Source organism: Coffea arabica, chromosome 4e, assembly GCF_036785885.1.
Source record: "Coffea arabica cultivar ET-39 chromosome 4e, Coffea Arabica ET-39 HiFi, whole genome shotgun sequence".
Taxonomy (NCBI): domain Eukaryota; kingdom Viridiplantae; phylum Streptophyta; class Magnoliopsida; order Gentianales; family Rubiaceae; genus Coffea; species Coffea arabica.
The window spans coordinates 10,258,332-10,330,420 of record NC_092317.1 but is presented as its reverse complement, the minus strand read 5'-3'; the positions used below and the strand labels follow the sequence as shown (position 1 = coordinate 10,330,420).

The 72,089-nt window shown below is 34.9% G+C and overlaps 5 protein-coding genes across 20 annotated transcripts in view; 3 read left to right on the top strand and 2 right to left on the bottom strand.

Annotated features, from left to right (window-relative positions):
- Positions 1-222, top strand: part of LOC113740732 (arabinosyltransferase XEG113-like) — a 1,968-nt gene extending 1,746 nt beyond the window's left edge. The window contains exon 2 of the mRNA XM_072046450.1: positions 1-222. This exon is cut by the window's left edge and continues 1,642 nt beyond it. Within this exon, the coding sequence (XP_071902551.1) occupies positions 1-222 (222 nt within the window).
- Positions 223-22,786: 22,564 nt separating this feature from the next.
- Positions 22,787-24,407, bottom strand: LOC140005457 (F-box/LRR-repeat protein At3g48880-like). The gene is made up of 2 exons (XM_072046449.1): positions 23,998-24,407; positions 22,787-23,135 (listed from the first exon to the last, which is right to left on the bottom strand). The coding sequence occupies exons 1-2, from the start codon at positions 24,405-24,407 to the stop codon at positions 22,787-22,789; spliced, it is 759 nt and encodes a 252-aa protein (XP_071902550.1).
- A 23,414-nt stretch (positions 24,408-47,821) lies between these two features.
- On the top strand, positions 47,822-52,585 carry LOC113742754 (protein JOKA2). 7 transcript variants are annotated; one of them, XM_027270696.2, is made up of 8 exons: positions 47,822-48,045; positions 48,264-48,373; positions 49,235-50,514; positions 50,593-50,722; positions 50,844-51,092; positions 51,217-51,366; positions 51,452-52,080; positions 52,312-52,585. In XM_027270696.2, the coding sequence occupies exons 2-7, from the start codon at positions 48,350-48,352 to the stop codon at positions 52,076-52,078; spliced, it is 2,460 nt and encodes an 819-aa protein (XP_027126497.1). In that variant the 5' UTR covers positions 47,822-48,045; positions 48,264-48,349; the 3' UTR covers positions 52,079-52,080; positions 52,312-52,585. The 7 variants fall into 7 exon arrangements, with proteins under 7 accessions (XP_027126497.1, XP_027126495.1, XP_027126498.1 ...); XM_027270694.2 differs by having other exon boundaries at positions 47,909-48,045; positions 51,452-52,054; XM_027270697.2 differs by having other exon boundaries at positions 47,953-48,045; positions 48,283-48,373.
- A 2,054-nt stretch (positions 52,586-54,639) lies between these two features.
- LOC113742243 (pentatricopeptide repeat-containing protein At1g08070, chloroplastic-like) lies at positions 54,640-57,215 on the bottom strand. Its single transcript, XM_027270040.2, has one exon. It carries the CDS (start codon positions 56,956-56,958, stop codon positions 54,850-54,852), a length of 2,109 nt encoding a protein of 702 aa, XP_027125841.2. The 5' UTR covers positions 56,959-57,215; the 3' UTR covers positions 54,640-54,849.
- Positions 57,216-58,009: 794 nt separating this feature from the next.
- LOC113742242 (uncharacterized) lies at positions 58,010-65,529 on the top strand. 10 transcript variants are annotated; one of them, XM_027270035.2, is made up of 6 exons: positions 58,010-61,178; positions 61,678-61,799; positions 63,025-63,100; positions 64,073-64,139; positions 64,810-64,940; positions 65,238-65,529. In XM_027270035.2, exon 1 carries the CDS (start codon positions 58,219-58,221, stop codon positions 60,979-60,981), a length of 2,763 nt encoding a protein of 920 aa, XP_027125836.1. In that variant the 5' UTR covers positions 58,010-58,218; the 3' UTR covers positions 60,982-61,178; positions 61,678-61,799; positions 63,025-63,100; positions 64,073-64,139; positions 64,810-64,940; positions 65,238-65,529. The 10 variants fall into 10 exon arrangements, with proteins under 10 accessions (XP_027125836.1, XP_027125835.1, XP_071903682.1 ...); XM_027270034.2 differs by having other exon boundaries at positions 63,025-63,109; XM_072047581.1 differs by having other exon boundaries at positions 62,989-63,100.
- The last annotated feature ends 6,560 nt before the right edge of the window (positions 65,530-72,089 follow it).

Genomic DNA, 72,089 nt, shown 5'->3' with positions numbered 1-72,089 from the left:
AAAGTCCTTCAGTTTTCATCCATGCAAGATGCCTTCATAGGTTTCACTGACAAGCCGAGAGAAGAAAAGTTCAGGAAACGTATGAAGGCATACATAGGTAGATGGTGTTGTGTGGAAGATCACTTTCCAGGCCATATATACTACGACATCTATTGGGATGAAAAACCTGGTTGGAAACCTGTACCACCTCAAACTCCAGAAGACGACCATCCACCTGAGTGAAGCTTCTTGTCCTAGTCTCTGATGATGTTGCTCCAATACCTAAACTGGTAGAGATGTTAATTTTGTTAATTGTACTAGTGAAATGAAGTACTTTTAGTAATCGCTCTATAATTGGCAACAAATGTTCATTTTCCTTTCTTTGGAGCAAATGGACCTATTTTATTAAAGAATGAACAAGTGAGCTTCATGGAAGACCACTTGGGATCCTCGGTGACATATTTTGAGTGCCAATCCAATGCCACCTCTAATATTACGCCAAGTGTCCTGTTATTATTTGCATTTTAATTTTTTAATAATTCAAATTGGTTTGGTTTAATACAAGTTTTCTCTACCATCTAAACCTTTGAACCAAAATTAATGGGCCGGTCTAATTCAAATACCATCACTTTTGAGTTAACTACTCACGATCTGGGGAAAAAGAAAAAGAAAACCTGAGCGATTGAGCCACCAAAGTCTTTCATCGGTGATTGCTTTGAACAAAGCCAAAAAGAGACAAAGTCCCTGGAAGCTTGTGGCACCGTTGCCCAATAAGCTAAAAGTTGAGAAAAGACCTTGCATCACCACTCTAAAGTTTTGCCTGCGTTTTAATGCCAAGAGGTGACTTTTCTTCCCCTTTCTTGGATAACGAGATTCTCCTCCATATTGCTGTCAAGGACGATTGCTGGAGCGAACATCAGCAAGGGAATTAAAAAGAGATTTTATTACTATCTTCAATTTTAGGATGATGGAAATCGTAGGACCTTTGGGGTCATCAAAGAGGGACTGCCATAAGAGAAGATCTTCTTCTCTCTGCAAAATCTGAGGGGTCGCCATAATTGATAGAGAAAACTAGGTAAATGAATTAGAGATCTTGAGGTTCATCGTCCTGATGGGTAGAGAAAACTAGGTAAATGAATTAGAGATCTTGAGGTTCATCGTCTTGAGGTTTCCTTTTTCTTTTTCCCCAGATCGTGAGTAGTTAACTCAAAAGTGATGGTATTTGAATTAGACCGGCCCATTAATTTTGGTTCAAAGGTTTAGATGGTAGAGAAAACTTGTATTAAACCAAACCAATTTGAATTATTAAAAAATTAAAATGCAAATAATAACAGGACACTTGGCGTAATATTAGAGGTGGCATTGGATTGGCACTCAAAATATGTCACCGAGGATCCCAAGTGATGGAAGACGATAGCCTCTAAGTACATTAATTACAAATCAGATCCTTAGTGCCACTTAACCAATGACAACTTGGCATCACTCCTTCATTCGTTACATTAATTAACAATTACGGTAGCCTATATGACACTATACATTCTATCTTCAAAACAAAGAGAAAATATCCTGAGAGATCCCTTTTCAACCATAGATTAATCCTTGTCACATGAGCTCTCTCCTTACCTTCTTCATCTTCCAACTTCATCTTAATCTAACTAATACACAAGAAAGGATGAGCTAGCTAAAATTAAACTATCCTACACTATCTAAACCAAAAAGCTAAAAAACCACATTTTTGTGGTGTTCCTTGCCCTCTCCAAGCCCTCCTTCGATTCTTGAAGCTAATGTGTTTATATAGAAAAAAATGGTTCAAAAGATGGTTGTAGATCCACACCTTTACAGCTAAAAAGTCACCAAATTCGTCCCCCAAAAGAAGTGAAATAATGGAGATGAAACCAACTTGCGCAAGTTGAAGCCGCAAAGTTTGATCAAAATCCCTCCAAGCAATCCCTATAGAAATTGGTCGGATTCTCCCCCTGTTTTCTTCGAATTTTGATTTTTCAATTTAACTCTCTGCCACGAATCCCTCTAAGCAATTCCTCCAAAAACTGGCAGAATTGTTCGGAGGGATTCAAATCGACTTTCTGTTAGGTTTATGAGTAAAGAATTATGTCCCACATTAATTCAAAAGATGGAAAAAGAGCGATTAATATGTAAGTAAGAATCCGAGACCTAACAGCTTAATTTTTTGGGTCAGAGTTGGGTTCTTGACTTACATATTGGCCTCTTTGAGGGCTTTCTTGAGATATTTCTCCCCTAACATTTTTGTTTTCGGCAAGTTTCTTCATTTTCTTCTTCTAGTGATTCGAATCACTCTTGAAACTCATCATCCTTGAGAATTTTAAGACTTCAATTATTATAATGTAAGCTTATTTGTTGTCTAAAATGAAATCCATTTCCAACTCCTACAAAAAAATATTAAAAAATGTACAAGTAAAAGGGACAAATTTCTCAATTGAGCATTGGATTGCACTTAGAATTAATTCCAACAAAAATTGACCATTTTCTTCGTATAATATTGCAAAAGTATTATAAAATATCATCCAAAAATAGTCACTTATCATATAATAAAGCGTGATAGATAATATCAGAGATTCATTTATTTCTTTATTTTTGCGGGCAAATTAAACTTTACCTCCCATGGTTTAGTGTTTTTTTATATAACCCCCCTATGATTTAAAAATCTATACATAACACTCTCATGGTTTAGATTAAAGTTGCAAAGAGACGGAAATGATCATTTGTAACGGAATCTTTAAAAATGTCAAAATTATCCTTATAAATACATGACATACTAATCCCGTATGGCTTTATGTTTTACCATATAACCCCCTTATGGTTTAATACTTTACCATATAACCTCATTATGGTTTTCAAAATATACATATAACCCTCTTTGGTTAATAAATAATTTTTAACTTTACATAAGGGTATTTTTGACATTTTAGGTGACTCCATTACAAATGATCATTTTTGTCACTTTGATACTTTAATCCAAATTATGAGGGGGTTATGTATATCTTTTGAAACCATACTGAGGTTATATAGAAAAACACTAAACCACTGGGGGGTAAAGTGTAATTTGCCCTATTTTTGCTTTTCTTTAAAATGAAGTTGAAACAATACATGAAGAATTTATTAATATTATGGTATTCATTATATATTTTTTTGATTAAGCTCTCCATTTTCTCAAAAGGCAACATTACCTTGAAAACTTTGCTGTGATTAAGTCCTTATCCTCTAAACATATGTATTCTACTTCCTCCGCCCAAAAGATTGCAAATTATTGTTCCCATAGTTTATGTACACATTATAAATCATGTCTGTTAGGAAATTGGTTTAATTCTTTTAATCAAAATCCTTATTTTATGTGAGAAGTAACTAATTTTCTAATTGGTTTTAGTTACTTGAATTACTAATCAAGGAATTTCTTATTTGGTTTAAGATTTAGATGTTATTTCCTATTCTATATAAGTCTTAGGAATTATTATTGGTTTCTAATTGTTATTAGATTTTTTAGCCAAGTAATATCCTCTATGAATAGGTAGATTGACATACTACAAAGACACACAAGAAATGAGTGAGAGAGTTCTTAGTAGGTGAGAGGGTTATACAAGAGTTGAGATTTGAGAATCAAGTCGTAATCTTGTGATGTTTTTCTTTCATAGTAAGAACATGTTTTTCTCTCCGTGGACGTAGATTTGGTGATTAAGCCGAATCACGTTAATTCTTGTACGCTGCTCATTGTTCGTACTAAATATTATTTTCTATTAAATTGTTAATTTTTTCTTTTTCTATTTTAAATAGTTAGTCTGATATCCTAACAAATGGTATCAAAGTTCCATTGAGATTTTGGTTAATTATTTGAAATTGAGTGGGTAGCGGTATACCATGGGGTTTGGAACTGTACAGTTTCCAATTCAACCATTTAATGGAACTATAAATTTCACTCTTTGGCAGAGAAGAGTGAAGGATGTTCTAGTTCAACAAAGTTTGACAAAAACATTGAATGGAAAGAACAAGAAACCAGAGAGCATGAAGATTAATGAGTTTGAAGAGTTGGACACAAGGTGTGCAAGCACGATTCGACTCTACGTGGTGGACAACATTGTAAATGATGTGATAGATGAGAGAGATTCTGCAGCAGACCTTTGGAAAAAATTGAAAAATCTTTATCTGGCTAAAAGCTTATCCAATAAATTGCATCTGAAACGGCAATTTTATACACTAAAGATGGAGGAGGGTGGCAGTCTTATGGATCACATGAATGCGTTCAACGGAATTTTGAATCAATTCCAAAAGGTTGGCGTAGAAATTGAAAAAGAAGATAAGGTCTTTTTACTTCTTACCTCAATCTCTGATTCTTAGGAAAGTGTCATAACGACCCTATTGTATAGGAAGAACATTTTAGAATTCAAAAATATGCAGTCATCTTTGTTGGATAAAAACAAAGAAGGCAAACCAGGATGTGACACAAGAAACTATGTTAATTGTTCGATGTGAGAATAAAAGAGAAAAACAACTTGGCGGTGAATCTAAGGCGAGTGGTTCAAAGGTCAAGAGAAAGGGTGGAATCCAGTACTTTGGTTTTCATGAGTTTGGTCATATCAAAAGATATTGCCCTTGTAAAAAAAAATGATGAGAATAAGTATGACAGTGTTGCTGGATATATATCGAGTGGAGATATTTTCACAATCTCCAAAGGTAATAAAACTTCTTCTCGTGATGCTTGGATTTTAGATTCTAGATGTGTTTCACATGTTTGCTCCAAGTTAGACTATTTTGATACTCTCCAAAGAAAGAATGTAGGTTTTGTGTCCTTAGGTGATGGATCTACTTGTAAAGTTAAAGGTGTTGGAGTGGTAAAAATCAAAATATTGAATAGAGAGATTTATTCTTTGGGTGGTGTGGCTTATGTCCCAAAGTTACGAAAGAATTTAATTTCTTTGAACTAGTTAGACTCCGAGGATTACCATTTTTCGGCTGCAGGTGGAGTTTTGAAAATTACATATGACGAGACAGTCTTGTTGATGGGAAAGAAGTATGGTAATTTGTACCATTTGAATACCTCAATGGGTTGGGAGTGTAGTGCAAGGATGGGGATCCAAGAATGCTCTCAAATTACAAATGGTGGTGAGAGAACAAGTCCTGCTACGGGAAAGGGTGAATTGAAACCCCTCTCACGAGTCAACTAGATGTTGGACTCGGTTAGGTACACACATTCATTTGCTGATTGAAATCAATTGAAAATAAGACCGTCTTGATTCGGGTATGTAGTTAGGCACCAGGGTATTTGATGGTAAAAAGGCAAATGGAGTTTCTTTTGGATGGTTTGTTGTGTCTGCTAAAAGAAATATTCGCCAAGGTGGAGATTGATTAGGAAATTGGCTTAATTTCTTTTAATCAAGATCCTTATTTTGTGTGAGAAGTAATTAGTTTCCTACTTGGTTTTAGTTACTTGAAGTAGTAGTCAAGCAATTTCCTATTTGGTTTAAGATTTAGATGTTATTTCTTATTATGTATAAGTTTAGGAATTAATATTGGTTTCCAATTGTTATTTAGTTTTTTGGCTAAATAATGTCCTCTATAAATAGGTAGATTGGCATACTATAAAGACACACAAAAAAAGAAGTGAGAAAATTCTTAGTAGGTGAGAGAATTATATAAGAGTTGGGGTTTGGGAATCAAGTTGTCATCTTGTGGTGTTTTTTTCTCATAGGAAGAACAAGTTTTTCTCTCCATGGACATAGATTTGGTGATTAAACCGAACTACGTTAATTCTTGTGTGTTGCTCATTATTCGTGCTAGATATCGTTTATTATTAAATTATTGATTTTTTTTTTCTATTTCAAATAGTTGGCCTGATATCCTAACAATGTCAACATATAAAATTTTCCATCTACAAGACAAAACTTAAGATTTTTCTTAAATTGTTTCTAGACTATTGAACAAATATGCCACATTGACCGCAATTTAGATGTTTATGAAAAAGCCAATATTTTTGCCTAGAGGATATATATATAGAAAAAAGTCCCAATGACCCTTCAATTAATAGTCGGGTGAATTTTTGACCCTTCAATAATTAAAAATAAACTTTTGACCCTAAATTTATCAAAAGCACTAAATGTTAGGCATTCTGTCAATTCCAGCGGTTAAGGATGACAGAATTAATCAACATCACATGTGCTCCACGAGTATTAGTAGGGGCATTCTTGTCCACCCATGAGAATTCCTCGAGTGAAAGGCAGCAAAAAAAACCTAATTGAAGGAACATTTTACAGCCCCTTTTCTTTAGTCCTGTGTCATTTTCAATAACAATCAAGAAGACTTCATCTTTCTGACGGGTATTTTACATATACGTACAAGTTAAAAAATCGAATTACACCCGTTCACTGCAAGTATACAGGTCAACTAATAGTTTAGGGTATATATCGGGTCGATCTCACAGGGAAGAGTGAACAATTACTGGTATTACTAAGCCTTCTCTATTATTTAGACTATCAATGAATTATAACAAATTAAACCTACTGAAATTATATAAAATAACAAATGGAAGTTCCTTAGGTTATGGTATCCCTAACTACTCATGCAAGTGCTATATTTGGATCATTGAGTACTACATCTAGGCTAGTTATGGTGTAATTTCCTTAAACATGTGAAACCTACTTTCGTAGTGAATCAACTATACTTATAACTAATCCATACCTATTCTCATGGTTATGAAATTAGTTACAAGTTCATTTCTTCAGTGAAATTACATGAAATGACTCACTAAAAACCACATAGGTGCACCTCTACTTTCGTGAGTGTACTCCCTATGTTTAGCACTTCTTGAACTAGTATTAAATCTTAATTTTCATTGTAGAAATAACACCTTAGATAATCACAATCAATTGTACCAGATTAATCATGATTTAAAGAGCCAAAGTGCTAAATAACTTGCTCAAATCATAGCAATCAAATAACCAAATAATAAACACTAACAATTATAGAAAGTTCAACCAAACCTAAGGCATAAACTTTAGAGACACATATTGAATACAAAATCCAGAACTTGCATATCAACTATACTTAAGAATCTGATACAAAAGATAAAGAGTTGGAGAAGAGATAACCCATGTCACTTGAGCTTCAATTCCTCCTTCTTCTTCTCCATCTTCATCCTAATCTAGCTAAAATACAAGAATGGATGAACTATACTAGTCTACACTAATGCTAACCTAACACTCAGAAGATGAAAGAGCTACATTTCTGCACTCTCCAAGTTCTCCCGTATGTCTCTCTATTCTCCCTTCAATCTTGCAAGTTTTGGCTATATAAAGATAGAAGAAGTCAAGAAAATGAGGCCTACACCACCCTTTTACAGCTGCAAAGTGGTTCTCACACGTCTGGCATTGCATGTGACTTGTTGGAGGTGAAAATAAGTTTTCCGCATAAAGAGCAGCCTTCTCTGACCACAATCCGGCCACAAATCTGGCCAAGTTCCGGCCGGATTGCTACAGTGATGTTTTGGTGCACTTTTGTTCAATTTCCAGCTCTGCTCCGATTTTGAATCAACTTCAACTGAACTTTTTTTGATGATAAAAGCTGATTTAGCTCTTGACCAAAACATAAAACTTGTAGTCCTTTAAGTTAGCTTTCCAATGCATCAATAATCACCTCATTTGAATCTGTGTAGGCTGAGAAATGACCAAAATATCCTTGACTGCTCAATGCCCTGTTTCAGCTTCGACCAAATGAAATTGGCTACTGTACTTCGACTTTTTGATTTGGAAAACATTCAAACTGGATTCAGATATCTTCACCAAAGTTATAGATCTATCTCTTATCTTCAAATTGGTTCAAGAGTCATCTTAATCCAATCACTGTAGCTCAAGTTATAGCCGAAATACGAAAATGTGTCAAAACTGTCAAAATACACAAAATCCAAGTAAAAAGTGATAAAAACCTCATTTAATCACTTAAAAGCATTTTTCACTAATTATAGCTAAAATGATTCATTTTCTTCCAGTAATATAACCAAAGTGACTAAAAATAATATAAAATGTCATACAATTAAAACATAAATTAGTCACTTATCACTTTCTGTCCTGCTGCCACTACTATAAGCCTCAAGGAAGACTTCATCGGCAGAGGACCCCTCTCTGTTTCTCTCTCTCAAATACAAAAGGTAGAAAAGGGGAAAGCCAATATATAAAAGGAAGAAATTTAATTTAGCTGCTATATGCCACAAGGAAGACTTCATCTCCCTGCTAACTCTCCCCCCTCTCTCTCAAATACTAAAAGAAGGAAAAGGAAAAAAACCAAAATACAAAAGGAAGGAATTTAATTAGGAAAGATAGTCATGTCAGTGGAAGGATTGTTAATTACTGTCCCGAGATAGTTAAAGCCCATGGGTCATGAATTTAGTTAGTGAGTTTTTTTTTTATTTGAAAATGGAAGAATTAGTGTCATCATATTTTCTTAAAACTCTATATGTATCTGCAATCCTCCATAGCAAAAACTTTCGGATCTTCTTGGAAATGCTTTTCTATGTAAATTAAATTATATGAATATTTATTATTTAAAAATAACAGGGATTGGAAAGTGTGGTAAGCTCAGCACTTTGGAGGAGGAATTCAAAAAGGTATGTTTGGATTTTTGTATTGGATTGCTGCATCTTTGTATTTGATTCCTTCTTCCCTTCTTTTTCTCTATGTGTGTGTGAATTTTTTTTTCCTGATTTGTGTCCTAAACTAACAATTCTGATTTTATACCCGATAATGTTGACTGTCGCATTTTTTTAAAGCTAATTTTAGATGGATTTGAGTTGTTCAACTACTTTATTGGCTACTTTATTACCTGATTCTAGCAGCGCCGCTCTCGTGGATGGAGCTGCAGCCGTCATGGCGGAGAAGAGAGAGGTCAACGTGGTCATCGAGGACGTGCAGACAAGAATACCCTTGCTAATTCCTTGTAGACAGGATATGATGTTGTTTTCTGTCATTCTTAATTGCTGGAATTGACGAAAGGCCTAACATTTAATACTTTTAATAGATTGAGGGTCAAAAGTTTACTTTTAATTGTTGAAGCGCCAAAAGTTCACCCGATTATTAATTGAAGAGGTATTGGGACTTTTTTCCATATATATACATATATATATTGAACTTTAACTATACACATATAATGCACTCTTTTTGTACACATATACTGTATACAAATCCAAATTAATTACAATATATGTCCTACAATTGAGTTCCTTATATGTTAATCCATTTTTCCTAAAGTTTACATGCAAAGACTCTGACAACACTTTATTCAAACTGAATTTTTTTTTTTTGTCGAAACGATAGGAGATTTTCATTATAGTAAGGAAAGCTACATGTACGAGCAACGGCTCGAGAGAACTGTACAAAAAGTGTTCAAAGACACTGAGGAAGATTCCTTTCCTCATCCACAATAATGCCTAAGGCATCAGCACTTAGTTTTCTGTTGTCTATCACATTTTCTTCCCTACTCAAACAAAAGAAGCACATGCAAAACAGTCTCTGCATGTTAGCAATATCCTCCAGCAATGTAGTCGTTCTGTTATCCTGGAGTTATGCTTGTGCTATTTGTTTCAACGGCTCCTTGTTATCTAAGTTGAGCCTGATTCTACTCCACTGATATTGCAGAGCTTTGCATAAAACTAGTTTTACTGCTTGCATAGCATCTAGTACTTTGTTCCCCAGGCTTCTTTCTTTCAACTTCCATTCTGCTATTTTCGTGCTTGAACTTGTCCTAACTGTGACTCCAATGCCCAGGTTGTTCAGTCCTTTCATTGTAGTTGTTGCCAAGTCCATGACTATTGTTCCTTCAGCTTCATTGCCCTGGTCGTGTTGTTCATGCATGTGGACTATTTCTTCTGTACTCTTTCTACCTTTTGATTTCTCCACTTCCACTTGCTCTAGCCATTCTTTATGTGCTCTTTCTACTGTTCTCAATGGTGTGGATCTAGTTAAGCTCTCAAATTCCTTTTTGTTCCTATCTTTCCATACCTGCCACAAAATATTTGCTGTCAGACCAACATGTTCCCTTCCTTCTGGTCTTCCCCTTGCTTCTGAGATTCTGAGCCACCACCTTTTGAAGTCTTCCTGCTGGTCCTTATCCCCATCCCATTGAATAGGAGCTGTCTTCCATATGTCCACCGTGTGAGGGCATGTTAGCAATAAATGTTCAATTGTTTCTTGTGCCTCTCCACAGGTTCTGCACATAGGATCACTCATTCCTGTTCTTTTACACACTGCTTCTCTAACTGGCAAGGCTCCTTGTATACATTTCCAAATGAAGAGCTTAATCTTATGTTTTATGTTGAGCCTCCAGAGTGTGTTCCACATCTGTGTCACTTGTTGGCTCCCATCTGTATAACTTGAGCTAGCTTCCTCTGAGTTATATTTCCTTGCATTACTATTTTTCTCTCTCTGGATTTTGTAACCTGAGCTGACCGTATACATTCCTCCAGCCTGTGGTTGCCAAAAATAGCTGTCTTCCCTCCCTGACAGGCTTAAAAGAATACTTAGAATCCTCTTAGCATCATATCTGTTGAACAATCTAAAGATGGTGTTCCTGTTCCATCTGTTGTGACAGATAAGCTCGTCCACCCTTTCCAGCTCACAGTTACTTGGTCTACTTGTAGTGAGCTTACTTGTGATTGTCTCTGGTATCCATTTATGTTCCCAGATTCGTGTACTCCTTCCATTCCCAATTCTCCTGATCAGACCCTTGTCCAGTAGACTTCTTGCTCCCATTAATCCTTGCCATATCCAGGAGGCATTTTTGGGGGGATACAATGTAGAATGGACTCCTTAGGGAAGTATTTAGCTTTCAACACCTTACTAACAAGAAGGTTTGGCTTGGTAAGGATCCTCCATATCTGCTTCCCTAACAATGCTTTATTGAAGGCTTCAAGGTCCTTGAAACTAAGACCTCCTTCATTTCTCTTCCGTGTCATTCTTTCCCAAGAAATCCAGTGCATTTTGTTTCTGCCATTTGTTTCTCCCCGCCAAAAGTTAGCCATCAAAGCACTTATATCTTTGCAGAGTTTTTTAGGCAGCTTGAAACATGACATGACGTACGTTGGTATGGCCATAGCAACTGCCTTCAGCATTACCTCTTTCCCTGCAGAGCTGAGGAATTTGTTTTTCCAGTTTTGAAGTCTTCTTTTGATGTTTTCTCTTACAAAGCCAAAGATCTGATCTTTAGTTCTGGAAATCACCATTGGAAGTCCCAAGTATTTTCCTTGCTTTGCCTCAACCATCTCTCCCAGTGCTTGGCAAATTTCTTCCCTTTGCTCACTGTGCATGTTTCTGCTAAAAAGACTACAGATTTGTCCAAATTGACCAGTTGTCCTGAAGCAGCTTCATAGATTTTAAGGACTTTCATTATTTCAGCAGCCTGTTGCTTGTCAGCTTCGCAGAAGATGAGGGAATCATCTGCAAAGAAAAGATGAGTAAGAACAGGTCCTTGCCTGCTGATCTTCAGTCCTTTGATCCTTTGACTATCTTCATCTTTTCCTCAGCAGACTGGAGAGTCCTTCAGAGCATATTAAAAATAAATAAGAAGATAAAGGGTTTCCCTGTCATATTCCTCTTTCTAGAGTCACAAAGCCTTTGATTTCTCCATTGCAATTGAATGAATAAGAGACAGTCTTCAAGCAGTTTGTGATCCAGTTTGCGATACAGTCTTCAAACTGATATAGCTTTGCCATACAATGACATTGTGTTAGAATCCATTGCATGAAAATGATATCGTGTTAGAATCCATAGCATGAGCTATATAGATGGAGGAAGATTAAAAGCTTGCAGGGATGTTGATTCATGGTTATAGCAATACAAGGCACACAATATCCTATGCAAAAATGGAATATTCGAAGCTTGGAAACTTTCTGGACCATTGCTTCATAATGAATATGGTGGAAGAAATATACATTCTCTAAAAGGTGTTACAAATCCAGTTGAACTGAGGGATAAGTAGAGGTCCTCAAGGTTTACCAATTGGTCTAGCAAAATCTGTGCAACTTTTTCTCAATCTCAACAGATCAAAGGGTTTACACTTTCAATCCTGCCAAATATTCAGCTAGGATAGAAGCAACTTCACAAAGACAAACACAACAGAGAAGCTTGAGCATGGGTCAAGTTCTTGCCATTTACACTACTAATTTGAAAGAAGGCGTGAGAACAGACAAAAAAAAAATAGAATGAGAAGAAGAAAGATTTAAGGATACCCAAAATTCTAAACCTCTTGTTAGTCCTTGGATTGTAGAGAAATATCAAGATGGCAGTACCTCTTCCAAATCTCAACAACTAAGAAATTTAAGTTATTATTTTCTTCTATGTCAAAGTTCAAAAATGCCAACGGGAACTAATGGTCATTTCTTAGAGAAAAATTTTCAAGCATTCTTATAGTGGCAAATCATCTTGAGAAGTTATTCAATGCAATTTACATTGTAAATACTAATTAAAAGAACAACGCCAACATGCTTTGGGAAACAACTTTTGATTATGCAAAATTTTGAGAATTAAGAGCACACATTCAAATTTAATACAATTATTTAATAATCCTTTAGGCCTATATAGATTTGTTCTATATCTGAATTTTTTTTTATGCTTTTAACTTCTGATTTAAATGTTATTAGGTATAATCATAAATCATGTGAAATGCTTTGATGTGCAAACAAAATAATTCGATAATTTTTTACCAAAAGATACTCTCGATCTTTTGAAATATGTCTTTTTAAATGTTACTCTTTTATACACTGATAATGTATACATTTATAGGTTTAGATGCATGCCACATATGCAAAGTTTAGTATTCAAATTCAAATTAAGATAACAAGGCATATATTCAGACCCGTTAGTGTATACATACTAATAGTGTAGAAAGATTATTCATTCTTTAATCAATTTATTTTAAGCATTTCTAAAATTGAAAAGTAGAAAAAAATGATAAATGACTAAAAACAATCAACAGGATAACTTGGAGTTGCAAATTAACAACTCATCTGTTACATCAGGAATGCTATTAAAGATAAACCTTTGAGCATAGAAAGAGATTGGGGAGAGCATTAAACCTTTGAGCTGCAAAGATCAACAACTCATCTATTACATTAGATGAATAATAAAAAAATAAGTTTCTCTATGTGTCGGCTTCCAAGATTCAAAGCCAGACATTAAACTGCATTCATTTGCTCTATCTTAGTACTTCTTGGAATTAAAGTAACTTATTGAACTTTTCTAGTTCTAAAGTTTTCCAAAGATCAACTGGCTCCAAGCAAAGTGATCTTTAAGAGCTGCAAACCCCAAAAATGAGATCTATTACACTCAGTTAAGCAAAGATCTGTAAGAGCATATTGGAATCCAAATCATCCATCATTCCTAATTCTTGTACTGGATTCTCAGCCTTACCCTTGCCTTTGCGCATACGAGCTTGTCTCTTAGCCATCTTTTTGTCTGCTACTTCTTCTTTAGTCAACGAAAACTTTGTTATCAAACACATATGAGAACATAAAAGAAAAATGCCAATTAGATAAAAGTGAAATAAAAAAATCTGCAATGCAAAAAAGTATTTTAGTGATGTAAGGTATTTTTTAAGGCATTTGGCTCCCATTGTAAAATTTTAATCAAAATTCAATTGTTGGCGCACCAAGAAGATAACTTAATATTGCAATGTTCCTAAAACAACAAGCATATATTTTGTCAACCTTTTGAATGATTGTCTTTTAGTCAATCTACTATAAACAATGGTTTGATTAACGGATACCCAATGAATACTCAATAAGAGAGGTCTCCAGTGTTAGTTTTTTTCAAAAAGTGCAATTAATTTGAGAAAGCATCTAAATATAACAGGTGCAATATTTGTGATTGAATATATTAATATGAAACTTTACGTGCAATTTAGGTACACTAACAAGTATCCACTGATAGAAAATTTCTATCAATAATTCTAAATTTGAAAAGCAGAAAGAGATTAGGTGGAACAGAAAACCTTTGAGCTGCAAAGATCAACAACTCATCTGTTACATCAGGTTGGTGATCAAAAATAAGTTTCTCTATGTGTCGACCTTCAAGATTCAAAGCCACCTTGAAGGACATTAAACTGCACTCATTTGCTCTATCTAAGTACTTCTTGGAATTGAAGTAGCTTTGAACTTTTCTAGTTCTAAAGTTTTCCATAGATTACTTGGCTCAAAGAAAGTGATCTCCAAGAGCTGCAAACCCCAGAAACGCGAACAACTAGACCCATTACACTCAATTTAGCAAAGATCTGAAAGAGGATATTGGAATCCAAATCATCCATCGTTTCTAATCCTTGTACTGGCTCCTCGGCCTTGCCGTTGTGCCTAACCTTGCCTTTGGGTAATGGGTATACATGCTTATCTCTTAGCCATCTTTTTGTCTGCTTACTTCTTCTTCTTCTTCAGTCAATCAAAACTTTATTATCAAACGCATATGGGAATGTAAAAGAAAAATGCTAATCAAACAAAGTGAAATAAAAAAGAAAAATCTACAATGCAGAAATTATTTTAGTGATGTAAGGAATTTTTTAAGGCATCTGACTCTCATTGTAAAGTTTTAATCAAAATTCAGAATCTTTTTCTTCTGTTAACGTTCAAGCTAGCAACTTTTAAACATAGCAAGATCTATAGTTTCTCATAGACATGGATCAGAATAAAGCAACCTTCAAGAGTTGCAAATCCGAGAAATGTAGGCAACTAGGTCCATCACCCTCAGAAGCGCAAAAATTTGAAAGAGCATAATGCAATCTCAATCATCCGTACTTCCTGATCCTACTACTAGTTCTTCCACCTTACTCTTGCCTTGGCCCCTTCCTTTCACGAGCCCAAACCTTTGAGCATAGGAGCTTGTTTCTTGGCCAGTGTTTTGCTTGCTTTCTTTTTTTTGAATTGATCAAAATGCTTTGATCACAACATACTTAGAGACATAAAATAAAACTGCCAATCAAATGAAAGCAAAATTCTGTTAAAAAATGTTAATAATCTAAGAATCGTTTGAGGCATTCCAATCTCATTGTAAAATTTCAATCATAATTCAAAATTTGGTTCTTCTACTTTTACTTGGGCAATTAAATTAGAATTCAAAATTGAAATTCCCGTGGATTTCATTAAAAAAATTGTTATTAATCTTATATGGATTCCTTTCTAAATTTTCCATTAGCATCATGACTATTGTTGAATCCGCATTTGTTGACCAATGCTTTTGTTGCTTCGTCCCACATCGGTAGAAGCTAAAGGAATTATTCCTTTGGTTTTCTATAAATAAGGGAGCCTTATGAAGGTTTTAACTCGCACCACTCAAGAGAGTTATATGGGTTATTAGTTTCTTGAGTCATATAGCCCATTTAGTCAAATATTTTAGACTCTCTTGTTTTGAGTTTAGGAATATTTTCTAAACTCTTTTGTAAGTGCCTTATTGGCCTAGGAACCACTTTCCTACGGCTTTTGTATTTCTTCTTCAAAGTAGAAATGTTGCTCCTCTCTCGCCCGTGGACGTAGGTCAATTTGACCGAACCACGTAAATTTTCTGTGTCTTTTATTTCCTTTATTATTTGTCTTTATTGGGTTGCCACAATCCCTTTATATGATAGATTTTACTGCCTAATTATTATATGGTTGGTGTCTACCGCCTAAACATTATATGGTCGGTTATACCGCCTAATTTGTGCTAACTTTAGTTTGTTTATTCTTGGGTCAGTCCTAACAAACTGGTATCAGAGTTGGTTGTTATATTTTGCAAGACAGGTTCATCTGGTGGGGCCCGTTCATCTGTGGGGCCCACTCATCCTGTGGGATCCGTTCATCTGTGAGGCCCGCTCACCTTGTGGGGTCCGCTTATCTCGTAGGGCCCGCTCACCCTGTGGGGCCCGCTCACGAGACTTGCATATCTGTTTGACCAGTTTTTTGAAACAAGTTTCAAGTTATAGATTTTGTGGCAAAAATGACGATAACAAAGACAGTTGTCGAAAAATTCGATAGGAATATCAATTTCGCCATGTGACAGCTCAAGATGGAGGCCATTCTTGTTCAAGACGGAGTTGACTTGTCAATTCAAGGAATTGAGAAAAAGCCAAAAGATGTAAAGGATGCGGATTTCGCCGATATGGATAAGAAGGCCAGATCCAGCATAATCTTAAATCTCTCCGATGAGGTATTGCGTGAGGTAGCAATGGATACTTCGGCCAAGGTTATGTGGGATAAATTGAAAATCTTGTATATGAACAAGACAATCGAGAATCGACTATATTTGAAGCAGAGTTTGTATATGATTCGGATGTCTAAAGGTACATCTATACTCTCCTCTCCCATCTTGATAAATTTGATTCCATTATTGTGGATTTGGAGAATATAGATTCAAAAATTGATGATAAAGATCAGGCCCTATTACTTTTGTGTTCCCTTCCCCAGTGCTTTAAGCATTTTCGTGATACTATGATTTATGGAAAGGAAACAATTTCGTATCGAAAAATTAAATCTGCATTAAAATCTAAAAAACAGATAGATAGGGATATTACTGGGAAAATTAGTGAGAGTCAAGCCGATGGCTTGTTTGTTTGGGGTAGATCTGAAAAGAGAAACACAGAAAATAGAAGTAGATCCAAGTCCAGATATAAAAATGTGGTGTGCAATTATTGTAAAAAGAAGGGTCATGTTATCTCCGATTGCTTTAAATTGAAAAATAAAGAAAAGCAAAAGGAGAAAAAGAGTGAGACCACCGAAGCTAGTATTGCAGTTGATGAGAATGATGGAACCATTTTCTGTGCAACAGAAAATAATTTTAGATCTAACAAGGAGTGAATTTTAGATTCGGATTGTTCATATCATATGTGTCCCAATAGGGATTGATTTTCAACATATGAATCAACTGAAGGTGGAGTTGTCTTAATGGGCAACAACGCTGTTTGTAAAGTTATTGGCAAAGGCACAATACGGTTTAAAATGTACGATGGTATTGTGAGGACGCTCACAGATGTTAGACATGTTCCAGATTTGAAGAAAAATCACATCTCTTTGGGCATTCTTGAGTCTATTGGGTGCAGGTATTCAGGTGGAGATGGAGTTCTCAAAATCACTCGAGGTGCTCTTGTTGTTATGAAGGCACACAGATCTGGTACTTTATATATTTTGCAGGGATCTACTGTTACAGGTGCTGCTGCTGTTTCAACATCATCTTTGTCAGATACAGACATCACCAAATTATGGTATATACGTTTGGGGCACATGAGCGAAAAAGGTTTGGGCATACTAAACAAAAGAGGACTTCTTTGTGGACAAAGTACGGGGCCATTGGAATTCTGTGAACATTGTATTTTTGGAAAGTAGAAAAGAGTCAGTTTCAGTTCACTAGCAATTCACAAGACAAAAGGTACTCTTGATTACATTCATTCAGATCTATGGGGTCCTTCTCGTGCTCTTTCTAAAGGTGGTGCCAGGTACAAGTTGACTTTCATTGATGATTATTCAAGGAAAGTTTGGGTATATTTTCTTAAACATAAAAATGATATTTTCCTAACTTTCAAGCAATGAAAAGTTTTGATTGAGAAACAAACAGGAAAGCATATTAAGCGGTTGAGAACAGATAATGGCATGAAATTTTGTGGAGGTAAATTTGATAGATTTTGTAAAAATGAAGGAATTGTTCGGCATCACACCGTCAGGATGACGCCTCAACAAAATGGTGTGGCCGAACGTATGAACAGAACGCTTTTGGAGAGAGCACGGTGTATGATCTCCAATGTAGGGTTGACAAACGACTTTTGGGCAGAAGCGATCAATATGGTCTATTATATTGTCAACCGTTCTCCTTCTGCATCTCTTGATTTCAAAACTCCTGAGAAAATTTGGTCAGGTACTCCTGCTAATTACTCCAATTTAAAAATTTTTGGATGTCCAGCATATATGCACGTGAATGATGAAAAATTGGAGTCTAGAGCTAAAAAGTGCATTTTTCTTGGGTATGCTTTTGGGGTGAAAGGATACAGATTATGGTGTTTTGATCCCAAATTCTCAAAATTTGTGATCAGTAGAGATGTTACTTTTGATGAATTATCTATGTTATCTTCCAAGAAAGAGTCTTCTAGTCCTTATACTACTGATAGTACACAGAAGCAGGTGGAGCTTGATATTGGCAGTTCTGATCCTTCTCAGATCAAATCTTCTATTCAACAAATGCCAGTAGATGCATCTGAATCTACTGTTGAAGATAGTTCAGAAGAAAAAGAGTATTTCATAGTCAAAGATAGAGCAAGGAGAGACATTCGACCACCACAAAGATATGCAAATTTAGTTGCATATGCTTTGTCTGTTGCAGAAGAAACTGATGCAGTTGGTGAGCCTTCCACCTATTCAGAAGCAGTTTCTTGTGATGATTCTGCAAAGTGGTTGATTGCGATGAATGAAGAAATTGAATCTCTTCATCAGAATGAAACTTGGGTTCTTGTAAAGCCACCGTCAGTTAAGAAAATTGTTGGATGCAAATGGATTTTCAAGAAAAAGGAAGGTATTCCAGGGGTTAAAGATGCAAGATATAAAGCACGATTGGTTGCAAAGGGCTATAGTCAGGTACAAGGTGTTGATTTTAATAATGTGTTTTCACCTGTTGTTAAACATAGATCTATTCGTGTTTTGCTTGCTTTAATTGCCATGTATAATTTGGAGTTAGAACAACTCGATGTTAAGACAATTTTCTTACATGGCGAACTTGAAGAACAAATTTATATGAAACAACCCTAGGGTTTTGAGATTGAAGGTAAGGAAGACCATGTTTGCTTGTTAAAGAAATCCTTATATGGATTAAAGCAGTTTCCAAGACAATGGTATAAAATGTTTGATTCTTTTATGTTGGGTCATGATTATTTGAGGAGCATGTATGATAGTTGTGTTTACTTCCAGAAGTTAGATGATGATTCTTTTATCTATTTATTGTTGTATGTTGATAACATGCTCATTGCTGCCAAGAATTTGTCAGATATTCACACTTTGAAACTGCAGTTAAGAAGTGAATTTGATATGAAAGATTTAGGAGCAACTAAGAAAATTCTTGGCATGGATATTAAGCGAAATCAAGGAGCAGGGAAGTTATTTTTGACCCAAGAAAATTACCTGAAAAAGGTCTTGGAGCGTTTTGGCATGAAAGATGCAAAACCTGTAAGTACTTCTATTGCTAACCATTTTCGGTTATCTGCTGCTCAATCACCACAATCAGATAAAGAGGAAGAATATATGGCACGGGTTCCTTATTCCAATGCAGTCGGCAGTGTTACGTATGCAATGGTTTATACTCGTCCAGATATCTCACATGCAGTCAGTGTTGTTACCAGATATATGTCTTGCCCTGGTAAAGCACATTGGCAGACTGTGAAGTGGATTCTCAGATACTTGCGAAATACTTCAAATGCATGTTTGGAATTTGGAAGAAATAATAATACTTTGGTTGGTTTTGTAGACTCAAACTACGTTGGGGATCTTGACAGGAGAAGATCACTTTCAGGCTACGTATTTTGCATTGGCGGTTGTGCTGTTAGTTGGAAAGTTATTTTACAACCTGTCGTAACTTTGTCTACTACAGAAGCAGAATATATGGCTGTGACCGAGACAATCAAAGAAACCTTGTGGTTGAAGAGTTTATTTAGCGAGTTTAGTCTACATCAAGGTGTTACTGCTATTCACTGTGATAGTCAAAGTGCCATACACTTGACTAAAGATCAGATGTATCATGAGAGGACGAAACACATTGATGTGAAGTATCAGTTCATTCGGGATATTATTGCTGAAGGAAAGGTCCTTATTCAGAAAATCAATACTAAGGACAATCCAACCGATATGTTTACAAAACATCTTCCACTTTACAAGTTCAAGTAGTGCCTGGACTTGGTTGGTATTCGTTGTTGGTGATTTACGCCCATTGGGACTTATGTGGAGAAGGTGGAGCAAGTTTATAATCTCTCGATGTTGGGGACTCATCAAGGTGGAGATTTGTTGAAGCCGCATTTGTTGACCAATGCTTTTGTTGCTTCGTCCCACATCGGTAGAAGCCAAAGGAATTCTTCCTTTGGTTTCCTATAAATAAGAATTCCTTTGGTTTCCTATAAATAAGGGAGCCTTATGAAGGTTTTAACTCGCACCACTCAAGAGAGTAATATGGGTTATTAGGTTCTTGAGTCATATAGCCCATTTAGTCAAATATTTTAGACTCTCTTGTTTTGAGTTTAGGAATATTTTCTAAACTCTTTTGTAAGTGCCTTATTGGCCTAGGAACCACTTTCCTACGGCTTTTGTATTTCTTCTTCATAGTAGAAATATTGCTCCTCCCTCACCCGTTGACGTAGGTCAATTTGATTGAACCACGTAAATCTTCTGTGTCTTTTATTTGCTTTATTATTTGTCTTTATTGGGTTGCCACAACCCCTTTATATAGTCGGTTTTACCGCCTAATTATTATATGGCTGGTGTCTACCACCTAAACATTATATGGTCGGTTATACCGCCTAATTTATGCTAACTTTAGTTTGTTTATTCTTGGGTCAGTCCTAACAACTATTAAATTTATTTTGATTTCTATATAGCATTGTTCCCAACAAGTCCAAACTCATGTGCTAGGCCAAGAGACTGTATCCAAAACATTGAGGACCATTCTTGTTAAGTGTCAGTATGTTACACTTGTTCCTCTACTTTGAATATATGAACAAAAGAGTACAATTGGAGGGTACAATTTCTAGAAAGATTCCATTTTTCCCTACTAAAACTAAATAACCAAGTAACAAAATGTTACATGTGTGTATACGTACGTACATACGCATGTGTGTATCTTTTTTTTTTTTTTTTTTTTTTTTTTCTGCAAATGAACTTTTATTGATAGTAGCAAAATTTTACACACCGAGAAAACCAGTTCGAAGTACAGCAATCAACTAACGGGTAGAGAATCAAACTCAAAGCCTCCATGTCCCATTCAGCCACAAACTAGCTTCAATTGTCCTTTGTTATCAGCCCTTCATACGCCTACTTTTCCGAATTGAAGGCATTCCTAATCTATCAAGGCGAAGTGCCCCACGTGCCATAGTTGGAAATGAACTAAAGGCCTCGTAAAACTTGATTTGATGCTCTGGATGCAATACTCCCACGTTGGACAGCGCATCTGCAACTTTGTTAGCTTCCCTGTAACAATGTGAAAACCGATCCGGATCTTTCACAAGCTGCCAAATCTGCCTAATCTCTCGTCGAATCTTCCAGGGGCACTGAAGGCGATTCTGAAGAATTCCAACTAATATCAAAGAATCGGATTAAACATAGAGATTATCAATACCTCTATGTACACAAGTTTGAAGACCAATAAGGAGGGCCCGAGCCTCTGCACAAAGACTTGTAGTTTCCCCAAGATATGTCGAAAAGCCAATCAAAGGTATGCCATTTGAATCCCTAAGAACCCCACCACCTCCACTCACTCCTGGATTGCCCTTGGAACAGCCATCCGTATTTAATATGAACCGATCGGAGTCCTTTGTTTCCCAACGAACAAGTTTGTATATAACCCCAGTATAAGAAGAGCACGACCAATCATACAAATGATGAAAAGACTGGACTCTGAACATTTGTTTGAAATGAATTCCCACCATGGTCTGGATCTCCAAGAAAATGGCATGACAAATGGCAAGCGGCCTCATCTGGACATCCTCAAACATTGCTTTATTTCTTGCTTTCCAAATTTGCCAACAGACAACACTGGGCAGAATGTGTCCAATGAATCGTTGTATCTCAGAGTCATGTGAGCTGAGCCACCAACCAACTATTCGGGGCCTCAAAGCTGACCCTGGAGAGGACAAACCACAAGAAGCTCCAAAATAATTCCAAACTGTCGACGCTATGTGACCATTGGAAAACAAATGTTCAATTGATTCTTCAGATGCCGAAGAGCAGCAAAAACACTTTGAGGGTAAATGTAAACCAAGTTTGCATAACCTATCTGGAACCGGCAGTCTCCCCAGCAACAATCGTAACATGAAGAAAGAAATTTTGAAAGGGAGCTGAGGAAGCCAAATTGTATCAAATACCATAGACTTGTTGCGGGCTTGCCTAATATCCCGAAATGCCGAAGCTATAGAGAAGTTTCCAGATGTTGTGGGCATCCAAATGACTTCAGATTCCCCCCCTTCTTCTGGAATTGAATGATTTAAAATAGAGGGCACCATTTCCATTGGCAGTGTCTGATATAACAAATTAACATCCCAGTGTCCATTAATGATGAAATTACCAAAAGACAAATTAGGGACAACGGTCGCTCGGTGGAACAAAGCGCCACCTCCCAACCAATTATCGTACCAAAAATGACAAGCTCCGTCTTTGGCAATCCATAGCATTGAGAGTTCCACTTGTCGACTCACATTGATCATCCTTCGCCAGAGTGCGGAGTCCATTGCCTTGATTTCTACCTGACAAGGATGGAGATGTCTACAGTATTTTGCCTTCATGAAATCAGCCCATAATGACAAACCTTTTCTAAAATTCCACCAAAGTGCATGTGTGTATCTATTTATGTACGTTTATATATGTTTTATATGTATACATAGGCCGTTAAACATGCACATATAGTGCACATTCTTTATACATAGGTAGTGCACATTAATCCAAATTAATCACAATATTCTGCATTTAAGTTGATTATATATTAACCATTGAACCACATTTTCAAATATTTCATACAAATACTGTCACGACAATTTATTCAAACTGATGAAGTATAACCATACATATATGATATTGTCTTGGAATCCATCACACGAACTAAATAGGTGGAGGAAGATTTAAAGCTTGCAGGTATGATTCTCCCATGGTTACAGCAATACAAGGCATACAATATCCTATACAAAAATGGAATTCTCGAAGCTTGGTAATTTTCTGGAGCATTGCTTCATCTTTGAGCGGTGGAAGAAATCTAGGTTCAGCAAAAGGTGTTTTACTTGAAGTTGGACTCAGAGATAAGTAGAGCTCCTCAAGGTTTTCCAATTTGTCTAGCAAAACTTCTGCAGCTTGCTTCTCTATGTCAGCACATCGAAGGGTTAGCACCTTTAATCCTGGCACGGATTCAGCCAAGATAGCGGCAACTTCATGATAGAAAACACAAGAGCGAAGCCTGAGTGTAATCAAGTTCTTACAATTTGCACCGATTACTTGGAAGATGTTATAACGACAGTCGCAAAAATAGAATTCTAGGGTAAGAGATTCAAGACTTCTCCAGAACTCTAAAGCTCTTGTTAGTCCTTGACTTGTACAAAAATATGAAGACGGCAGCATAATCTCTTTCAATCCTTGGCATCTACAGAAAAAATTTTGTGAGTTTCTTCTATGTCTGGCTTCGAAGTTTAAAAATGTAAAAAAAGGCCTGAAGTCATTGCATAGAGAATTGTTTCATAACAAAGTATCACATTCCATAGAATAAAACAAGCACTAAAAAAAAAAAGAATACTATTAACATGTTTTTTAAAGCAACTTTTGACTCTCCAAATTTTATAGAACGAAAGCACATTTTCCAATTTTGTTACAATTTGTTAGTTACCAATCAGACTATACAGATTTAGATAGTACTACTATATCTTGAAACATTCTGCTATGCATTTGACACGCTAAGAAAAAAAAAAAAAATTTGTTGACATGCATGCTAGAAAAATTACTTAATATTACAATGTTCCTAGAACAAACAACATATATTTTGTCAACTTTTTGAATGATTCTCTTTTAGTTAATCTACTGTAAACAACAGTTTGATTAACGGACGTCTAATGAGCAGTCATTAAGAGGATCCCCAAATGTTAGTTTTTTAAAAAGTGTAATTAAAAACATCTAAATACAATGGGTGCAATATTTGTGTTTGAACGTATTAACATGAAAAGTTACGTGCAAATTAGATGTGATAACAACCGTCACCATTGCAAAATTTCTATCAACAGTTGTAAACTTGAAAAAGTAGAAACAGATAATTAGGGAGAGCATTATACCTTTGAGCTGCAAAGATCAACAAGTCATCCGTCACATCAGGTGAGTGATCAAAGATAAGTTTCTCTGCATGTCGGCCTCCAAGATTCAAAGCTTTCTTGAAGGACATTAAACCAAGCTCATTTTCTCCATCTGAGTACTTCTTGGAATTGAAGAAGCTTTTGAACTTTTCTAGATCTAAAGATTTCCACAGATCACTTGGCTCAGAGCAAACTGACCTCCAGGAGCTGCAAACCCCAGAAATACGAATAACTAGATCCATCAGACTTAGTTTAGCAAAGATCTGTAAGAGCATATTGTTGTCCAAATCATCCATCCTTCCTAATCCTTGTGTTGGCTCCTCAGCCTTACCCTTGCCCTTGCCCTTACCCTTACCCTTGCCTTTACGCATACGAGCTTGTCTCTTGGCCATCTTTTTGTCTGCTTACTTCGTCTACAATCAATCAAAACTTTGTTATCAAACGCATACGGGACATGAAAGAAAAGTGTCAATCAGATAAAGTGAAATAAAAGGGAAAAATCTGCAATGCAGAAATTATTTTAGTTATGTATGGAATTTTTTTAAGGCATTAGACTCATTGTAAAAATTTTTAATCAAAATTCAGAATCTTGCCCTTCTATTACGTTCAGGCTAGCAACAAATTTAGCCAATTGGATCAAGATTCACAATCTTATCATAGGAGCCTACTAACATAGTATGTGATTTAGTGAATGAGTGTTCCACAGTAGAGTTGAAGACAAACATGTACTGTATCGCCACCAACTAGATTGGAAGCTACAAGCGAAATTGATATGTATTAATAACACACAGGGGGAAGTAAAAGAAAACTGCCAATGAAATCAGTGAAAATGAAAACCTAAATAAACTCTGCATTTCAAAAATTTTAGTAATCTAAGTAAGTTTTATGGCGTATGATTCTCACTGTAAAACTTCAATTCAAAAGCTTGATCTTCTGTTTATATATAGAAGATTAACAACAACTTCGCATACAGAGTTGAAGATCTAAACATGTACCTAGTCAAGGATCATAAAAAAAATTAAAATCTAAAGGTTAGATTGATATGTCTTTAACATCCCATAAATCACAAAAACAAAAATAAAAACCATAATTAACACTCCGATTAGTAGCTACCCACAAGTTGATAAAAGAGACTTATAGATGTATTCTACTGTACATACAGTTTTCCTTCTTTGCAATTAATTAAATGACATTATTACTTCCCAGAAATTTTAATTTCCCGTAGTATGAACAAGCTAACGATGGAGAGCTAACATCAATAGTTAGATTCATAATTTAGCGAGGAGAATTTGGCTCATGTAGAACCTACGCATGTTTCATGCTTTTCCTGAAAGGAGCTACCAACAAGGAAAATAATTGAATGAAATGAACCCATTAAATGTTGGAAAAATATGAGGAATGTATTCAATAAATACCAAAAAACAGGCTTTTAATTTTTCTTTGTGCGACCTGTATATCTGTGCCCTGTTTTTCCCCCTTTTTTTTTTATTTGTTTGATCTGCACATATGGATGTTTTTTATAAATCCAAAGAAAAATACATGTGATTAGGTCAGAGTAGAAGACAAATAATAATTACTACATTAGTCATTTATCAAATAAATGTGAAATACACTTATTAGCGAGAAGCGATCCAATTAGTTCCCTACGTTGAATTTACATTTGACAAATTTTATCAACTGAAATATTGGTTGAAACTGACAACGTATGTATGGACAATATTGGTTTCAAATATATATATATATATATATATATATATATATATATATATATAATGAGGCCAGAATAGTTAAAGTCACCATAAATAATCATTTTTGCATCATCATCTCAGGGGATACAACTGAAAAATTTTAGGTCTTGACTTCAAATTTTCCATTTTCCCATTTCACTTCCAAATCCTTCATAGCTTCTAAGTTCCTGATATAAATTTTGCACGAGGGTACTCATGCAGCTAATTAAATCAAAAAATATCGAAGATATATGGGAATCAGGATACATACTGGTATAGAGTATTATGCTAATCTCACCTTTTCATGTCTTCTATCTTTTACATGGGTATCAAAACGTGCAAGACAACAACAAAAGTTTACCATTTGGATAATTAAATGGTTCCAAAACTCTAGCTACTAGAATGTGGTAATAAGTCCTTGATTTCCAAAGAAGTTGAATAAGCAAGACGCCAAGAAAATAGTAAAAGATAAAACAAGATTGGCTCAAAATAAACATGATCTCACAAGTTTTATTAAACAACATTTTTTCTAATATAATGCAAATTATAGGTGCAACAAGGGGAAAAGAAAAACATGAGATGAATTATTAACAGAACGCCAGTAATTATTTGAAGAATACAAGCTAGTGTAGGATATGATGAAGTAAGTTCACTCCTTATCGCCGCTTGACTACAACCACATTTTTGTAGTACCTTGGTTTCATCCACATCAAGAACTGAAAAACTTTTCAAGCCTCGAGCACTTCACTTTTGCCAATGACGTTGGTAAAATAATCTTATGGTAGAATTGAGGTAACTTCATTAGCCTATCATGGCCCTGAATTGCCCTCCTTACCCATCTTTACAATAGAATTTTTCTCTTCTTTATTAGGCCCTTACTGTAGAATTTACCTTCAAAACGAAGTAGGTTTTTAGCACATCATTCATTTTACAATAAGAGATGAAATAAAATTGAGATCCTATAAACTAGATATCATGTCCCTTTTTCACCTTCTAAATCTTACTCCACCCTGTCAAAAAAAAAAAAAAAAAAGAAGAAGTATGGCTTATCTAGAATTATTTGACCTTATAGATATGTGCGGCTACGACCAAAAGGTCTGTTGAGCATCCCTAGGAGCTCTAATCATTGTGCTTTGTGGTTTTCTGTGATATTCAAGTGCATTGCTAAGGCGTTTGATTCTCACTGTAAAACTTCAATCATGATTCAAAAGCTAGTATATATAGGTTAGCAACAACTTCACATATAGAATTGAAGGTCTAAACATATACCTAGTCGAGGATCATCAGCAAAATTAAAAATCCAAAGTTAAATTGACATGTATTCAGCATTCCATAAATCACAAAAGCCAAAAAAAAAAACCAAAATTAACAATCAGATTAGCAGCTACCCACAAGTTGATAAAAGAGATACATACCTAGTTGCAGGGAGAAATGCTTGTTATGCGATGAATAATGCACTTCTGATAACAAAATTTATAGATGTATTCTACTGTACATGCAGTTTTTCCTGCTTTGCAATTAATTAAATGACATTATTACTTCCCATAAATTTAAATTTCTGGTACTATGAACAAGCTAAAGATGGAGAGCTAACATCAATACTTAGATTGAGAATTTAGTGAGGAGAATTTGGCCTCATGTAGAATGTACGTATGATTCATGCTTTTCCTAAAAGGAAATGCCAACAATGAAAATAATTGAATGAAATGAGAACCGCTGAACATATTAAACGTTGGAAGAATATTAGGAATGTACTCAATAAATAGATTAATCAGGCATCTAAATTACTTACCAAAATACAGGCTTTTATTTTTTTTCTTTGTGTGACCTGTGTATGTGTGCCCTTTTATTTTTTCTTTGTTTGACCTGTACATATGGGTTTTTTTTTATAAATTCAAAGAAAAATACATGTGCTTAGGTCAGAGTAGAAGACAAATAATAATACTACATTAGTCACTTACAACAAAAATGTGAAATATTTGGATTCTCACTTATTCGCGAAAGGCGATCCAATTAGTTCCCTACATTGAGTTTACATTTGATAAATTTTATCAACTGAAATATTGGGTGAAACTGACAATGTATGTATGGATAATATTGGTTTTTTTAAAAAAAAAAGAAGTATATCTATGGAATTGATTATTTTTTCATTAGAAATGAGACAAGGTTAGTTAAAATTACTATACATTTTTTGTTTAGATTTAAACGCAACTGTAATTAAACAAACAGTATATGTACCCTATTGTGTTGGAAACTGGAACATGTCATGCCACCATGCTGCAAATACGACCTAAATCTCAATCCCTAATGCTCAAACTTAATATCTCCAAGGAGAATATATAAATCATAACAAAGAATGGAAAAAATAAAAACCAGAAATAATTGTTGGTAATAGTTTGTAATGAGTATGTTGAAATCCATTGTCCCACATTGAAAGAGGATAAAGTGCATGTTGCCTATATATGAGTCATTGTCCTATTCCTTTATAAACTTGTTCCAAGATAATAGTTTGGAGGGAAAGAGTTTGGTGGGAAACTTATTTCTGAAAGGGTGTCAATCAGAGGTAGTTAATGGCGGTTGGCGGTTACATTTTGCAGACATATCTGTTAATTGGCTAACTACCCAAACGCCTATTCAATAAAGATTGCATCCTCTGATAGTGCCTTGAATAGGTGCTTCAATCCTTTTAAATAGTAGGATTTCGACAGAATTAAATCACTTTTACTTTTCATTTGATAGTTCTTAGACTTTGTTGTATCCTAGAGGTAATTTGTCTAATAGAGGCAAATAACACCTTAAGGAAAGTGCTTTCACGCCTCAAAGTCTCTGTATTTGTCTAGTATAGTTTTGTTCTTTACTACAGTTTTCTAACAATAATCATTTTTGAATAGTCATCTCAGTGGATACGAATGAAAAATTATTTAAGTCTTGACTTCAAATTTTCCCTTTTCCCATTTCATTACCAAATCCTTCATAGCTTCTAAGTTACCGATATAACTTTAGCACGAGGGTATTCGTGCTGCTAAATCCAAAAATATCGAAGATATATGGGAATCAGGATGCGTATTGGTACAAAACATTATGCTATTCTCACCTTTTCATGTCTTCTATCTTTTACATGGGTATCAAAACGTGTAAGGCAACACCAAAAGTTTACTGTTTGGATAATTAAATGGTTCCAAACTCTAGCCACTAGAATGTGGTAATAAGTCCTTGATTTCCAAAGAAGTTGAATAAGCAAGACGCCAGAAAAAAAAAAGTAAAGATAAAACAAGATTGACAAAACATAAACATGATCTCACAAGTTTTATTAAACAACATTTTTTTTCTGATATAATGGAAACAATAATCTTTACAAGGGAAAAGAAAAATGTGAGATGGTATATTAAAAGAATGCTAGTAATTATTTGAAGAATATGAGCTATTGTAGTATTTGATGCAGTATGTTCATTCCTTATCGCCGCTTGACCATAACCACGTTTTTGTAGTACCTTAGTTTCATCCGCCAGTCCAAGTTGAGCATTAAGAATTGAAAAAGTTTTCAAGCCTGGAGCACTTCACTTTTGTCAGTGACATTGATAAGAAAATCTTATGGTAGAATTGAGGTATCTTCATTAGCCTATCACGGCCATGAATTGCCCTCCTTACCCATCTTTACAACAGAATTTTGTTTTTTTTTCTTCTCTTCATTAGGCCCTTACCGTGGAATTTACCTTCAAAACGAAATAGGTTTTCAACACATCATTCATTTAGGACAAAAGATACAATAATATTGAGATTTTAGGAATTAGAAATTCTGTCTCCTTTTTACTCTTAAATCCGACCCTTACCTAGCCAAAAATAATAATAATAATAACAATACAGCTTAATTATTCGACCTGATAGATTTGTACGGCTATGACCAAAAGGTATGTTCAGCATCCCTAGGAGCTCTAAACATTCACGTTCTGTTGTTTTCGGTGATATTCATGTGTATTGTTAACGTTTGCATGCTTAATGAAGTGCTTAATAGTGAATTTTTCCTTGAAAAGCTTGATCAATATGGGATTTGCACAGCATATGTAAGGAACCTTTTTTTTTTTAGATCATGTATAAGGAATCTTATACAACACTGAGATTAGATTTCAGTTGCCATATAATGTACGATTTGGTGTTTGTTTGGAAATTTGATATAGCGTCAATTTAACCAATGGATAATCAGGACATTTTTTCATCTGAAACTCTGAGTTACACTGCTATATAGTTTGACCCAATTAAGGTAATAAATGTCGTTGTTACCTTCAAAAAAACTGGAATAAATTTGATCCAACAGATAAAAATTGGCAAAAAGTTCATGAGAGTACGGAACCAATTGGGATTTTCAGCATGGAAAATATTGTAGTTGACGAATATTCCAACCAGCATATTAAAGCAAACATTTGGACTCGAGATTCAGTTATTTGCAAAATTATGATACGTATTAGCTCGAAACATCCAAATTTAAGGTTTCAAGGCCAAGATATATACATACTTCCAAAATACAACTGAATTATTACTAAGTTTGATAACAAGCAAGGCCGAAGAATTGAAGTTAACACATGAATGATGAACAACTTGACGTGCCTTCGTTTGCCGCAATAAGTTTCATACTATCATGATAATAACACTACGTGCATCTGGAAAAATTATTTCGTTCATCGAGCTGGAGGAAAATTATCTAGTAAGTTTGCACTTATGTAATTATGCTTAGAAGATTGTTTAAAAATTTTTGTTGGAAAAACACTAACATTTTTTATAATATATTATATGGAATTTAAAAAAAAAAGTGATTAGAAAACGTGTTTATAATGCAATCTAAAAATCTTTTGCAAATAGTACCCAATACAAATAAGCCTATAGGTTTTGTGGTACGTATACACTTATATTTCAACCAGGTTTTTTTTTTCTCTCTATTGAACACCAACTCTCCTATCATCTTATCTCATTGTCTAAATTAGAGAGATAGTGATAGCGCAAAAAATCACGCAGCAAAGACAAAAGTTTATGAATTAATAAACAAAGCTATAACATTACATGGATGAACAAAGTTGTAAGATTTAATTTTGTTATGCGATAGGTCAGATCTTGCAACATTTTGCAACAGAATCTTTCTAGCTGAAGCTACGTGCAAGTTTTTTATGTGCAGTTGTAAACATGATGCATGATAGTGAATGCATATGGCTGTATCTATCTAAATACTCACCAAAGGATGTACAGTATTTTCATTACAAGTCTTTCATGTTTGTTTATGAGAATTTATTAAATTTGATAAATCATGGAAAAATTTTGCAAATCTTAACATGTAATTTAATTGATTGGGGTGAACTTTCGGGTAACTCGACCAAAGTGACTTTACAACACAAACCAGTATTAAAAGCTAACGCATCAAATATGATATTTGGTTGGCAAATATGAAAATGTCCTAAAATGGTTTTCGTGCAGATGGCTATGGATAAGAATTTGTTAGGACTATAATTTCGTCTCAATGAAGCCTATAACAAGGGCACTATTATTGGGTTATTTATTATATAAGATTCTTACGTTTAATACAATGAATAACCAGCTACTGCAATTATTCAAGTATATGTGCTTTAAAGAAGTAGATTAATGACTGACATTATTCTAGATTGCGTAGCCTGGGCCCACTAGAAGCTTAATTGAACACATAGCAACATATCTTTTTGGTATACCATAAACAAAAATATAGAAGAAGAATTAAGCATCAAAAGAATTAAAATTGCTATGAAGAGAAATTCCTTCTATGAAATTAGCCACCTATCCCTCTTCGATTTTATAAGGAATGAAATTAGCCCCTTAATTATTGTGATTTGGACAGAGAATTTCGAACCTATATTAAGTGACATGACGATTTCAAAAAAGGAAAGAAAGTAAATGCACGCTTTAATTGTAATTAAACCAAAGGTAGTCAATTGAGTCTGCAATTTCTCTTAACTAAAAGCAAAGAACCATATTATGATTATGGGAAATAGGTAAAAAAAGGATTTATCAAATCCATCACTAATCTTGAGATTAATGAAGGAAGGCAATAAAGCAAGTGCATAGTTAAGTACAATTGGGGAGAAAGAAAGCTGATTTTCTATGCAACTTAGAAATTATTTATAGTACAATAGGAAAAGCGACTTTGATCGATCATATAAAGGAACTGTTTAAATGTAAGAGTTGGGCGAGTTACTAATTAAACATAATTAATCAATATCCAAGAACTAAAAGTTTTTCATTAATTTGTAAAACTTGATCCTATAGTCATAAATTAGACGGCACATAAAAGCAATAGAAGTTCATATTTTTTTTTTGGTCAAACATCAGATTCTCACTTCATTAATTTGATATTACAAGATTTGATACATCAGAATCTCTTCCTTTGTAATCATTTTGTGCACTATCATGGAGCCATATGGGAAAGCACTCTTCCCATTCAACATTTCTAGTTAGTTTGACAGCAAACTTTGCTAAACTATGTGCGCATTTGTTCCCTGCTCTATGGACAAAAAAGAAAGTACATTTGTTAAACAAACACCTCATGTTTGCAATGTCCTCAAGGATGATATCTACTCTGGCTTCATTTCCATTTTCCTTATTTATCATGTCCACCACCTCCTTGCAATCAGACTGGAACTCTACTTCTCTCTAGTTGGCTTCTTGAGCCAATAGCATTCCCAGTTGAATTGCTGCAGCTTCCACCACCAGTGGCTCGCTTGTTTTTATTTCAGCTCTGGCCCATGCTTTCATCAGTTTCCCTTCTACATTTCTAGCCACTGCTCCTATTCCACTCTTCTTCATATTTTTGAAAAAGCTGCATCAGAGTTGATCTTTATCAGTCCTCCTGATGGTGGATTCCATTTCTCCTCCCTGCTTGAGTTGGTTGTTTGTTGAATGAACTCTCCAACTATATTGTTCTGGGCTTCTGTCTTATGTCTTCATATATTGTTCTTATCAGTAGAAATTCATATGGTTAAACAAAATGACCTACAATGAAAATCTTCTGTCTTAAACCATACAATAGATATTCTGTCTTGGCCCATCAAGGCAGAAGTGGGGAAATAAAAAATAAGAAAAACAATCACAGTTTTGTCAAAGGAGAGCTATGTCACGTATTAAAAAATTGGCGTGTTACAGTAAATTCCCATGTCATCTTATATAATAGGTTAAAAACCCTAGATTCAAGAATGACAACATAAGAGCTAAATTTGTTTGGTTTGGCATGAACAAAGGGACAAAAAAACAAAAGATATGCAAAGGATAAGAAATATTAGAGTCATGCCACTTGTCAAATTATTTGGAAATCATGTGGCAAGAAATTAAGGAGACAAAGAACTAAACCTCCCTTTCTTTTTATATATAAGGCAGATATATATATATATATATATCTTTATTGGCTCAGTAACTAATAACCTTTGTTGAACAAGAAATAGTAACACCAATTAGTTTCAAGAAGAAACAGAAAAACAAAACGAAAAAAAAAAAAAAGGACCATGAATGGGCTAATTAGCCACCTATATCAGTTAATATTTCCAGGCTGTACAAGGGATAAAGAAATGGGACAGACTTTAAAGTCAACATATTAACCAACAACTATCTGGCACAATTTCTCAGTTCTCTAGCTAGATGCATCAGGAAAATTTGTAACTCCTTGCAATAGGGACCAAAAATTCTCCCTAATCGCCAAAAGCAATGCATTAAGACGTAGACAAGCTATTATAGCTAGTTTTATCCTTTTAGTGTAATAAATTTATAATACATATACGTAATTATCATTTAGAAAATTCAAAAGGACATGTAGTGTGTGGAAGTATGCTTGATTGTTGTTAGCTAAATTCAAGAATCTCGTAAAAGCACTAGTGCAATTTAACACCTACAGTGAACACAGGAAGTTAGGCATCCTCCACCTTTAGAAAGTGTAGTTGAAGTCCTTAGGTTTTTGAGAAATTCAATCCTATTACATTCGGATCTATCATTTTTATGCACTTACCACTTATAAACGATGGCAATTGGCGACAACTAAAACGATGGTTTTCAATTTGATCTTTTTCATGCACATCAAAGTTCAAACTCGTTGGTAAGAAGAAAAAACTAGCTATTTATTTAGAAAGTTAAAAGATCTTTGATGTCATCCAATGGAATAAGTTTTTACTTTATTTAGGTAATTGGCAATTCCATGATGTACTTGATTCAGATACATGTTCAATGATACTGGAACTACAAATGTAGAATACGAGGGCCAGCAAACTCTTAATAGAAGTCAAAACTCTAGAAATGGAGCTAAGAAAATGCATATTTTTCCTTAAGATTATTAACCATAATTAATAGTTACATTGGTATGTGTGTACAATATCAAAATAAAAAATTGAGTAAATTACCTTCTACCTTCCTATGATTTGGTGCTTTATCACATAACCCCCATGATTTAAAATCTACACATAACTCCTTGTGGTTTGAACTAAAATGTCACAATTAGTTATTCCATTAAAACTAATAGTCAATACAAAAAAGTCAAAGAAAAACTAAGAAATTGAAAATTCACCCATTCACTACTTTTTTTTTCTTTTTTCCTTTTCTTTCTCTATTTCTCTTTCCTTTGAGAAGAGAAAAGATGATTTTAACAAACTATACTTTGGCCTACTCAACGTAATAAATTTTAATGTGTCCCAAATAGAAAAAAGAAGGGAAATAAAAAATAAATAAATAATAAATCTTAGTTTGCAAATTCTTATTTATCTATTTTTTATTTTCCTTCTTTTTTTCTATTTGGAACAAATTAAGATTTATTGCAATGTAGGCCAAAGTGTATATATTTTTTAAAATTCATCTCTTCTCTTCCCAAAGGGACAGGAAAGGAAAAAAAAGGAAAAGAAGTAGTAAAAGGCTGAATTTGTAAATTTATTAGTTTTTTATTATTTTTTAAATTGAACATTAATTTTAACAGAAAAACTAACCGTGACGCTTTAATCCAAACTGTAAAAGAGTTATGTATAAGTTTTTAAACTATATGAAGGCTATGTGATAAAATATCAAATCACAGGAGGGTAAAAAAACAATACCTTGATATTTCTCATGCTATCACTCTTTTTGCTTTTCTCTAAAACTAGTCGGAGCATTGTACCACTTATGCAATTTCTCTACTTTTTTCCTTATTCCTATAAAAACTAAAAAATAAATACTCCATTTGATTCAATCAACTTTTACTTGCAACCATCATGTTGAAATTTCCACTTTGAACCCCACTACAAAGCTTTCTCAAACAAAAGTTGTCTCTCCATCAGTCTCAAACCTAAACCTCTGAATCCCAAAAATGTGCATCCTCTAACAAAAATGAAGTTTTGCGGAGTCACAAAGGTCTTGATTTCCAAAATGACTAAGGTGGTTCCAAGGCATTGACAAGCGAAATCCATTTGGCGACTTCCTTGTCCAAAGCGAATAAGCGAGGCCAAAGACTCACGTTCGGGAATTCAACTCATATACAACGTTTCTATGCTCAAATTTGATTCATCCCCTCTTGTTATATCCTGGCTCGAAGAAAGTCAAGACTTCCCAAAAATCCCAAGCTCTTGTTACTTTTCGAACTCAATTAAGTCTTAGAGTTTTCCGCAAATTCTTGTTGGAACAAATTGCAATCTCCAAAATGTACTGAATCTACAAATATTCATGACTAGTTTCACCAAACTAAGTGAATAAATTATCCGAAAAGCATACTAGATTCCATTTGATCCCACCAGCGGAACTCCGATCGGCATATCAGCACTTAAATGCGGGATAGGGATGTAACATATGAGGTTTCTTTCTGTATTAAACTATAAAACGGATATGCGATTTCTGGGCTTCTAGCTTCCTGTCTTCAAGAGCTTGTTTCTTTGCCATTCTCGTTTGGTTTTTTCTTAAGTAAAAGCCTGTGATCACAATCACAAGAGGACCCTTAGATAAAGTGAGAATTAAATGCGAGGTAAAAAAAATATGCAAGCCCGTTTGGATTGCTACTTTTTAGAAGTTTTATAGAAAAAATGTAGTGTAGGTGTGGCGATGTAATATATGTAAAATAAAAAATAAATTGAAAAATATGTTCACAAAAAATGTTCGTGTGAAAAATATCCAAACAAGGCCTGTATATATGAAGTATAGAGAAATAATGCCGTTCACACATGTTATGCACGAAATTGTGCTTCAAGATGATACTTCAGTAATCTAACCAATAAATTCAGGGATGATTTTCTAAAATTTTTTTAAAAGATTGATAGGTTAGTTGGCTAATTTGATATGCATTCCACATCCCACAAATGCTAAAGAGATTATAAAGTACGTTCAATTCGATAATTAGGTTGAGTGAACAATGAAAACATTTCTCATGTTATGCATCAAGTGTTTCACATATGATAGACAATTTATAATTTCACTTGTATGGATATGCGAAACTTCGACAAATGAAAATCTAATAATATACTGCGGCTTGCACACAAACATTTGCCTTCTGTTATATTTATTTTGCCTGCTACACATAGAATATAGATCATGTCAATAAATACAATAATTTCATCTACAAACCTAAATAGAGTTCTTTTCTTTTTATCAAATTGTTTCCAAGGTATTGATCTAGCCTCGAAGTTGAAAAATGCCTAGGGGGCCTATTACTTAATTCTTAGAGAATAGTTATCAAGAATTTTTAAATTTACAAATCATCTTGAGCTGTATTAAGTCCAATTTACGATGCAAATATTAAGAAGCACATCAACATGCTTTTGAACTACCTTTTGATTATGCAAAATTTTGAGGTTGAAAAGCACGCATTCAACATTTAATACAATCTTTTGATAACCAATTAGGCCGATTAGATTTGTCCCATATCTTGAATTGTTCTCCGATGTTTTTTACTTCTGATTTTAGTGTTATTAGGTGTAATTATCTAATAAAATAACTTAATAATACCTGCAATGTTCCTAAGAGGAAAAAGATGCAGGTTCTCACCTTTTTGAAAATCCCATCAATTTATTTTAAACAATTTTAAAAGTGAAATGTAGACAAATGAAAAAAAGGCTACAAACAATCAAATGCAAGAGATCAGGGAGAGCAGAATACCTTTGAGTTGCATATTAAGCATGCACATATAATGCACACAAATCCAAATTTAAGCACTATCAGAATCTTGTTCTTGTGCTAACGTGTAGGCTAGCAACAACTTCAGGCAAGTCCATCATAATTCAAAATCTCATCATAAGACCCTATTGTCAAAGTATGTGACATAACGAGTCTTCACATACAGAGTTGAAGATCCAATAATCAAGGATCATCAACAATTAATATTGAAAGCTAATAAAAAAAAAACAATATTGAAAGCCATAAGTTAAATTGATATGTATTTCAACATCCCATAAATGACATAAGCTTTTTAAGGCGTTTGATTCTCACTATAAAACTTCAATCATGATTCAAAAGCTTAAATTTTCTGTTTATGTATAGGCTGGCAACAACTTCACATACAGAGTTGAAGATCTAAACATATACTTAGTCAAGGATCATCAAAATTCAAATCTATAAGTTAAACTGATATGTATTTTAGCATCCCATAAATCACAAAAAAAAACCCATAATTAATAATCCGATTAGCATTTACATGCAAGTTGATAAAAGAGATACATACCTAGTGCCAGGAAGAAATGTATGTGATGTGATGAATAATGTACTTATGACAACAAAATGTATAGATGTATTCTACTGAATTGGCAGTTTTTCCTGCTTTGCATGCATTTAATTAATCGGCATTATTACTTCCCAGAAGTTTAGACATCTGGTACTATGAACAAGCTAAAGATTGACATTTTAATGAGAAAATTTTGGCTCATGTAGCATGTCTAATTCATGCTTTTCCTAGATGGAAATAATGAAATGAGGACTGCATTTTGAGAACCATGTTGCTTCAGATAAATGTTACAATTACAACCTAAATCTCATTCCGTGCTGCTCAAAGTTAAGGACTAATTTCATTTTGTACCTGTAACTTGTACACGATTTTCACTTTACACCTTAAATTTTAATTTGAGACAAATTGCATGTTAAACTCGCGAATCTGTCGCATTTGCGATAAATAGTTAAAACCATAAGCAAGACTAATGGAATTAAGGAACGTGCAAGCAGCGTGCAATATTGCAATTGTATATCAATAGAATGACTAATTTAACTTTGCAATTGTTGCACTTGGACGTTGTGTGCACACTCTTTACTTCAATTAGTTTGGTTACAAATTTAAGGATTAGGGTCCTCTCCGTTGCAGTGATGAGAATTCTCTCGATTACACCCTAATAAGATTAATTTAAAATTTATATTTTGAAATGCTGCATCATTCATCAATGTAATTAACATTTGGATTCGAAATTTCATTATTTGTAGAAATTTGACTTGTAATATCTCCAAAGATCCAAATTTTTGGTTCTCAAGTTCAAGATATAAACATGCTCCCGAAATACCCTGATTTAATGCTAACTACTAAGCTCGATAACTGCCCAATATTTTGATAAGGGAGAAGCAAGGCCAAAGAATCTATAGGAATCAAAGGTAACAAATGCATGATGAACAACCTTGACGTGCATAATAACACTACATGCCTCTGGAAACATATTATTTGGTGAGCTAGAGAGAAATTATCTGGTAAGTCTGCCCTATAAATGAGATTGTGCTGTGTAAAAACACAGCTTTATGGGAAAATAAAGCTTAAAACATGTATTACTAAAGTTGAAATCCCTTTTCTTTTTATTTTTTAACAAAGGCTAGTCTTTATTGAGTTATTAATTTGTAAATGAGTATATACTTGATAGAGGGTGATATAAAATGGTACCTTCTAATTAGAATTACAAAATTAACATACTCTAATTCGAGATAATTGGCATAGCATGCAGGGCAGATGTAATGATAATAACACGAGAGGTTACAATATTGGCCTTTGAATCTAATCGTTTTTGTATTGTTTTACCAATATTGAACAGTCCTTTGTTCTTCACCTACAAAGTTTTGTATAGTTTGAAATCCATTTCCACATATAATATATGTGACAAATTGTACACTTAAATATTTTCAATCCACTCTGTTTTTTTCTCTACCAAACACCAACTCTCTGATCATCTTTTCTTCATTGTCTGAGTTGGAGAGACAGGGATTCCTATGGAAACAAAAGTCACATAATTAAGTAGTGAATTAACTTGGACCATTTCCCTTGGTTTGCCGGTCAAAGAAATGGATACCATACGCTCAATGGACAATGGAAGTGGATACAATACACTTAATGTGTTTTTCTAACTCCAGTTATGTTTATTATGGAACTAATTCTTTGTTACATGCTAGAACTGATTGCCAAAGTCAAGGAAATTTTGAAATAATTATACTACTTCAATTAGTATACTAAAATCAAATTTTGCAAGATATGACTTCTCTTGTCAGTGATTAAATTAAAAAATGAGGCACAAATGTTCATCCAAATAGCAAAGTTTGTGTCAAAGTTGGTAAAATTGGTCTAGCCAATTTCCTTACAGATGAAACCGAAGCATTTGATATTTGACACCTCAGAAATCCAAATACATTGCATTTGTTGGTAGATTTAGATCCATAACCTTGGGGTTCACTCCGAGGCAAACAGCACAGGTAGGCTTTTTGCCAAAAAACCGACAGCGTGGGAAAATGGCATTTATTTTTTCTTGCCCCGTATCGAGAAGCAAATGCATGAATATGTCCCAAAAACTTTCTTTGAACATAATTCAACTAACTTGCGGACGATTTCTCTAATGATATTTTTCAGAATATTGAAGTTTACCAAACTTTAGAAATGGTTATTCAATATTGACTCCTCTAACTACCTTAACTCTGACTTCGTCAGAATCATGGTATTTAATTAAGCCCTTCTCAAGCAATTGTTTTTTGGAGGGGAACGTACGATAATTTAAGTTGTTTCAGATTTTATTTATTTCTAGGTGTTATAAGCATCAACAAGGCTTTCAGGGTGTTTAATTTCAGCCTACCTCGCGAAATTACTCCCTTAATGCAAAATCACATTTCCTGGTTGACATAGGAAGTGTTAATATTTTCTTAGGCCGAAACAGAAGTTCTAATACCTCAAGGGCCAGTTTGTAAGTCTGTATATCTTAAGGAAAATGGAAAAGTTATAGAAACTAAAATTTGAAAGTTACATTTTACATACTATTTTTATACTAATCTCCCAATTCTATCATAATTTAGTCTCCTCATCCCAAAAAAAGCCCAGAAAAGGGGGACTTAAGACTGGTCAAAAAGGTAACCTTGAGCTGAGTAATCAACGCACTTTAGGATAAACAATGTATTATGGCTAATCATGCAGAATTAAAGTTAAAGAAAACAAAGTTCAATTGGGATGTCGGCATTTCGACATCAAAAACAAAGTATATCATGATCAAGGAAATAGCAGAGAGACAATGCTCATTCTCTAAACTTGAATTATTAAGTTAATTAATTTGTTTGGTTGCCATTGTTGCCAACCTTGCCATGTGCAGCACATGGACTCCAATTCCTTTCCCCCGTTCCAATCTTATCACTACATAAATAACCAAAAGAGCTGACTAAATTACTCCTTTCTTCTTTCTTCAACCTTCATCTTCCAAATCTTCCTTCATTTCCTACAACATTTTCTTCAAATATTGTGGCAAATTAGATGATTGTTCATCTTGGCATACATGAGCATCAATAGATCCAAAGCAACAAGAACGACAACATGTGTGTTGTTTTTCTTGATTTCTTTCTTCGTGGTCCAATTTGCTAGTCCTAAAAAAGGGTCTTCATCAACTGATTATGCATCAATCCTCCACATTGCTGCAGCATTTCTTCTTCTTGCAATACTGATCATCTTAGCTGTTCGGACGACCATAGTAACATGGATTACACTGCTGGTTCTCCTTGCTTTTGCCGGTAATCGTCGGCGAGTTCTTGTGAAAAATGGCAGAAGAATTACATTAGATGTTGCAATGCACTTGGCCATGGTTGTTGCCAAAGAGAGAGGTATTGCTGTGTTTGCCTGTGTAACATTTGCAAGCCTAATAGCCATGGCTTGGTTAAGAAAACTTGTATAAACTATTAACCCGTTTGATCCTTGTCATTAGAGTTAGATCATAATTAACCTGTTTAATCTTCTAACTTTAGTATGTATTACTCTTGTATAGTCTACTCTTTTTTTTTTCTTCTTTTTGGTGAAAACTTCGTGTTGTATTATATGGAGTGATAGATATCTCTCCAAGAATTTTTGAGTTGTGAGTACGCCTTTTGTGGCAATGCAATGCAAACTTGCAATTAGAAATTTTATTGTGGTCATTATGATAGACAGATGAAAGAAATCAGTTTATATACCCTTTTTTTACTTTTATGCAAATATATATTCCCCTGATTTGGTGAAATTTTTACCCCATCCAAACAAATCATAACAATGCTATGTGCTTTGAGATGACTGAATGATAAATTACTAATATATCCTATTTTTACTGTCAACAAAATGAAGCATGAAGCCTTTACAAATCTCTCTTACATAATCTTTTTATTCTTCATTTAATCAAGGGTTTTATTTTTGAAGAATTCAAAAGAAATTAAAACATAACAATTAATGCATTGACTAGTTTATCATTGCTTCTACAGTTAAAGAAAGGGGTATTCTCAAGTTTAAAATCTATCTATCCTAATATCCTTTGCTGAAAAAAGGTAAATTGAATAATGTGACTAAAATACATACTCACAAATAAATATGTCCTGCAATATCCGTTTAACCTTGCCAATGACTTTTGTCGGTCCCCTTTTTAATACGTTGTTATTGGGAATGTACTCAGGAAACCATGTGCAAACAGGCATTTCTCTATCATTATCACAAAGAAAAAATATTATCAAAAACTACTGTAATGAACTGTCAAGCATTTAGCTGCATTCTCCTCTTCAGAAGGTTGTGATGAAATAATTACCCATAATTGATTAATATTTTTCTGTTTTCTTTTCACCTGATTAGATTTCCTCTGAATCGTGGGATATCATTGATATTTTCTTCTTCCCAAGATTTAAGAAAGAAGAAGCATTATTATCGTTTGCATGATAAGCAAATCCATGATGAATATAAAAAGCCAATCAATTATTTAAACAAATTAAGCTAAAAAGGCAAATTTGTGGTAACAATTTCTGGGTTATTTTCTAACGCAATAACAATTACAAGGTGTAAATTGTTTCCAGTTGGGATCCTTTATGCCACTACTCGGTGCTAAATCCAATGCCAATTCCACTTATCACGTGATGGTAGAAGAAATTTAAATAAACAACATACGGCAAATTAAATAAACATGACACTTGGCATAAATAAGGAAGTAGCACTGAATTGTCACGGGAAAAGTGGCACTGAGGATCTCGTGTGAATTGTTTCTTTGTTCTTCAAATGTGATTGGATTTTGATTCATTTTATAGTAAAAGCAAGAATGAATTTTTCCCTAGAAAAAAAAGATAAAGAAAAAACAAGATGTACGTGTTAAAGCTGTTAAAAGACCTTGCAAAGATAATAGTCCCAAAATCTAGACACACAGTCTTGACTCTTCTGTATTCCTTCAATTCCTCGTCTATTTTAACAGGCTAACTGAAACTTGAGCATAGAAGTCAAGCATAACTTGAAACCGAAACAGCTTCAGCCCATTCGGGCTTTTGGAGTCAAGCTTTCACAACCTCAAGCTCGGTTGAATTTGAAGAAGAACTTCATGCTTTAGGCTCATACTGTAATGTTCATGCATAGCTCACAAAGATATTAGGATTTCGGGTCTAGTTCAGGTTAATTAAATTCACAATTAATACAAAATGATATATAATACATATTTAATAATATATATTGAAATGAATTATAAATTGTATACGTTATTCTCTATAAGTTTTACAATATAATTTGCTCAACTGTGCTTTAATTGAACTAAACTTAATGAAATTGAAGCTCGCTTCAATATTAAATCGGACCTTATATTTAAAGCCCAAACTCACCCAATAAGATTTTTTTTTGTACTTATATGTAATTTTTTGTCTATCACATACTATATACAATGCTTAGAAAGTTAAAAAGTATGTGAGTCGTTGATTTTCTATAAGAAAAAAATGAAGACAGTGGATACTCTCTTCAGCATATCACATGACAAGTTAAAATTTTGAGCCTTTTTCACTGGAAGTATGTATATCAAAATTAAGCATTCGTACATTCACTTTTCAACCCAAGGCTTAGACTTGTCAAGCCAACTCACAAAATCGACTACTAACCTATCCTTTGGTTGAGAAATAATTTTGGATTCACCGCCATCATAAAGCAGCAGCATACTCAGTGTACATGTTCATCTAACTTAAAGATCGCCGATACTTTGTACTGCATGAAATACTCAGTAACACTTTTCTAATTGCAACTCAGACCACTCAATGTCACTTTTATATTTATGTCAAATAGACTATTTATTTAAGTTTTTTTTGCCCTCACGTGATAAGTGGGATTATCACTGGATTTGGCATCGAATAATAGCATCGAGGATCCCAACTAACTTTGCACTCAATTTACAGTTGTAGGCTTTTACTCCCATCAATCTATATATATATATATATATATATTTTTTTTTTAATTAAAGTTGTTTCTCACTCCTATGTGGCATGCCTAATTGAAAAGAATTAACGGGTTATGGGTTATTTGGATTTTACCCATATTAAATATTATATTATATGTTTAAAAATTATCCCTAATTTTAAAAAAAAACTAATCTTATCTTAATGATATCTAAAATAACTTTAAAAAATAACTAATCTTAAGTTAATGGTATATGTCTTCTATCAAATTATTATATAGAACTATAGTAAAATCTTTTTCAAATCACAATTATTAAAATCTTACATATTCCATAAACTACTTCCTTTTAACACCATATCTGATTGGTATTCAAATTGTTCATCATCATTTCCCTTAATTTTGAATTAACTTAGTGAAAAAAAAAAAGAATTAATTGTTACACCGACAGATTTACCAATATTGTTGATTTATCGATGAAAAAAAGCCGATTGCTGGATTTTTTCTACTTAATTAAATGTGAATATATACTTCTAGGTTTATGGTCATTATAAAAATTTAAATTATCTAAAAGAATATTTATAAAAAAGAATATCTACCAAGTTTTTTATATGAAAAACATTATTTGATCTATACTATCATATTATAGTGAAAGTATGTAAACGCATTTTTAAAAATTAGTAAATAATTTAGCATTTCGAATACACTAATTTTTTAAAGTTAATATGAATGAACATGTAGGATTGTTGTTAAATTTCATATTTAAATTATTCATATTTGTATAAATTCATAATAAATTTTAAAAAATCGTAAAATTCTAGTTATTAATGAATATAACTGCCATGGACTCAATCAACCATCATCTTTTGAACTTGTGGTGACAAGATCTCAACCTATTTAAAGAGATTTTGTATGCATTACGTGTTTATATCATACATTGCTTGCGCCTTCAACGTGCAAACATTTTTCTTTTTTTTTTTTCTATTTTTGAGACGGATATGTATTCTAACACTTTCAAATGGTGAAATCTTCACTATATAATACTGTGTACCTGAAAAGTATTACCTGACATGTCATGTGATACCTAATTATTAATATACGCTCACAAATCGCATCTCTTCGAAGTGAATCCTTAATATTGGTCCAAATCAACACAACGAGGACTAACAATTATTACTTGGGATCGTCTCATTGGTAAGTGTTTTGATAAGAGATTATTTGAAATATTATTTCGAATAATTACTGCACTATTTTTATAATGTAATGTATGTAAGACAAAAATATAATTGTGAACATAAAAAAATGTGTTAAAAATTATATTTATAATGCAAGCAAATAATTTTTCACCAAATAATGGCGATCCAAACTCGAGTGATGAGGACCTAAATGAGATAATCAAGAGGATTAACGACCTCATGTGCAGTTGTTTTGGGGCACTTTATATGGTGGTAATGTATGTAAGATAAAAAAACAATTGTAAACATAAAAAAAAATATGTTAAAAATTATATTTATAATGCAAGCAAATAATTTTTCATCAAATAATGGCGATCCAAACTCGAGTGGTGAGGACCTAAATGAGATAATCAAGAGGATTAACGACCTCATGTGCAGTTGTTTTGGGGCACTTCTTATGTCGGGCCTCAAAATTTTTCTGCTCCCTCACTACCTATCCAAGAACATACAAATGTGAGCTTGACAACTATGCCTGCTGTTTCTTAGCCCAGTTGAAATACTAATGGCAAGCGCGATAGAGAAGCCCAGCCGAAATTTTGTTTCTTTTTTAAGGAACCAGCCATAAGCTAGAACTTGTCAAGACTAATTTATCAAATGAAATCATTGCCCATCAAAGAAAGTATATATTCTATCGATTTTTGTCTAATGGGTGCTTAGATACATATATTTCAAATGTCATATTTTTTAAAATGTAAGATTGATTAAAAAAATAAATTTAAATATAATAGATGATAGGTAAAATTAAATAGAAAAGTATATAAATGCAAGTGAGAGTAATAATTATTAGTATATGTATATACTTAATAAGTTTGGTGAATTTTAAATGTGTTAACAACTGTCCAATATTAAAAAAATCCATATACTATATTATGTACTACTAATTAAAGTCAATTTTTAGTTTCAAATATGTTTGAAAAATGTAGGGAGAAGAAGAAAATTATCCTTGTAGTATATCTTACCGGTAACAAGGGATACATTTCTAATATGTTAACCGCACACAGTTCGTATGCCCTTCCATTTCTTACAACAATGTGTGTTAATTTCTATGTGGTAAATGAGTCAAAAACTACCTTTTTTTTTTGTTTGAATTGTGGATTATTTTCAAAAATTTATTTGGTTGCATCATCAATACAAAAATTTATTTGGTTGTATCATTAATACATTTTTTAATTACCTTTTCATCTTACATACATCGTATCAAAAAACTATTATAGTGTTTTTTTTCAAAAAATTATTTCAAATGTTTGGATAGCAAATTATTCCAAAAAAAAATTTCGTTTACATCATAAATACATTTTCCAATCCACTTTTTTTATATTTCCAACCACATTTTTATCTCACATACATCATATCACAAAAAGTGCTACAGTAATTATTCCAAATAATTATTTGAAATAATACTCTATCCGAACAAAAGCAATATCCAAACACTTATTTTAAAACCCCATCCTTCTTGCTTTTCATAGGGTTTTATCCTGTTGTCGTCGTTGTTTGGAGATCAAGAACTTGCCATTTAAAGCATTAACAATTTTACAACATCACTCTTATAGAACCAATTGAAATGTCAACATTTGTCATAATTATTTTGCTACTCTTTCCTACATGTTCTGATCCGTGGTAGTAACTGGAGGCGAATCCATCCAAACTCTATTATATTATAAGGTCATAGGTTCTAAGAGATAATGAGTTTGTTTGGATAAGAATTTATTTGGATGATTTATTTGATCCAGTTACTGTAGTACTTTTTATGATGTGATGTGATGTATGTGAGATAAAAAGGTGATTGGGAATTGTGTGTATGATGCAAGCAAAACAAAATCTGAAATAAATCTTGCAAATTTTCTTTGTCCAAACATACTCAATGGTACCGAACAAATTCACAATTCACCTGTAATCACAATGTCACGGGTTCTAAGAGGTAATAATCCCGGACACGTGTCCTGATCCGTGATAATAATTGGAAGTGAATCTATCCAAACTCTATATTACAAGGTCACGATAATAATTGGAAGTGAATCTATCCAAACTCTATATTACAAGGTCACGGGTTCTAAAAGATAATGATCTCGAACAAGTTCACAATTTACCTGTAATTGCAAGGTCATGGGTTCTAAGAGGTAATGGTTCCGGATATGTATCCCGACTCATGGTAGTAATTGGATGAGAATCCATCCAAACTTTATATTTAAAAAAAAATACAAAATCCTCTAAAAAAATACATAATAAAAATTTGGCAAATATTTGAACAGATCCGATCCACGGCACCACCTGTAGACCGGGTGGCTTAAAATGCAACACGTCATCAACAAGAATTGGATTCAAACGTGAAAAACTTTTTCCTCTTTGACACACTAATCGTTCAACTATCTTCTTTACCTGCTCGTCTCTCCTCTCCAAAATCCATCGATTCCTCCACTACCACCATAATCTCTTCCTCTTCCTCCTTACTCTCAGCAGATTTAGGCAGTGGCAATGGTTATTAAGACTGATCTGATTAAATAAGAACCCTTTTCCTTGTAATCATACTTCTTAAAAAGGAAAAAAAAAGACCAAAAAATTTTCATGAACCTACAAGTTCAAAAATACTACCTTAACCACATGAATAAGAAAACAATAATATCATCATCGCTTGGCTGGCCTATAGACTTGTTTGGTGGAGCTGGCCAATTGCTAAAAAGAGTTTGATTCTGAAATTCAAAACCAAAAAAGCAACAATATCCATTGATATGATGAGTGTAAGCCAACAATCAAAAACTGTATAGTGGATAAAAAGAGTCAGATGATGCCCGTCTGTTCGCTAGAGTTTGTCGGGGATAGTGAGAAATTCAAAATTTTTCTTTTTTTGTACTTTTTATTATATGTTACTTAACCTTAACCAATTTTGCATTTTCAATTATTGTATGTTGAAACCAGCGATTTATCGTGGCATTGAAAAAGAAAAAAGCCAGCTATTATCATTCATAGCAGCCCAAATCCGTAGGAACCTAACCATATTCTCTTCACTTCCACCCCTTAGAGACAGAGAGAGCAACAAGACAGAAAAAAAGAAAAATAGAAAACCTTGAGTATAAACGAAGATGGAAATGTAAGTGTTAAATTTCTTCAGGAAATTAAAAAGTAAGATGGAGGAGCAAGTGAGCAAAATGTGGACCGCACGGTCTAGATGTGGGCGCGTAGACCAGGACTACTCAGATTTTTGCCTAAAAGTCTTGGTCTCGCATTTATCTCAAAAGTCAAAGTCTCAGACGCTTTTTGCGCAAGCTTGTTAGTACTAGTTTCCTTCGCCTAGTGGTTTTCTTTGGGAACAAGATGATAATAAGAATAATAAAATAACAATAAAATATACGCTGAAATCTAAATACAAAATACATACAACTCCGTCTATATATATAGGACCGTCCATAGGATGAGAGCTCTGTCTCTGATAGAATTGTCGAGAGAGTAACAAATAATTTAGAAACACAGTTGCGGCTCACTGGTACGCGAATATTGTGTGATAAAATCGTGAAAAAGTTGTAGAAAATCTAAATTCGAGTAGTTTCACTACTTTTCGCCTAAATCTAAACGATTGCTTTGAATTTTTCTTGCTTCTGCCAAAAATTTCTGATTTTGGGATTTGGGGTTTTATTTTCTGTATCAAAGTGTAAATGGTCTGTTAATATCGCTGCTGATTATCGATTATATTTATAACCGTAGAAAAAATTTGGAAAATTAGGGAAGAAGAGGTAGAGATATAAAGCGGTGCTTTTGCGGCTTACCTGGAACGCTTTCTTACTGCGACTATGGAGTCTACTAAAGTGATCAAGGTTTGTTGGTTCTTTTATCCTTTTTTGTTTTAAATTTATATTCTTTTGTTATGGGGTTTCCTTTACAGCTATAATTTGGTTTCTTCGGTTCTTAATTTGTTTTTTTTTGGATGGATTTTGTGGTTAATTTGTTTTTACTGATTGGGGTTTTTGATAATTATTCAGTGGATTAACTGATTATTAGGGTTTTTGATACTTGGGGAGAGTGATTGATGAAATTTTACTCACGTTCACGAATTGGGTTTGTTTCCCTGAATCATAACGGAAGGTTTCGTTTCCTCTCTTTTTTCTTCCCTCCCCTAGTGGGTTTAGAAGTCAAATCCTGAAGGGGGAGTGGTGACTGGCAATTTGTGGTGGTTAAATTCTCATTGGCTTTTGTGGATTGAGCGTTAGTAACCAATATGACGCTTGTGTTGCCGGGATATGATATATATTAGATCAGAAATAACGTTCATTGAGGCGATGCTTTTGTGCTGTTAATATATCGGATTGTGAATTTTATGTGTTGAAAGTATACTAATGTTTATACATTTACTCTGATCAGATCCTGTAAGTTGTTAATATGGTTCAGATATCTTTTTGGGTTCTGGATTATTGTGCGGGTTTAGCTCTTTAATTGATGGTTTTTCTGACCCTATATTAGAAAGGTGTATTCTTTCTGATAAGGAATGCATGACTAAACTATTTTCTGACCCTGTAGTACACCCCCTGTAATTCAGATTGAGGGAATTTTCTGAAGACCATGTAGAAGTAGATTCGTGCAATAATACTAGTAATTTTTCTTTTCGGCATTCCAAGTAACAGTTTTTGTTGGTCCTTGAGTCCTTGCTCACTATTGTTTAATCCATTTATTTGCTGCAGGTTAAGCATGGAGAAACACTAAGGCGTTTCAGTTGTCGGATTTTGAATGGGGAACTTGACCTTGATTTTAATGGGCTGAGAGAGAAGATCATTGGCCTTTTCAAGTTCACCCCTGATGCTGAACTCACTCTGACTTATGTGGATGAGGATGGTGACATAGTAACACTTGGTGACAATGAAGATCTGTGTGATGTGGTTAGGCAATCCCTGAATCCTTTGAGGGTTACTGTGAAGTTGAGTACTGAAAGCAGCGGCATGTCTTCTGCTAGAACTAGTGGAAGCTCTACACCTCTGAGATCTCCTCAAATGCAGCAGCCGTTGCAGAACCTCAGCTCTAATTCTTTGTTAAAATCTGTACCTGTGCCGATCCGTCGGATCATTGTAAAGATATGCAATGACTTGGCATCTACAGGCACTCCCTCTGCTCAAACTCTTACTGATTTGGTGCGAACTTTTTCAGAGATGGGGTTGCCCTATCTGAATCAACTATCAGATCTGGCTGCTGCTAATGTTAGTAAGCAGGATGGGGCTTCTGGATGCACCACAAATGTTCCAGCATCTTCTCAAGAAGCAGATGTTTCTGCTGCATCTGGACCTGAAAATCCATCTGCAAGAAATAAGGAGGTCTATCCTTCCATCGAATCAAAAGGTCCAGCAAATGGAAAGGAGAATGCTATCAATGGCAGTGGAGGTGTGAAGGCCTTAGCTAGAGAACTTCCTGGATTGGAGGTTCTTAAGGCTGCTCTTGAATCGGCTAATCATAAGCCACCTCATGCAACTGAGATTGATGCGGGTAAGGAGGAGGTTGATCGTCAGTCTGATGAGCTACCTTTATTTGGCAAGTTTGTGCCGTTTTCATCAACAAGTGTTCCACCCACTTCAAATACAGTTACTGGTGATAACAAGGAGGCCTCTGGCGATCCTAATGAGTTAATGGCAATGAAGCCTCTTGGTGCACTTGCTTTCCAAAGTTACCCTCCCAATGCAGTGTGGTCTAATCTGAGTTCTCACCTTAGAGACACTATTGGTGGGGCCAAGAATGTGTTGCAGACAGGTTTTGGTAGCTCTTTAGGCTCAAATGCAATTCCAATGAATGAGTGTCCATTCTCAGGAGTACCTTTGGGTAACAGCCCAGTTCTTCCTCCACAGCCTCCTCCTTGTGTTGTCCAGCCTAGAAGGAATCATGGACTGTCTGATGACTCTGGAATTTTCCATCGTGGTGTTCGATGTGATGGCTGTGGGGTGCATCCAATTACTGGCCCTCGCTTCAAGTCCAAAGTGTAAGAAAGGATGAATCTGTTTGGTTGGTTTTGCTGTAAGAAAGCATATGATTCTTATGATGCTTCCTATTTATGCAGGAAAGATGATTATGATCTTTGCAGTATCTGCTTTGCCCAAATGGGTAATGAAAGTGATTACATCAGAATGGATCGTCCTATATCCTATCGGCACCACCACCCCCATTCTTTCAGGGGATTTTATGATCTCGTATGTTTTTTAATGCTCCTGGAATTTTTTTTATTAGGTTCTACTTCTTTATGTGATGCCATTTTACCTTCATTATATTCAGCGTATTCTACTTGAATTGTTTTTCTGCTGTTGGTTCCAGAATAATCGGGTGCATGCTCCACTACAGCCACCAGTCTTCAGGTGTGGTGGGAAGGCCAGTCGGCATAAGCTAGACAGTCGTTTCATTCAGGATGTCAATATCCTTGATGGTACGATTATGGCCCCATCAACTTCATTCACCAAGATTTGGAAGATGAGGAACAATGGTTCTGTGGTGTGGCCTCAAGGAACACAGCTGGTTTGGATTGGAGGAGATAGGCTGAGTGATATATTTTCTGTTGACACAGAGGTTGGAAATGATTTGATTTTTTCTCCTTCAGTTCAATACTCCTGTTGATTTGCATTGTTAGCGTTATTTGATGTCTGTTTTGAGGACCTCATTTGGTGTATTGCTTGTCTGCATACTCTACCAGATTGCTTCTGCTGGTTTACCCGTTGAACAGGAACTTGACATTGCAGTTGATTTTGTTGCTCCTGATCGTCCGGGTCGGTACATTTCATACTGGAGGATGGCTTCTCCATCTGGTCAGAAGTTTGGCCAGCGTGTTTGGGTTCTTATCCATGTCAGTTAACATCTTTATTATAACTCTTTTCTTTTATAGTGTTATTGTTAATTCTGTTTAAGTGTGATCCATAATGGTACAACAGGTCAATGCTTCTTCGAAGGAGCTGCAGCAGGAAGGTTTTCGAGGCTTTAATCTGAATTTGCCACCTATTAACAGTGGTATATCAGGCCCTGAAATTATTAATGTTAATCCCGAGCCTTTGGTGGTGGACAGCCTGCCTCAGGTCAATAATTCTAGTGGAGGCATGCACCTGGTGGAACCAGTTGTTGATGCCTCACCAGAGAAAGAACAGGAGGTGAACTTTCCCATAAATGACTCCTTGCTGGTTGGTGGTGCTGCATCATCCCCTGTTTCAGCAGTCCCTGCCTCTTTAGGTTCCTATCCCATCGTTGATCTGTCTGAGGTTGCACCACCTGATCTCACTCCTTTACCAGCTATTATTGGGGAGACTTCTGCTCAAGATGTCAAAGAAAATGCCGCCAAGGCAGATGAGAGCTTCATTAAATATGTCAAACGGTCTGATGTGGAGGAGGCCCTCCTTAAAGAACTTGAAGACATGGGTTTTAAACAAGTTGACTTGAACAAGGAGATCCTGAGGCTCAATGGGTATAACTTGGAGAAATCAGTTGATGATCTTTGTGGCGTGTCAGGTTGGGATCCTATCCTTGAGGAGCTCCGTGAGATGGTAATTTCCACTTGGGAAGGATAATGGTTCGGATATTTAATGTTCCCTCTGTCTGAGTGTGTGTGTTTTTTTTAGTGTTTGGGCGGGGGGGGGGGGGGGGGGGGGGTTTCCTTTAATATATATTTTTATTTTCTATTTTAATAGTTCATATATCTTTTTTATTTCATTTTAATTTTTTGAGTATGCACTGTTTTAGGTCAAGACATGCTTTGAACGTCAGCTTATTGGTTTGTGATATATACAAACTGTGCATGCAGGGTTTCTGTGATAAAGCAACAAACCAAAAATTGCTGCAGAAGAACAATGGAAGCATCAAGCGTGTAGTCATGGACCTTATTGCTGGAGAGAAGTGATTCTAGTCAGCTTGAGGACGAGGCATGTTATGGATAAATAAATATTGTCGTAGCGTCTCCTTTGGTGTTGTTTTGAACTTAGTTGTTTGAATATTGGTCCTTTTATTTGGTTTTCTGTGGCTCTGTAAAACCTGCTTGTTGCTGCTAATTAGTTTATATATATACATATTATGAACTACTATGAAGTGCTTCTGTTCTGGATGTTTATCTGTAACTTGTAATTATTCAAGTTTATTGTGCACTTTATCACACTATTCTTTTTGTTTTTTTTTTTAAATAGCGCGCAGGGAATATCTGTGTTAATCAAGGATCAATGAAGGGAAGTAATTTAGTGTAAAATGCTTAAATACTTGATACATGATAGGTGTTAGTAACCGTGGGACATTTGATTTTAGGCGATTTGGATACCTGCTTATTCATTCACTCATTTGGTTTGTAATTTGTCCACATGGTCAATGAATGGCTCAAGATCTTTTTTTGCACATAGTCAATGAATGGCTCAAGAAATATGGTGGATATTAAACACTTAAAAATATGCTCATGCTATCTGTATACAGGCAAGAATGAAATAACTGTAAACAAGTAAAAAGCCTTCTGAAAGCTATTGTGAATAAATACATTGGCGGTGCCAATAATTTGAAAAGAACACTCATCAATCACTTTTCTACATAATAAAAAAAATCAATAAATTGAGAATTATTTGTAGTATAGTAAAAAAATATGCCTTTAGTAAATTATAGTCGAAATTATTATCCTGATGGGTGTTGTTTCTTTTAGTAATTTTTCAAACATGCAATGTGTAGCATATTTTACCTTATCACCTTAATAACAAATTGAGACATTAACAACAATTTGTATCAATCAATTATGCAGCTCAATTAGTAATGAATAAGGATGAATGTTTCCAGCTAATATAATCTGAAACATAAACCATTTGTATCACATGAACTCAGTCCTAAGGAAATGAAAAGCAAGTTGAAGCACGCATTGCTAAGATAGTCATAAGTTACAGTCCTTTGCCAGGCTCTGATAAAATGGTTAAAGAGGTTTTGTACAATCTAGTACAAGATTAATGGGCTATCCCAATCTCAGAGAAACTACAAGATGAATACAAGCACTGAACAATGACTTCCAGAAGGAGTGGCTTACTCGTTCAAGGCACTGGGATGGAAAATTGTTTTATTGGAAACAAAACCTACACATTGATCTTGATGGATGCAACAAACATCCTTTCGCATGTTTCTTTTCCCCCAGGATTATGGAAGGTAGCTTTTATGTCACAACTCAAGCAGACTCCAGGAAAAAGGAGCAATCAGGCGTTTTAACTATAACCCATGTACATCCACTACTACCTCTGCAAATCAGATTTGAACGGAAGCTTGCCCTCTGATTCAGACAAATAAATCCAATTGCTTTTCTAATGACAGATCAACAAATTTAACACCAATAGTCTATACTGAACCTCGCACACAGAATCTCGTTTCAAATGAACAGATTTAACAGCCAGAGGCAATCTACATGTGGCAAGAAAACAGCAGTGCAGCAGACAAAATAAGATCAATGCAGAAGTAGAGTAAGGAGTTCACCTTACAAAAGCACCAGGCCTAAGGTTTCATGAATATTTATCACAATCACAACTGAACAGAAACGAGTAACCTCAATTACTTGTGCTAAATATAGCCCTTAATTATAAACAGGAAAACATGAAGAGCAGAACAAGAAAATCACTTCACAAAACCACCAAAACTAAGCTTTCATCAACATCTATCACAATCATAACTAACCACAAACCACTAAGCTCGCTTACTTATATTAAAAAAATTTACAGCCCTTAATTCTAAATGAAAGGCATCAACACCAGAACAAGCAAACCACGTGAATGCAACTTTCAGTTATGACCAGCAAATTGATAAATGCAAAAAAAAACTGCTGGCCTCAGAATTGAAGCAATAAACAAAAGATTCAAACGATGCCTGACGCTAATCAATCAACTGCCTCTGGTCTCACAATTGAAGAAAGGAAAAAAAAAAAGAATTCATGCTCTACCTGAACCTAGTCAGTTATACTACCTGAATTTAATCGATGGTACATGTAAATTCATACATGGAAGTAAATGGACTTCCATTCTCATCACAAAGGTCGAGTGTCCATGTAAATCTTCAGGAGCTCTAACTCATAAATCTTTAGAAGATGAAATTCTCAGAAAGCTTAGAAGCACAAACTCGTGCAAAGTTTTCAGAAAGATACTCTATTTTGCTTTGCAATTCAAGTTTCAGAATCACTTTTTCTTGTGCTGTTCTGCTTTTCTGCACAGTTTTCCACAATGCACAAACAAGAGGAGGGAAGGAAAAAAAAGTTAAGAAGAAAGTTGTCACTGTACTAAATCTACTGGCTTAATCTCTCCATAAAAGGATCGATTTGAGTCCCTGTTTGTTAAATATCCTACCAAAAATCATTGCAGGAACATGTCCCCCCTGCAAAATGGTGGAAACGGTTCCTGTCCCTAATGACAAGTACTCTATCGAAAACTGTTGATATCAATTTTGCTGCATTATGACAATCTGTACATATCCTAAGATTCTTGGATATTCTAATCGTAGCCCCAGGAGTAGTTTTAAGAAGGCCAAAAGCAATGGCCAGCTTTTCGCTATGGTGAGATATGGAAGCTTCCTTACCATCTTCCTCTGCATCTAACCTCCCCTCAGCCGTGTTTGGAACATACCCTGCCAATTTTATCCGCTTCATGATGTGATCTATTGCCGTGTAAATATCCTCTAAATCAGGATGTAAACTGTCTTCAGCCAAAAACTCGTGAATGACCCCATCTAGTTCAATCAAGCTACATCCAGGACTTTTCTTTACTCCAATTTCTTTCATCTGACTCCTTACCCTTAAAGCATCTTCCAATCTACCAACTGAAGCATAGACATTGGAAAGAAGTATGTAATCACCAGCATGCGCAGGCTCCAATCTCACAACTTGCTTCAGTGATTCCTCAGCAATTTCAACATTCTTATGAAATCTACATGAAGCCAACAATGTCCTCCATACTACAGCATTGGGCTTGGTAGTCATGCTTTTGATAAAGTTGTAGGCTTCTTCAATCCTTCCTGCCCGACCAAGAATATCAACCATGCAACCACAGTGTTCAATCCTCGGTTCAAAGCCAAAATCTCTAGTCATACTTGTAAAGAAAGCCCAACCCTGATCAACTAAGCCTGCATGACTACAGGCACACAGAACACCAATGAATGTGACATCATTTGGTGCAATGTTCTGTTGCTGCATCAAACTGTAGTACTCCAGAGCCCTTATCCCTTGTCCATTACTAGCAAGACCTTGAATTAGCGCTGTCCATGACAATACATTTGTTGAAGGCATCTCTTGGAACACTTCAACTGCACTATCAACACAACCACACTTGGCATAGAAATCCACTAATGCAGTCCCAAGAGTGACAGTGAGCTTCCACTTCTTTTTCTTAATATAGGAATGTACCCATTTTCCAGTTTCTAAAGCTCCAAGAAGAGCACAGGACGAAAGCACAGTAACCATAGTAACCTCATTTGGTTCCACATTGGCCTTTTGCATCTCATGGAACAGAGAAAGTGCATCCTTGCCTCGATTTGCCTGGCTATAGCCAGCAATCATGGCACTCCATGCGACAACATCCTTTCGAGGCATCCTATCAAATAATCTCCTGGCTGCATCCACACAACCGCACTTTGCGTACATGTCAAAAAGTGAGGTAACTAAATTAGCATTTCCCATTAGTCCATTTACTTCTACATAGTCATCTATCCACTGTCCCAATTCCAAGTCCCCCAACTTCCTGCAGGCAGTCAAAACGCTAATCAGTGTAACCCCATCAAACTGAACTTCCATATCCAACATTTCCCTAAACAACCGTGTAACTTCTTCCCAGAATCCACTTTTAACATACCCAGAAAACATCGAATTCCACGTGATCGTGCTTCTCTCACTCATACCATCAAACACCCGACGCGCAAGCACCATCTCACCGCAACTGGCATACATATAAACCAACGCATTGTTGACAAGCTCTTCATGCTTGCAACTCCACTGACATTTGAAAATCTGGGCATGAATCTGTTGACCTTCCATCAAAGCTTTAAGCCTGGAACAGGCCTTCAAGACACTAGAGAAACTAAATTTATCAGGTTTCACTAAGTGTTCGATCATTTGCCTGAAAAAAAGGATGGCCTCATTAGAAGATTGTTTCAACGTCAAGCCCCTGATCATGGCATTGTAGGCCGCTGAGTCGGGTTTTTCGAGATCATTAAAGATGTTAAGCGCATAGTTGATAGAGGGATTTGGGAGGAGAAGTGCGGCTGATTCTAGAAGGGGATTGGCTACATTTGGGTTGTGAAGGAGGCGGGTCTTGATCAGGTGGGCATGGACTTGGTTGAGATCCCTAGTAGTCTTGCATTTTTCAAGAATTAAGGTTTTGGGATTGTCTGGAACTTGTAAAATGGTGGTAGTTTTGGTAGTTATGGTTCTGGCGGGAAAATCTGAAAGTGTAAAGCCCATTGGTTTTTTTTTTTTTTTTTTTTGTTAATTGGGGTTGGAAAGTTGGAAATTGTACAAATCTCTACGTGAGAGTTTTGGCAATGGAGTGGAGGGTTCGATTGATATATTCAGACAGTAGGCTCTAAATGCAAGAGGATGTCAACTTATAAAGCTCCTTTTTCCCTCAGTTTTATGGCCTACGTAGTAATACAAAGTTTGCTGTAAAAGGTTTTCTAGCTTTCTTTCAGGTTTCTCAAAAGTGCTTTCTTTCAGGCTGATTTCCACAAAACTGTTAAGGGGCAATCACCTCTTGTGTTCCAAAATCCAGCTTGTGTTTTAGTTTTCTGCTATTTCATTTAAGCCTAATTTTCACAATAAAACTTGGGCACTTTATTGAATGGTTTAGCACTTCGTAAGATGCATTGAATAATATGATAATTGAAAGAACAAGAAGTACTTAAAAAACATATGTTTCATTTTTTTTATATATTAATAGATAGATTATTCAGGCAGAATTGCAACACAGATTAACCTCGAATCAAACTTGATTAGTGTTTAAGTTTCGTTCACTGACTAATTAAGTTAACTATGAGTACAATTTTGTATTCGGCAAAATATCAAACTTAGATTAAAGTTTGACTCAATTAATATAAAATTTGAAATTTATATATAAAAACTTCAAATTACTTGAACTCAATTCGAATCCAGTCAACCAACTGGTACGCACTTGAAGCCTATGTTCAAAGATTCTGAATGTTGCCCAAAAATTTGCTCTATATAAAACTTATATCTCCAATAAAAATATTACTCCATATAACTGTATTTTCTTTTTTTTTTGAGGGTTATAAATGTTTTTTTGTCAATATATGGCTCCGTTTAAATTAGCTATTTTTGGAAAAATTTTTGAAAAATTTTACTTTAATAGAGTTTTTAAAGTATATTTTGAGATATTTTTAGAAAATATTTTAAAATATTTAAGAGTAGTAGAATTTTTAAAATATTTTTTAAGATATTTTTTAAATATTAAAAAAAGTTAGACTACCATTTAGGGAATCAGCCAATACTACTATTTTAAAATGACTCAATACTCGCACCCACACTGAGCAATTTGTGGTCTCAGAAACCACACGCCTTCTTCCCTTCCGCCTCCATGGCTCCATCTTATTCAAACGCCTCAATCTGCCAACTTTTCACCATAAGAATCATCGCTTCAGCAACTATAATAAGCAGCAGGTGAAGCGGATGAACCCATGAGCCCTTTCATCAGCATCATATCAAGAAATGGTTATTAAGCCCCTCAATTGCCAGTGTCTTCCAAATCTCATCCACCTCAAGAATATCGATCTTTTTAGGCAATTTCCCCATCTGGGTTCTCGTTATTTCTCGTCAAAATTAAATCTTTCTCCAGCATTATCGGAAAGGCAGCCACATCATCCAAGCTTGGTGTTCACAATTTGTGATATTTTGTCCAATAAGTCCTTGCCATGGCAGAAAAGCTCTCAGCTCAAGGCTTTGAGCCCCAAAATCAAGCCCCATCACGTGGCTAAGATTATAGATAATTACAAAATAAGCAGTGAGTCTGTGTTGCAATTCTTTTACTGGGTTTCTAAGAGGCAATTCTACAAACACGATGTGAACTGTTATGTGGCAATGTTGAATAGGCTTCTTTTTGATAAAAGTTTTGCGCCTGCTGATCATGTTAGGATTTTGATGATTAAAGCTTGCAGGAATGAGGAAGAGATGAAATGGGTTTTGGGATTTTTGAATGAAATCAGCAAAGAGGGTTTTCCGTATAGTTTGTATAGTTTTAATACTTTGTTGATTCAGTTAGGTAAGTTTGATATGGTTGAGGCAGCTCAAAATGTGTATAATGAAATTTTGAGTAGTGAAATTGTACCAAGTCTATTGACTTTTAATACTATGATTAATATTTTTTGTAAGAAGGGAAAAGTTCAGGAGGCAGAGTTGGTTTTGTGTAGGATTTATCAGTGTGAATTTTCCCCTGATGTATTCACTTATACGTCTTTGATTCTTGGCCACTGTCGGAATAGGAAGTTGGACAAGGCGTATGAGGTTTTTGATAGGATGTTAAAGGATGGAATTGATCCGAATTCGGTTACTTATTCGACCCTAATTAATGGGCTCTGCGACGAGGGGAGGGTTGATGAGGCATTGGACATGCTTGACGAAATGATTGAGAAAGGTGTTGAACCTACTGTATACACGTATACAGTTCCCCTTAATACATTATGTGATGTTGGACGTGCCAAGGACGCTATTGGTCTTATGTCTACCATGATGAAAAGGGGTTGTAAGCCGAATGCACAAAATTATACAGCCCTTATTAGTGGGTTGGCTGTAGTTGGTCAACTTGAGTTGGCAATAGGATTGTACCACAGGATGCTGAAGGAAGGCCTGGTCCCAACCGTGGTCACTTATAATGCACTGATCAGTGGATTCTGTGAAGCAGGCAAACTGGAAACTGCTTTAAATATTTTTCGCTGGTTGGAGGGACATGGTTATTCACCAAATACAGAGACCTTCAATGCAGCTATAAAGGGATTTTGTATGGTCGGAAATATGGAGAGATCAATGGTCCTATTTCAACAGATGTTGAGGGTCGGTCCACCTCCAAAGAGAGTAACATACAATACTTTGATTAATGGATATCTCCAACAGCATTCCCTGAACAATGCTCTGAGGTTGTTTGATATTATGAAAGGGAATGGATGTCAGCCAGATGAATGGACTTATGCGATTCTTGTTTCTGGGTTGTGCAAAGGGCGAAAGTTTGACTTAGCTTCAAGTCTTTTCGAGGATATGATTAGGCAAGATTTGAGTCCAAACCAAGTTAACTACACCACTTTGATAGATGGCCTTTGTAAAGATGGGAAAGTAGATGCTGCATTGGCTTTGTTGAAAAGGATGCAGGACAGTGGTTGTAATCCGGCCATTGAAACTTATAATGCAGTTTTAAATGGCTTGTCTAAGAGGGGTATGCTCTCTGAAGCAAAAAAACTCCATGATAAACTGCTCGAAAGTGGGCTATTGCCCAATGTAATTACCTACTCAACATTAATTGATGGACTCTGCAAAAGACGGAGGACAGACCTTGCTTTAAAGATATTTCATGAAATGGGAAAAAGAGATTGCTTGCCAAATTTGTACACTTACAGTTCGCTCATCCATGGCTTATGCTTGGCAGGTCAGAATGATGAGGCTGAATTATTGCTTAGGGAAATGGAGAGAAAAGGATTGGCACCTGACGTGGTGATTTATACGTCAATAATTGATGGGTTTGTAAGGGTGGGTAGGCTAAACCATGCATTTTTGCTTCTTTTCCAGATGATTAGTGCAGGCTACCAGCCAAATTATGGAACCTACAATGTGCTGGTCAAAGGTTTACAAAAGGAGTGCCAGTTACTTGAGGAAAAAGTTGCAACCCAACATCAAACAGTTTGCACACGTAGTTCAGTTGAGAAAGATTTGAGAATTGAAAATTTGTATAGTCTCTTGGATAGGATGTCAGAATATGGGTGCGAACCTGGTCTCAGCACATATACTACCTTAGTTGTTGGACTATGTAGAGAAGGCAAAAGTTATGAGGCAGAACATTTGGTTAAACATATGAAAGGGAAAGGCTTGACTCCTAACAGTGCAATACTTTGCTCTCTCATAGGCTCTTATTGCAGGAACTTGAGAGTTAATTCTGCTCTAGATATATTTAACTCACTGATCATCAGTGGTTTTGAGCCCCCTCTATCAATTTACAGAGCACTTATCTGCACTTTATGCAAACTAAGCCGGGCTAAAGAGGCTGAGGCTTTATTTGAAAGCATGCTTGAGAAACAATGGAACAATGATGAGATTGTCTGGTCCATATTAATAGATGGGCTAATCAAGGAGGGGGAAGCAGACACTTCCATGAAGTTTCTTCATGCAATGGATGTCAAGAATTGCACTTTTTCTTACCAGACACGTACAAGTTTAGCAAGAGAGTTGTCCAAATTAGGCAGGCCGGTGGATAAAAAGTCAGAGTGCTGAAGAAGTGGGCATTTTTGGAGATAAAAAAGTGAGTGAAATAGAGTAGATTTGCTGCACGAAGCCAAGTGGATCAAGGTTGTGGATTGTGTTTCAACCACTTCCCAGGGGAAATATTTGAATGATTGACCACCACAGGCTGCGCGTTTTCCTCCAGGAATATGAATGTCAGCTGTGGCTTCTGAAGAAAAAGGTTAAAAGTAAGTGAATGATGCTATTTTATCTATTATATTGCCTGGTGATTATGCTATTAGAGCTCTAAAAGGATTTCTGAAAGTTATATGTATTTTCTACATATCTGATCCTCACATTTTCTTCTTCGGTGGTTAACAAAAAGTCAAAACTTTAAAAAACTTGAGACTTTCAAAAGATTTGGCAAGAATAGAGTTCATTGAGCTAACTTCATTGTTTGAACATTTATTTTATGCTGATAGTTAGATTTTCTTATACTCTTTCATTTTCATATTCATATCATACTGTAATTGATATATACATTTAAAGTTCCATTACTGATGCTTGAATCCTGAGTGAGCTGCTACATGTCAGATTGATGTTGGTGGGAAGAAAAAGGTTTGCTAGTCCACTAAATGTAGTCCAAGTGGGAACTTTGTCAATTTATAGTCAATGACTGCTCCTCCTGTTATAAATACGTGGTGATAGCAAGAAGACGGCTCACTTTTTGAGTTTATTAAATTGCAGGGTATCAATGCTTTCCCATTTTCCTCGGGAATATGATGTGGTCAACCTGAATTGTCAGATACTGATGCTACTGCCAGCCAGGAATGTGTTTCAGAAAGGCTTGGCAGTCTTCAGGAGTTCAGGTTGAAATCTTGTTCTATGCACCATTAACAAGTATCCATTCTCTCAATTACATCTAAGAATTGACTCACCCTATGTTCAATAGCTTCACTGCTGTCTGGTCCAGTCAAGAAAGAACTTTAGGGTTATTTCCTATGATCATATTTTTTGGCAGTGGCTATGGGAAAAAATCTAAGGACAATTTATTTGGCTGACATAGCTGTCAGATAAAAAGTAAGATCTGCAGGTAATCTCTGTTTCTGTGCCTGGAGGTAAGAAGATTGCAAGCTGTGCACCTATGGAAAAATTGTGGTATGAAAATGATAAGGAATAAAATTATGCCGAACCTGTTGCTACCCATTTTATTTCATGGGATGTATGACCAAATACGTATCTTTATCAGAGTCCTGATTGTCATTATTTAGGGGGTTGGGGGGGGGGAGATGGGGGTTGGGAAGGGTGGGCGGGAGTCAATATCAAAATGTGGTGGTTTTTGAAAGAAGTTCCCAAATGGTGAGTTTTGAAAAAATGTATTCGAAATATGTATTTTCTTAAAAAAATGAATTCACTGGATGTGTTGTTTAAGAAATAAATGCTAGACAATAAAGAACGCATTCTGTCAATGCATCTTTTATAGAAACATTCATTTAGTGAATGAGTTTTTCACCTTCTGGGAATTTTTTTTTTTTTTCAAAATGTCCCACTTTTCTGGAATTTACTCATTGGCAGGGGGAAATGGGATGGGAAGGGGAAGGAAGGCAGGGTTGCGATTATGGTGAGGGTTTTTTATTTTGATTTCATTGTATTAACTGCTGTAAACTTCATTTTTCAACTGATGCCACCATGCACCACCATACTCTGGTGAATCCTCTATCACGAACATTGGCCTTTAGGTTGGGATGAGGTACCTGGGTAGACAGCAGTCTCATTCACTATGTGAATTTAGAGCATGGTGCCATCATGGCCCCCTTTACCAGGTTTTGGTGGATGATGAATGGCGGTTCTGTTGTGTGGCCGCTTCTTCCTCATCACCCTGGCGAATATAACTTAATAAACTAAGTGATACATTTTGTATTGAGGAAGAGGTGGACAGTGAAATGGCGGTTACTCGTCTTGTTCAATTTTCCTCCTCTTTCTTCAGTTTCTTTTGTCTGCATCCTTTCCCAGATTGCTGATTGTTGGCTTTGCATTTCATCATCTGATTTTGTGCAGTTCAATAACAAAGCTTATTTTCTCCAATTGCGCCAGATTACTTCCACCGCCACCTGTATGCTTGTGGACCCAGAGCTTTTTCATTTGCTGTTGATTTTATTGCTCCTTCCAGGTGAAGCAGGTTCTATTCTGTTGGTTTTCTTTCTTATTATGATATAATACTATGATTAGTTACCTTCTGATTTAGTATTTGATTTCTGCTTGATTTAGAACCCGCACATTCAGTTGTATGAGAATAAAATTCTTGTCAATCATTATCAGATTTTTTTTTGGCTCTTATTTATCTTTCTTCTCAATTCTACATGTTCACACCTGGTTTTTTTCTCTCAGATATAGTTTTTGAAAGCCAGAATATGTTTTATTTTCATTTTTTTTTAATATGATAACAAGCTTATTTCTTTTGTAGCATGAAATTTCTGACTGCTGGTGCTATTGCACTTGAAACTTTAAGCAAACACACACAGGCAGACAGACAAATTTGTGGTATCAGCCATCTGGCTTTTTGTCTACTATTTCTTGGAGATGATTTTAAGTATCTTTCAAGAGATTGGAAGATTCTGTCAGATGGTCTGTTATAACCAACTGCTTTCACTTTCAAGAAGCAAAAGCATATCAAATCCCATCCTCTTCTTTGTGCTAATTGGAAGTAGTAGCTTTACGAATACAAGCAGAAAGCATGGTTTGATTTATGCTTTCCTATTGTATGCTGTTAGTTTACAGTTGTTTGGTGGTACAATTTTGTATTTTTGGGGTTCAACATCCTGTCTTGTGCTCTGAATAAAGTTTCTGTTTGACATGGCTTGTATCTGTGATTTTATGGGGTACTTATGTTAAGGCTATATGGCTTAAAGTGGTCCATTTGGATGGAGTATATAGATTGAATATTGTAATTGAACCAAGAAGAACTTGATTTTATTTATTCTCCAGATTTTTTTCTTGATTTGTTGCTTTGTTCAGTTATTAATTGATGCAAACGACACTAACTGAAAAGCAATTTTTCCTGCATCACCTTTTTAATTTAAAATTTCTATATTTACCTTCTATTTGGTGTTTTTATTTCTTAGTGTACTGTTTTCTTCTCCAGGTATGATTGATATTGCAAATTCAGTTGCCAGAATGCATTTTATGACGCAAGATGAGTCAGATCACAGGTAATAGTCTGGTAACTGAATGCATCATTGAACTCCTTGCTTTTTGATATTGTTGCTCATCCTCATATTCGTCTGCTTTCTATAGGTCCTGCATGTTTTTGCAAGTGTTCCATCCTCTTTGAGCATTTCTTTTCTAAAATATTTTTTTCCACTAGTCATTCCATTCTGTCTACAGCAGCTGTGCTACATTTTTCCTCTCATCTCTCTGAAAGAAGCAAAACTACAAGTTTCTTTTCTATTGCTGAACTATTTGGCTGAACATAGTTCACTATGCAAGGATAAATAAGATTTTTGGGGTTGTCCCCTGTTTACTACTGCCAGCGTGCTATAAAGTTCTTGCGGAGTTAATTATTTTGGTTTTTAGCTTTTATCAGTTTTTTCACCTTCTTCTGAGAGTAGACTTTGAAAAATTGACTTTTGTTATGGCAGAAAGTTTATATTTTTTACACATTTGCACAGTAAAAATTCTAGTTGGATTTTGATCTCCTTACTCACTACGTATTCTTTCTTTGGAAAAGGTTTGATTATGTATTACCAATGTACATCTTAGCTATGTAAGGTGACTAACTCAGACTAGTCAGAATAAGATTGAATTGGATAAAAAGATGGCTAATTTGGAGGAATATTTCCATCTCTTTATTGTGTTAATATCAGCCTATGGCCCCTCTAGGTGGCTACATTCCTCCTGCAGTCTATGGTATTCCTGTCTGCATGAGTTGAGTGCTTCATCCATGGTCCACGCCTCCTTGGATACTACGCCTTCCCTTTCATGTCCTCTACCACCAGAAGCCCAGGGGCCAGGTTATTCCTCAATTCTTTTTTAAGTCTCTGGTTTTCTACTAATTATATGTTTATCAGAAATAATTTGATGGTTGTTGCTAAAAGATGTTTTCTGGTTAGAGAATGGTAGGCAGGCATGCACTTAGGACCAATATTGAACCATGGTTATAGAGGTTAGGAGATTGGATGGCTTTCATGAAGGATTCACCTTTTACCGTTTATGCTATCAGATTGCCAATTGTCCTTCAGTTGCATATCTCAGTTGATCTTGATACTTATCAGTTGCTTATCCTACCATATTCTGTTACTCTTTCTCAGATTTCTGCTCCATATGTCACAGACAACGGTAATGAGGAGCTCTCCAAGATCTTGTGGAGATGGGATTTCGACCTAATCGATTCGAGTAGATTGATGCAGTATGCCTCAAGAGATTTAAGTTGATGAGTTTTGTGTTTATCTAAGTTGAGATCCTTCATCTACATCTGTATCTGCATCTCGCATTATATGGTTACTGTTAGTAGAAGGGTTCACCAAGCAGCTTCTAGTCTTGATTCTTTTATTCCTAATTTGAACTTCCAATTTCAGTGGAATGGCTTTTGGAGTTTGTGGATTTTTCGACTATCCATGCAATTAAATTGAGTACTGATAAGAATGTGTTCCATGTAAGGCAAGAGGACAAGTCATGATTTAACTAATTAATTTTTTTTTACCATATATTGGCATATATTGTCTTTTGGAGTTCGTCCTTTTTTGTTTATATTTATGCAATTAAACTAATAATAAAAAGGAGTCCAGTTCGATTTAAAGTAATATATTAAAGATTATGTACTACATTAATGTGGTCTGCCTGAGTAATTTTTTTTTTTTATCCCTTTTAGTTGTAAATAATCAGTCAATGAATTATTTTGCCATGTATGGTTTTGTTTCCCATATCTCTTTACTTTTTTCTAAATTCACGTACACCAAATTTATTTTCTAAGAAAAAGGTTCCACGAATAAACAGAAATTTATTCAGAGAAAAAAAAAACATAGTTATAGGATTCCTCGTGACCATTTTCGTGATAAGGTGGACACAAGTTCAGTTTCTTCAGATCTTTTACACTTTTTTTTTTTAAAAAAAATAACTGGGAACTGGACTTTTTACTGAACGAGAAGCCTTTCTAGTTCTGGTAAGTTACAAATTAGCATCTCTCTGTCTTTTACTTTACGACAGAATAAAATCTACAGTCAATTTCTGGTTTCGTGATTTGATGTCATTAAATGTTCAGGAAAATATTGTGCATAATGATCCATAATTTCCACAGCTATGGTGAAAAAATAACGTGAATTAGGTGTCTGTACTGGTTAAGTAAAAATAAATGTTCTTCTGGACCCCTGATCAAATGGAAGGTAAGGTTATACTAGCTTATAACATGGCTTGTATAGAAGTGACTAATGCCTACCTGCATTAATTTGAAGTTTGCTACTCAGAAATGCCATTCTGAATCAGCAAAAACTATGTGAAAGAAGACTGTTTCAATTGAAGAGATGTTCAGTATTTTAGGATAAATTCTTCATGATAATTTACAGGGCATATTCTTCTTGATATTTTGCAGAGTATAATCTTGGTGATATTACAGGGAAAGTGCTGCTATACATTGTAGAGAAAATCTATCAGATTCCTTATACTAGCGTGTAATCTGATTCTGTGATAAGTAATTCTCTCATAGTGTTCTATAGCGTGTATACAATGGGAACTCCATCTTTATCTGATCTTAGGGGTATATGGTTCCAGGGTCCTAATCCTAGACCTGATAAGAATGTGACAAGCATTAAACTAAAGCTGAATCTCTTGTAGAACAATATTGGAACTCTGTGAAGTAAAATAATCCTACAACACTGTTTCATCTGTATAAATCACAACAGAAATTGTTCAAGAAAGGATTAATCAGGATCTCTGTTATAGTCGACAAATGAAACTGTAAATTCTGCGCCGGAAAATTAAAATCAATAGGATAAATATGCATCCACTAGGCCTCAATAATGTCGGCTTTATGGGATCCTTTCTGAGCCTTCTTTCTGAAACATTAGCTTTCAGCGACAGTGACTAAAAGCGGTATCAGATTCAAATGCAACAGTGCAACCACAACTTTAGTTGTTGTTGTAGCATTCAGACAAGTTTCTTCTATAAATGGTTAGCTTCAGCTAGCAGTACATCTGCAGGCCATACAGGAAAAACAAGAGGAAGAATGTATAGAGGCTATGATTACTACTCCAATCCACAGTATGGTTGGAATACCACTTCCCCCGATTATCTTGAACACGTTAATCGGATGCAAAGAACGCCGAGTGTGATAACTGATGTCCCCCCCCACCCAAATGTTCACTTGGCCTTCCAAAATAAAGCCACCTATCAGCCCTTCCAAAATAAAGCCATCTCTGAGGGAGAATCTGGGAATCATCGCCAGCAAGTGGATCATCATAAGCATCAGGCACCAGAGGCACAAAAGAAAGTCCATTTCAGTGAAAGTGAGAAAACTACTGAAGTTGTTAAGAATGCCAAAGACGAGGTTCGTGCAAAAGAAGATATCAACCAGGAAGCTGATGGATTCATCAAAAAGGAGCACGGCAACTTCGAGTTGTTCAAGTGGAGATCATTTAAAGCAAGTTAAAGATTGGATCTTGGATCAGACTACCTGGCAGGACAGTATGAGAACATCTTATTGAAGCTATAAGAAGCAGAATATGAATAACGTGCCTGTTTTATCTGCTATTTAAACCAATACAAATAGTGTGTTTGATATATAACTGAGTAAACTATGATGGTTTGTATTATAACTTGAAATAGATATATATGCTAATATCTTAAATAGATTGCAGTGATGTCATTTCTGTTTTTTTTTTCGAGGGAGTACTACTAGTGCATATATCTTGCCAATTTGATGAAAGCTTGAAGGTGAAAGGAACCTAAAGATGTGATGTTTCCCTCATTCTTTGGATCCCTATATGGTAATGCATATTTGAATAGGACCAGTTATCTGAAATGGTAAGCATACAGAGTCCAACCCTACAGCAGTGATAAAGCATGGAACTCGATTTATACTCATTTTAAGCTTTTACTTAACCAGTAGGAGGAGCAAATAATCCCTGGGTTCTTGAAATGAAGATGAAGCAACCTTTTAGATGTTCAATTATAGTCTTTTTAAGAAAACAAACTACATTAATGAAGGGCCTGACTCTTACACTGAAGGTTATTAGCATGAATGGTAGGCATAGCTAATAAACAGAACAACATGCAGTATTTCCCACGGCGGGCAAGGACTCAAGCATCTGTTGCCCGCTACGTTCATTTTCTTCTTCTTTTTTTTTTTTTTTTTGTGTAAGTAGGAGGTCTCAAATCTAGGACCGCTCACTTACACTACCCTTCCCATACCACCCAACCCATCTCTCCTCCCGCCTGCTACGTTCATCATTTTGTAAGAAGGATTCATCATTATAGTTATCATTGCTACATAAAAAGTATAATGAGTCTTGGCAATAGGGAGTACAAGTATAAGCTTATTTTGATCTTAGTTTTTGTTATGCCTAAATTACCCTCATGCCTTTTAATTAGAATTATTGCATTTCAATCATGACACTAATATGAAAATGGAAAGTTTCAATAAATTACATCTAAAAAATGTTGGTAATTACAATTAGAAACTGCCCACTTACAACTATATTCACCAATCATTTTCATCATCTCCAATTGTTGTATGTGCTAAAATTATCTCCAATTATTATATTCTTATGTGTGATAATTAAAGCTAACTATATTTTATATACATATCGGTTTAGAAGAAAATCACAATTAATAAGAATTCAAAAGGTTATAAACAGTTAATGAGAAAACAAAAGGTTAAATTGATGATTAACTTCACTATGTTATGTCATATTGACTAAGAAAACTTTAAAAAAATTATCGATAATTATAAAAATATAACAGAAAAGGTTTACGACTACTAAAATTGATAAAATTCGTTGTATCCAAATCATAAATGATTTAGTATGCATTTTGTTTAGGCTTTGTTGTATACACTGGTTTGACAAAACATAGAAAATCCTCTTCTTATTTTACAATATAAGTAGAATATGCAACAACTTAGTTTAAAATTGATAATCTTCTATCTTCAAAGTTTAATAAACTTTTAATTACTTTGTATATAATAAATGTTTTCTACAACAAGCAATTGCTTAATTTTGTTTATTATATAGTTTCTTAATCAATATTATATCAACAACTTAGTTTAAATATGATAATCTTCCATCTTGAGAGTTTTTATAATTGTAGAATGCACAATAAACTTTTAATTGCTTTGTACACAATAAACATTTTGTACAATTACCAATTGTTAATTTTGTTCATTATATAGTTCTTAGTTTATGTTATGCCAATAATCAAAGTTTTGCACAAAAAGTTCATATATTAAAGATTTTATATCTTGAAAAAATATATTCACATGCAAAGCACTGAGTTATTACTAGTAAGTTTAAGTGAAAGAAGTAGGCTAACACGGCTTTGGTTCCGTAGTGATCTCAAATCATCTAGAAAATCAAGTTCATCATTTGCAGGATAAGGTTTAATATGTAGGATCATGAGGAAATCAGTAATGATGGACAACATGTTGATACTGAATCATATGGGTTCATGAAAGAGAAAGAGAGGGGAAACTTCAAGGCTCTACTACTGGGCAACCTTCAAAGAAGTTTGGATGAACACACATAGTTGGACATGGATGTTTGCAGGAAGTTACTTCTTAATCAGTTCGCATGCTTTCTTTGATAAAATTGAGTGCCTATTGCATGTAAAAACTGGATCAATAACACTACCAATCAGGAATACTTTGGTACATTATTCATAACTCATCAACTTTGGTTCATCTGCTGGAATTAGAGCATCACACTCTGAATTGCAGTTGTACCATAATATCATATTTCGGTTACTAGCTAGGCTGAGAATTTTCTAAAGGTCTTTATACAGGGGACGAAAAGTTAGTTTTCAAACCCATTATATAGAATTCCGAGGGAATACCTTGCAGGAAAAATGTATCTACATCTACAAAAACTGCAGCAGAGAAAGACAATTAGATGCCTTGCATTGGCCTGGATTACTAACGTTCAACTGGGATTATTTTTTAGCAATATGGTTTTAAACTTCCAAACACCTCGCATACACATTTAATAACCCTAGGAGTGCAGAAAATCTTATGAAATTCATAGTTTATGTGATCCTGCTAGTGGTAAATGGTTGGAGAAACATATTGACGGGTAGGGAAAATTGGGAACTTAGTTTGGATTGGATGTTTGATCAAAAAATCTTCAGCCAGGCTTTTGATGAGGAAGGGATCACCTGATGAGCACGTTTAGCAGAGTTTTGAATAGGACAGTATCGGATCCGTTGTTTGTTTATGCAGGTATAGATGATAGTTTCCATATTAAGAGCATGGGGGGTTGAGACTGGATGGATGATTGATGGAGTTGGTTGTGCAGAAGCTGTATTTTGCTCTGTGTGTATTTATCTTTCTTTTTTTTTGTGTATTTATTTGGTAACAAATGTGTGATTTAGGTGTTTAGAAAAACATTCCCTTTATTAGTAAAATGCTAATCTACACCTATACTATAACTAGTGTAAAATGCAAGTTTCATTTACTGATTTAATGGTTTAGTTTTATTTTTCAATTACATCTTTACCATAAAACAGTTAAGACTATATTTTGTCTCCAAATTGGAATGCCCTTTCTAACATTATTTAGGGCATTTGTGCAATGATGGCATTGAGGTGTTATTCTGGGAAGAAATTTATTGGATTAAGTTTCCTTATGAAACAAAATAGAATTGGATTGGAGTTAATTTTAAAAGAAAAGGAAACTAAACAACAACAACTAAAGAAGCAAACGTGTCAGAAATAGAAATAGGTTTGGAATGAAGCTACTGAAATATAAATAACGTTAGTGTAGATTCTTAGAATTTCAATTGAAGAATTTTGGGTGGCTGCAGGTTTGTTTTTTTTTTTTTTTTCTTTCCTGACAGTAGAATTAGTATTCAAGTGGACATCTTTTATATTTGCTTGGCAAAATCCTCTTTTCCAACATAAGAGATTGTAATGGTGATGAAGTTTTAATGAGCATCACAAAATGGGTAGCTTAGTCCATTATTTTTCTATTGGTATATGGTGTTTCCTTAAAAAAAGCGAAAAAGAAAGTTCCTTTCATGCTCGTAATTAAATTTAATTGAAGTATAAAGACAATTTTGTCGGATGACTTTTAGAAATTAAGTAATAATAAGAAACAAAAATTTACGTGTAGCATCCAAGAAAATCTCTTCCTTGTGTTTTATAATAATATTATTATTTTTTCAAAAAAAGTACAAGACTAAATATGGATATTTTCGGGAAAGATTAGCCCCTCAGAGAAGATCGTACATTAATTATAACAGCAATTGCCCTAGTCCAGGAGTGTGATTTTCTAGCTGCCCCATTCATAGCATGTATATCTACCTGAAAAGTGAAAAGGTTGAGGGAATAAGGGAAGGGGAAAAAGCAAAAGTGCCCAGCTGATACTGTTAAAACTTTTCTAAGAGACATGTAATTCCCAAAAATGCATATTTTACATAACAACAACTGCACAGGACATTTTAATCAATAATACACATGTAGCATCTAGGAAAATTCTCTTTTTCCGGTCAGAAAAAGTTTAGAAAAAGCGAAGACAAATCCTGTTTTAAAGTTGGAGCACCGGACGATTTATAGTGATTCTTACAGATTGTCTATCATGAAATTTTAACTACCAGCTGAACTTAAAATGTAATGTTCTGTGAAATGTAATGCTTCTCTATCTTTAAAATCCAGAAATTTTTTAACACAAAGAAACTCGAGAGATTAATTTTGCATAGCTGCAGGCCCTCAGCTATCACAAATTCTTTAGAATCTCAAGTCACCAAATCGAACAAACGGCCAAAGCACCAAAATGTCAATCTGTCTGTTTCCAATGGAAGGATCATCCAAATTCCAACGGAATCATTTAAAGAATTAATGTCCACACACTAGACTTTGTCCTTTTCTCACACCTTACCTCAGCCTGTTTATTGGCTCCCAACTTGTAGCCAATTAAAAAAGTTAATTAAACTTTGCAGGTTTCGATATAAGGGCACCCT

Excerpts from the sequence above, each read along its gene's own strand:
- LOC140005457 (XM_072046449.1), bottom strand. The coding sequence starts at position 24,407 with ATGGCCAAGAGACAAGCTCGTATGCGTAAAGGCAAGGGTAAGGGTAAG. Across the intron at positions 23,136-23,997 it reads TTGATCTTTGCAGCTCAAAG|GCTTCGCTCTTGTGTTTTCT; the intron begins GTATAATGCTCT and ends GATTACACTCAG.
- LOC113742754 (XM_027270694.2), top strand. The coding sequence starts at position 48,350 with ATGGAGTCTACTAAAGTGATCAAG. Across the intron at positions 48,374-49,234 it reads AGTCTACTAAAGTGATCAAG|GTTAAGCATGGAGAAACACT; the intron begins GTTTGTTGGTTC and ends TATTTGCTGCAG. Across the intron at positions 50,515-50,592 it reads CCTCGCTTCAAGTCCAAAGT|GAAAGATGATTATGATCTTT; the intron begins GTAAGAAAGGAT and ends CTATTTATGCAG.
- LOC113742243 (XM_027270040.2), bottom strand. The coding sequence starts at position 56,958 with ATGGGCTTTACACTTTCAGATTTTCCCGCCAGAACCATAACTACCAAA.
- LOC113742242 (XM_027270035.2), top strand. The coding sequence starts at position 58,219 with ATGGTTATTAAGCCCCTCAATTGCCAGTGTCTTCCAAATCTCATCCAC.